At 47.2% G+C, this 72,089-nt stretch overlaps 1 protein-coding gene and 1 long non-coding RNA gene across 5 annotated transcripts; both read left to right on the forward strand.

The window, feature by feature from the left end:
- The first annotated feature begins 12,255 nt into the window (after positions 1 to 12,255).
- Positions 12,256 to 14,968, forward strand: LOC123142444 (RING-H2 finger protein ATL67-like). The gene is made up of 2 exons (XM_044561355.1): positions 12,256 to 12,607; positions 14,303 to 14,968. The coding sequence occupies exons 1-2, from the start codon at positions 12,256 to 12,258 to the stop codon at positions 14,869 to 14,871; spliced, it is 921 nt and encodes a 306-aa protein (XP_044417290.1). The 3' UTR covers positions 14,872 to 14,968.
- A 712-nt stretch (positions 14,969 to 15,680) lies between these two features.
- Positions 15,681 to 20,532, forward strand: LOC123143609 (uncharacterized). Of its 4 annotated transcripts, none has more exons than XR_006470960.1 (5): positions 15,681 to 16,714; positions 17,181 to 17,249; positions 17,919 to 18,067; positions 19,947 to 20,115; positions 20,223 to 20,532. It is a non-coding gene; the product is annotated as an uncharacterized lncRNA (long non-coding RNA). The 4 variants fall into 4 exon arrangements; XR_006470959.1 differs by having other exon boundaries at positions 19,989 to 20,115; XR_006470958.1 differs by having other exon boundaries at positions 20,006 to 20,115.
- The last annotated feature ends 51,557 nt before the right edge of the window (positions 20,533 to 72,089 follow it).

The raw sequence follows: 72,089 nt of genomic DNA on the forward strand, positions 1-72,089 counted from the left end.
ATAGTTTCACGGGCAGTTCATTCTGTGAATTGATTTCGTCCCGAGGTCAAAATTGTCAAATTTGCCGAAAATTGTCTCTATTCCTTTATCACAAATTGGGCAAGTAGCTGAAGTTTCCAATCCTCTTTTATGCTTATTTTCCCATGTAGGCAGGGAATTGGTCGCACAGCGTCGTGCAAAATTACGCACTGTGGGGGGCACATCAGAAGACCACCATACTTTATGACTAACATCAGGTAATGAACTTGACGCACCATCTGTTTCTCCAGCAGCAAGGTTTAGCGCAAAGTTATACACGCTTTTGACTGAGAAGCAACCATGTATACCCGGTCCCCAAGCCAATGTATCATCTTCGAGTCGTGGCGAAGCTTAGATCTTTAGTATTTCCACGACGTCACATGGTAAAAAGTAGACCTGTAGAACCTGAACATTCCAGGAACCATTTGTATTCAATAGCTCTGAAACGAAGCGAATCCTACATCTCCCTTGCAAGGAAACTGGCTTGTATGAAAAGGGTCTAGGAATCCAATTGTCTCTCCACACCCAAATACTTTGTCCATTACCCACCCTCCATATCAACGCTTTTTTAGAAAGTCTAACCCATGACATATAGCAGTCCAAGAAGAAGATGCATTGCCTGAGAAAACAATATCTTCTATCTTACCTACAGGATAATAACGATACTTCAGAAGACGGGCACAAAGACTGTTCGGTTTCACAATGAGCCTCCAAGCCTGACGGGCAAGAAGTTCTTGGTTGAATAAACGAAAATCCCTGAAACCTAGTCCACCCTTACACTTAGGTTGTTGCAAGCGTTCCCAAGCTTTCCAATGAACTTTACGTTTGCCCTTCTCAGAACCCCAATAAAAATTCTGAACCATCCTCAAGTCATCGCACACTGAGTGGACCTGAGAAGCCTCAAAAAATAGCATTGTGTCATCCGCAAACAAAAGGTGAGACATACCTGGAGCTCTTCTATAGATTTTAACCATGGTAATATCATTTGACCTTACTCCATGATTTAATAAAGCAGATAATCCATCAGCGATAAAAAGAAACAAGAAGGGTGATAATGGGTCACCTTGCCGAAGCCCACGCGACGGTGTAAATGAATCCAAGAGGGAACCCCATCGGTGAGAGAAGCCCATCTTTTGCATCACTTTCTTTAAAAATGCCCAATCAAACCTATCATAAGCTTTCGATAGATCAATCTTGTAAGCGCAAAAACTTTTTGTTGGATCCTCCTCCTGTTTAATATAATGAATGCACTCAAAGGCCACCAAAGCATTATCAATAATCATTCTGCCAGGGACAAAGGCACTCTTTTATGGAGAAATTAGATCATCCAACAAAGGCCTTAACCTGTTCACCAAACACTTAGATAGAACCTTACAAATTACATTACATAAACTTATAGGTCTATAGTGAGTAAGTCTAGTTGGATTGACAATTTTTGGGATGAGCAAAATAGAAGTAGCATTCACTCCTTCCGGCATAACACCAGTGATAAAGAGATCCTTAACTGCTGCAATAATACTTTCTTTCAAAGTACCCCAATTGCGCTGGAAAAATCTTGCCGGAAACCCATCCGGTCTTGACGCCTTCAGTGGACCTATTTGAAACATAGCATCTGAAATCTCCTGGTCAGAAAGGCAGCGCATAGGCTATTATTATCATCATTGGTGACTCTATTTCAAGCAAGTCTAGCACTACCGAAGCATCAAGATTAGGATCAGCAGTAAAGATAGTTTTGAAGTACTCATTTATCAAGCCACTCACGCCGCCTCCCCGCTGGCGGCTCGGGAGGGCTCTGCCGCCGCCGCCTAGTACCCTCCAGCGCCCTTCTCCCCCTCCGCCGTTGCCGATGGTCGACGCCGGGCAAAGCCCGTGCGTGCGACGGCGGCGGCGGAGGGTCTCTCCTCCCGCTCCCGGGTCCATGGCGGCGTGGGCGTCCTGATCCGCGAGGTGCGGCCCTCCCGACGGTGTGCCGGATCCCGGAGGCGGCGGACTCGCGGCGGTGCACTGGTGCCCAGATCCATGGGTGTGGGATTCCCAACAGCGTGCGGGCTCCCGAAAGCGACGGCATCGGTCGACGGCGGCATCGGTCGACGGTGGGCTTGGGCGATGGCGTCGGCCGCGTGGTGCCGGATCTCGTCACTCGTGGCGGATCTGGCCACTCCGGCCATCGTGGAGGAACTTGGACCTGGGGCGGCGGCCCCGTTAGGCATGGCGACGGCGCCCTCGGCTGGCGACGTTCGCGGGGGTTGGATGGACGGCGTCTTGACCGCGTGGGCGGTGAGTTGCTGGTGGATCTCCTCCGCGCTGCAGGCTCTCTCCCGCTGCACTTGGTGGCTTACGATCGTGGTCGCCGGCCTCGGTGCGTTCGCGGGGGCTGGTAGAGGTTACATCGGGCTGGAGGAAACTTTGGATGACTCGTTCATCCCGATGGTGGCGACGACTAGGGTCGCCGTTCTCCTCCTTGCAGGCATCGTCGAGGTCCCTGCCCTACACCCCAACCCCATGCCCGGGTGAAAACCCAAAATCTCCTTAGATTGGGCGGCGGCGGGACTGCGTGTGTTGTACCCTCCCTGGAGGTGCCGCCTGGGGCGTTTGGGTGCTCGGTTAGAGGAACTGTAGGCGGAGGGGATGGACCAGTGGCAACAGGTGGTGTTCGCAACGGAGGAGCGGCGTGGCATCTGGCACGTCGACAACGGCGGGTCTCAGTGGCATGGAGCAGCGGGGTCTCGCCGGTGGGCGTGTGATGATGGACGAGCGCAAGATGGTGGCGTTGTCTGGCGTCGTGGTGGCGTTGACGACAACTAGACCGGGCAAGGTAGATGCAGCAGTACAACACAGAAGATGAATTGGTGGCAGGTGGCTGCGGCGACCTCATACCCGGCAGGCGTCCTGGTTGGGACCTCAGGTCTTAGATGTTAGGTTTGGCTACGAGGTCTGTTTGGCATTAGGCCCAGACTATCAGCATCCCTTCATCAACTAGATAGGAGTAGCGATAGATGTTGCATAGACGGTGGCTTTAGTCTTACTGTTGTATGATTTTGTAAGGTTTTGTGTAAATAATTAATAAAGTGGCTGCATGTATTCTCCAGATGCAGAGGCCGGGGCTCCTCCTCCTTTTTTCTAAAAATTTTTATCAAGCCACTCATGGAAGAAAAGTCCGAATAAGCACTGCCATCATCATCAATAATCTCACGGATCTTATTCTTACATGCACGCCAAACAGCTTTCCTCTGAAAATACTTTGCGGTCGTGTCACCCTCCTTTAGCGAAGTTATTCTACATCTCTGAAGCCACATCATCTCCTCTTTATAAAGGATTTCATTCATCCTATCGGTCACCTTTTGAATTTCTTCTCGATCCGCATTCATATTCATGAGCTCCTCCAGCTGCGTTCGAGATTTATTTAACTCTGTCGTAATGTTGCCAAACTTTTCCTTCCCCGTGACCGAAGGGTTTTCATCATATAATCCAAGCCATCACGCAGCTTACCAAGGTTGTTCACCACACCAAAGGAGCCCCATGCTTCCTTGATTATTTCTGGAAGAGCCGAATCTCTCTCCCACAATATTTCATACTGCCTGCATCTAACGCCAAAGTGTCCAGATTCTGGCTCCCCTATAAGCAGCAACGGAAGGTGATCTGAGCATGGTGAGACGAGGTGCCTCACTTCCGAATAAGCAAAGGCATTACGCCAAGAATTTGATGCAACAACCCTGTCAAGGCGCACCTTCACATTAGCTTGTCCTCCCCTCTTATTATCATAAGTAAACGGGACTCCTGAAAAGCTAAGGTCAACAAGACCGCAAATTTCTAAAGTGTCTCTGAACGCCATCATCTGCACCTCCCGCCTGGGAGTGACCGAGAGATGTTCAAAATCCCATGCTTTTTGCTCGAGTTTGTTTTCTGTTTGTAGGTCCACCAGAATGTGGAAGCAAATTATCAATGTACGTACGTTTTCTTTGTGAAAACTAAATATTGATGTATTCACACACTGGTGAGGCCTCCCACCTGGGAAACGCAAACTTATTCTTGTTCGAGCTTGCTTGGTTTGAAAGAGAAGGCTTCCTTGATCTCGTAGCCAGAGAGTGGGCTAAGGGTGCAGGAGGTAGGACTGCGCTTGAGCGCTGGCAGAATAAGATTGGGACCTGAGAAGTTTCCTACGTGGGTGGGCTAAGCATCTTAGTGGGATTTATAAGGTTGAAAAGGAACGGCTCCTTACCCTTATTCAGTCCTTAGATGTAAAAGTAGAAACCACGGTTCTGCCAGCCGCAGAGCTTCATGCCAAGCTTGACGCAGAGATGAGGCTGAAAGAACTTCTTCGTGAAGAAGAATTAAAGTGGGCTCTGCGGGCCAAGGTACGAAGAGTTGTCCAGGGGGACACGAACACTCAATTCTTCCACATGATCGCCAATGGCAAACACAGGAAGAAGAGGATCTTTCAACTTGAACAAGATGAGGAAACAATTATCGGTCAGGAGAACCTAAAGTTATACATTACTGAGTATTACAAGCAGTTGTTTGGACCCCCAGAGAATAACTGCGTGTCTCTGGATGAGTCTAGGGTTGAGGATGTGCCTCAACTTACTGCTGTTGAGAATGATATTTTAGCCGCTCCTTTTTCTGAAAAGGAGGTGTTCGAGGCCATTTCGCAGATGAAAAATAATAAGGCTCCCGGCCCGGATGGATTCCCGACTGAGTTTTATAAGAAGTGCTGGCATATTATTAAAGGGGACCTGTTGCCGATGTTCCATGATTTGTTCTCGGGACAACTTCAGCTTTTTCAGCTAAATTTTGGTACGATAACCCTGCTTTCTAAGAAAACAGAGGCTGTGAGAATCGAGCAATTCAGGCCCATCTGTCTTCTCAATGTTAGTTTCAAAAATTTTACCAAGGTCGGGACGATTAGGCTCACACAGATTGCGCATGCTGTGGTGCAGCCCACTCAAACTGCTTTCATGTCGGACATGAACATCCTTGAAGGGTTGTGGTCCTTCATGAAACACTCCATGAGATTCACACGAAAAAACTTGAGGGAGTTATTTTCAAGGTGGATTTCGAGAAGGCGTACGATAAAGTCAAATGGCCGTTCCTTCAACAGGCCTTACGCATGAAGGGTTTTGATGAAGCTTGGCGACGCCAGGTAGAATCTTTCACGCAAAAAGGGAGTGTTGGAATTAAAGTGAATGACGATATAGGTCATTATTTCCAGACACACAAGGGCCTGAGACAAGGTGATCCCATGTCTCACATCTTGTTCAACATTGTGGTTGATATGTTGGCGATCCTGATAGGTAGGTCAAAGGAGGCCGGTCAGGTGGATGGCTTGGTGCCTCATCTAGTTGATGGTGGTGTGTCCATCATGCAGTACGCTGATGATACAATATGGAGCACGACTTGGAAAAAGCGAAAAATATGAAGTTGATGTTATGCTTATTTGAACAATTGACTGGATTGAAGATTAACTTTCATAAAAGCGAGTTGTTCTGCTTTGGTAGAGCCAAGGACGAACAAGAGGCTTATAGGCAATTGTTTGGATGTGAATTGGGGGCTCTACCTTTTACGTGCCTAGGTATACCCGTTCACCATCGTAAGCTAACAAACAGAGAGTGGAAGTGCATCGAGGATCGGTTTGAGAAGAAATTAAGTTGCTAGAAAGGAAAACTCATGTCTTATGGAGGCCGATTGATTCTTATTAATTCGGTGCTCACGAGTATGCCTATGTTTCTCTTATCCTTCTTTGAAGTCCCAGTTGGGGTTAGGAAAAAGGCTGGACTTCTATCGATCCCGATTCTTCTGGCAGAGTGATGAACTTAAGAGAAAATACCGACTCGCCAAATGGGATATCATCTGTCGACCAAAGGACCAAGGGGGCCTTGGTATTGAGAATCTTGAAGTCAAGAACAGATGTCTTCTCAGTAAGTGGTTGTATAAGTTGTCAGTTGAGACTGAGGCAACGTGGGCGCAGATTCTCCGTAGTAAGTATCTACAGTCCAAGACTTTGTCCCAGGTGACAGTGAGACCAACTGATTCGCCGTTTTGGAAGGGGCTTATGAGAGTCAAAGCTGCCTTCTTTAATAGAACAAAGTTTATTGTCGGTAATGGCAACACCACTCGCTTCTGGGAGGATATGTGGCTTGGTGAAACGCCGTTGGCGCTCCAGTATCCGTCCCTATATCGTATTGTTCAGCGTCGTGATTCTCTTGTTGCATCGATTATGCAGTCCATTCCCCTTAATATTCAGTTTCGGAGGGTGCTTGTGGGCGAACGATGGGAAGCATGGCTTCATTTGGTGAGTAGACTGATGGAGGTTCAGCTAGCTCATCAGCACGATCAGTTGTGTTGGAAGCTTACTAGGTCTGGAGAGTTCACAGTCAAGTCGATGTATATCGATGTCATTAACTCTAGTATTATTCCTAGTTCCAAACATGTTTGGAAAGTCAAAGTTCCTTTGAAGATTAAAGTGTTTATGTGGTTTGTGCATAAACAAGTAATTTTAACAAAGGATAATTTGGTTAAGCGCAACTGGACAGGATCTACTAGGTGTAGTTTTTGTGATCGGGACGAGACTATCGAGCACCTCTTTTTTGATTGCCCGTTGGCGAGAGTTTTGTGGCGCACTATGCAAATTGCCTTTAACATTACTCCTCCGAATTCGGTCAGTGTGTTATTTGGAACGTGGCTTGTTGGGATAGAGTCCGAAACAGCTAGACACATTCGTGTAGGAGTATGCGCGTTGTTATGGGCAATTTGGAACTGCAGAAATGATTTGGCTTTTAACAGAACAACAACTATTCATTTTTTGCAGGTTTTATTCCGGGCTACCGCGCTGATCCGTATGTGGTCCTTACTCACTCTGACGGAGGCCAGGGAGCGTTTGTTACTGGATCTGTCCGGTGGGAGATGGTAGCGCAGGATATCTTCAACCGGTTTGGATGGCGGTCATGTAATAGGATAGGCGATTAGTTTACCTATCTTTTGTTTTGCCGGCCGGTTGTGACTTTTTGGGCCTTTTGTTCTTGGCGTTGTGGCTCTCTGTGAGCCTGCCGTTTTTTATTTGTTTTAAGACATTAAGACCTTGTTGAACCTATTTTATCTATAAATGTGGCCGTATGCATCGTTCTGATGCAGAGGCCAGAGAGTCCCCTTTTCGAAAAAAATTCACACACACGTCCTGACTGGTGATATACAAAAAATAATAAAGAAAATATAGGAGTCAAGACGTGCCATACACAAGCACTATAGTACATCGTTTTCTATCCCGCCCGATGCCCGGCCGCCTGTTGGGCCGGCCCGTGAATTTGAAAAAAGTTAATTGATTTTTTAAAATATTCACAGATTTGACATATTTCATGGATTTTTAGAAAATATTCATTAAGGAAACAAGTTTGAGAAACTGAAAAAGATTCACGAATTTAAAAAACAGAAAAAAATACTCAAAGGAAAAACAAACTAAACCCGGTTTAAAAAAGAAGAAAAAGCCGACATGAAAGTTCACTAAGTTACATTTGGCACATAAGAAGTGAAAAAGAAAGCAAGTGGACACAACAAGTAACTTGTCTCAGTTGGTTACTAGAACTTGAAGTAAACCTTGAGGTTTGAAGTTCAATTCTCGGGCGGTACGTACATAGGCCGTGTATTGGCGTGGGCAATGTATTTTCAAAAAAGACCATCCTACACTTTATTATGAAAGTGTACGGAGAGATCTCATTGGTTGATGTGTTTAGCGGGGTTGTACCGAAGCAGAAGTGTGAATGCATAGTCGGCGCTCTCAATTGGAATTCAGCCGATGGTCCGATTGGCCGACTCCAAGGCTAGCTAGACAGAAGGGCGATCAAATTCAACTGTGCCAAATTTTTTAGGCAAATGTTTGCGTACGACCGATCGGTCGAGTTTTGGGTCGGTCGTGTCGCGTGCATTTGATCCTTGTAGATCACGCGTCTTCGGGCATCCATTTTTCTTCTTCTCTGCCTTATCTTCTTCTTTCTCTACCACTCGACGAACCTCCTCCTTTCCCCTCTTCTTTTCCCCGGCGAGGCACCATTGCCCAGTGAGGGGCGCACTGCCACGCGCCCCCTTACGCCCTTTGCGACCTTGTCGCCATGGCCACGCCCTTCGCCATGGCCGCACGTGACGGGGCCGAGCACTGGATGCCCTGACTAGCAAGCGGTGCGACCAGCGATGAGGTACAAGGGGGCGGCTGTTCTGCGCATCAACCACCTCAGGTCTACGAAACACGACGATGCGTCAATCGCCATGGATGCGCCTCCCGACACCTTCGCTCATGGTAGTGTTGCAACCCTCAGGAGCGAGATGCTACAACCGGTCACTAGATATGCTACATCCGGTGGCAAGGGATGCAATAGCCAACGAACTTTTTGCTGGAACCAACTACCGCAGTTTGTAGTTTTTTTTGTTTACTGGAACCGACGTTTGGTTTTGTTACTACCGGCGACTTCATCTGCTACTGCCGGCGACGACATTTTCTTTGCTAAATCATCCATGAAGATGATGCAACTTCCACGGCAAGTGACAACATTTTTTTGCTGCAAACGACACAACTTTTTGCTGCCATCGGCAACGAATTTTATTACCACCATATGAAGATGTGACCGTCGCCTTTTATTTTATTTTTTGCTACAACCGTGTCATGTTGTTTTTGCTCCAACCGGCAACCAGAAAGCTACAACCGGTCAGAGTTTTTGCTATGATGCCGACCGGGTGGCGGCAGCGGCAAGATTTTTTACTGGAACTGTAACTTTTTTTTGCTACAGTCGGCCGACTTTTTTGCTGCAACCGCCAACCAGAGGGATTGTACAGTTATTCGCGAGTTTGTAGTCGGAGGTGCTGCGACAGCGGCCGCTGCCACTGGAGCAGCCACCGTCGTCAGGAGGAGCTGCAAACATGGGGACATGCTGCTGTATGCATGGAGCCGGTGAGAAATACAGTAGACGGCAATGGCGAGGGCGGCGACCGGCGGCGAGGGCAGCAATAGACGAGACGCACATGGGGGTGCTTCGAGGCCAGGCGTTCATGGCGGCACAATGGGGGCTATTTTTTAGAGAAGAAGGTGCAAGAGAGGAGGAGGAAGAAGATCGTGCGGCTGGGAACAAAAATATCGTACGCTGCTGGTGCGACCCGCCCAAATTAGGGCCTGCCGACCGACACGTATCACTGCCAATTTATTTATACCTATCGAACAGATGGAATTAAAACGTAGCATCTTCGAAAGAACCTATCATGTCAGTTTCGTTATATCCGTGTCATCTACTCGGTTGCTCCTAAATATAAGTCTTTTTGAGATTCTAATGCGGACGACATACAAAGCAAAATGAGTGAATCTATACTCTAAAATATGTCTATATACATATGTATATAGGCCGTATTGAAATCTCTATAAGGTTTTATAGTAATTCAGTTTAGACCTCGATTCATCTAGCTGAGTATTTGTAACGCCCACGATGCGGCTATATCTCTCACGTGTCGAGGCACGACTTAGAGGCATAACCGCATTGTAGGTTTTGTCGCAAGAAGGGTCATCTTCACACAATCCCATGTAATGAACAAGAATGGGATAAAGAGGGTTGGCTTATAATCGTCACTTCACACAATACTTAAAATAAATCATACATCATTCAAAATACACACATAGACCGACTACGATCAAACCCAAATGAAAAGAAGATAACCCCAAATGCTAGGTCCCCGATCGTCCCAACTGGGCTCCACTACTGATCAACAGGAAACGAAACATAGTAACGGCCAAGGTCCTCGTCGAACTCCCACTTGAGTTCGGTTGCGTCACCTGCACTGGTATCGTCGGTACCTGCAACTGTTTTGGTAGAATCTGTGAGTCACGAGGACTCAGCAATCTCACACCCGCGAGATCAAGACTATTTAAGCTTATGGGTAGGAGAAGGTAGTGAGGTGGAGCTGCAGCAAACACTAAGCATATATGGTGGCTAACATACGCAAATAAGAGTGAGAAGAGGAGCAACGGAACGGTCGTTAACTAGTAATGATCAAGAAGTGATTCCGAACTCCTACTTACGTCAAACATAACCCAAAAGTCGTGTTCTCTTCCCGGACTCCGCCGAAAAGAGACCATCACGGCTACACACGCGGTTGATGCGTTTTAATTAAGTCGAGTGTCAAGTTCTCTACAACCGGACATTAACAAATTCCCATCTGCCACATAACCGCGGGCACGGCTCTCGAAAGTTTATACCCTGCAGGGGTGTCCCAACTTAGCCCATTATAAGCTCTCACGGTCAACGAAGGATATTCCTTCTCCTGGGAAGACCCGATCAGTCTCGGAATCCCGGTTTACAAGACATTTCGACAATGGTAAAACAAGACCAGCAAGACCTCCTGGCGTGCCGACACCCTGATAGTAGCCGCACGTATCTCGTCTCAGGCCACAACCGGATGAGCTAAGCGTACAGGTATCAACGTAACCCAAGTTGCCAAGGGACGGTCCCGCACGGTGCTCTAGTTCGGACCAACACTTAGAGAAGCATTGGCCCGGGGGGCTAAAATAAAGATGACCCTCGGGTTAATTACTCCCAAGGGAAAGGTAATAGGTTGTTAGGCAAATGGTAAAACCAATGTTGGGCCTTGCTGGAGGAGTTTTATTCAAGGCGAACTGTCAAGGGGTTCCCATAACACCCAACCGCGTTAGGGACGCAAAATCCGGGAACATAAAACCGATATGACGGAAACTAGGGCGGCAAGAGTGGAACAAAACACCAGGCATAAGGCCGAGCCTTCCACCCTTTACCAAGTATATAGATGCATTAATTAAAATAAGAGATATTGTGATATCCCAACATATCCATGTCCCAACATGGAACAATCTTCATCTTCACCTGCAACTAACAACGCTATAAGAGGGGCTGAGCAAAAGCGGTAACATAGCCAAACAACGGTTTGCTAGGAAGGGTGACAAATGTTAGAGGTTCATGGCAATTTGGGAGGCTTGAAAAGCAAGTGGTAGGTAACGCGGCATAGCGATAGCATAGAGGCAACTAGCATAGCAAAGATAGAAGTGATTTCGAGGATATGGTCATCTTGCCTGAGATCCCGCAAGGAAGAAGAACGAGTCCATAAAGAAGACAAATGGACGTAGTCGAACGAATCCTCACAACTCCGGGACGAAACCGAAGCTAACGAGAGAAGCAAACCGGAAAGAAGCAAACAGCATGGTAAACAACCATCACATAAACATGTCATGATGCACAATCAAGTATGATGCATGTCCGGTTTAAATGAGGCATGGCATGGCAAAGTGCAACAAACAATACTACAAATTAAGTGGAGCTCAATATGCAACGAGTTGCATATTGAAGAAACACCACATTCGAATTATTTAGTTCGCTCTCGTTTAGGTACACAGCAATATTAAATGTTGTTAAACATGCAAGAGGTGAAGCATAATAAAACTAACTATTTAGGCAAGTTTAAATGAGGCCGGAACAACAAACAACAATTCCGGAAAATCCTCATGTCCATATTTTAGATTTGGTACTGTTCTGCCTAAAACCATATTTTATTGTTGTTAAACAGGAAAATAAAGTGCACCATGTTAAACTAGGCATTTTTCCACCCGATTTACATATAAAGAACATTTAATTTGGAGCTACGGTTAATTAGTTATGAAATAATTCATTTTTGCATGGCATTTATGCAAATTTAATCAAACAACATTTTTTTTACATTTTTAACATGGATGAAAGCAGCATATTATGAAACTAGATGAAATTCTAAGCATTTTGCATGTATGAAGTATTTTAATCCGATGCACGGTTTGTGAGACATTAAATGCATGAAGTGCAAGGGGTTTTCTGTAAAATTGGTAGTCTCTGGATAATTAGGAAATTCGCAGAACCAGGAAAAAACATATACGGGCCGAATCTGTTAGCCCAACAGTGCACAGTGGCTGGGGGTTTCTCACCATGGGCCATGGCCCAGTCGGTGGAGGGGGAGGCCGGAAGGGGGCGCTGGGCCTGGGCGCGGTCAACGCACGCAGGCGACGCGCGGTCATGGCTCGAGGCGGGGGTGTCGACCTCCTGCTCGAAGCAGAAGCAGAGGAGGAGGCGGCCGGACTTGCACGGCGGCCTGGAGGAGCTTGGGGAGCGGCGGCGGCGAACTTGGCGGGGAGGAGGCCGGGAACGCAGGGCCTCGCCGGATCTTGCAAAGGCGGCGACGAGCGAAGCAGGGTGGTGGCACAGCTGCAAAGCCATGGCAGGGAAACAAAATCAGAGAAGTGGCACAGAGGGAGGAAGGAGATCGAAGCAGGAGAGGGACGGGCAGAGGGAGGCGGACCCGGCAGGGCTCGCGCTCCAGCAAGCTGCTGCTTGTTGCCGGCCGGACGACGACAGGTGGCCTCGGGACGGCGGGGACTCGTCGCGGCTGGGAGGTGCGGTCATGGAGCTCCAAGCGGCGGCTCCATGGTTCCCTGTGAGAGAAACACGACGAGGGGGTGGTCAGGGAGAGCTTCAGCGAAGAAGAGGAAGGGAAGGGAGTAGGGGCGACGAGGACACCTGCTGGTTCGGGCGAGGAACAGAGCAGCTCCGGCGGCTGCGGGCTGGAGGTAGTGCCTCGATCCATTCGGGAACGAGCGCTCGGGCTGGCTGCACGACGGTCGTGGATGACAGCGGGACAAGGAGGCATAGGCGCTCGGGCTGGTGGTGGTTGGTCGGGCGAGTTGGTGAAGAGCGGCGACGAGGTGGTGGCTCGGGGCTCCGGTGGCGCGTGCTACCGGAGTGGAGGCAAGGCGGCGGTTGGATGGATGTGCGGTGGAGGCAGAGAGTGGAGGCGGAGGGGATTGGATCAGGGGAAACAGTGGAGGCGCTGGGTTGGGGCGAACAGGCAGGGGAGATCCCGAGGGGGATTTGGTGGAGTGGCGGCGGTGGCGATGGGTGGATGGGACAGGAGGCCTAAAATTTAGGGCTAGGGGGCTATTTATAGGAAGGGGTTAGGTTTAGGGGTTAATCGGACCCTCCGATCGTAATCGGGCGGACGAGAATAAAGCTTAGGGGAGTCCAAATAAGAAAACGGAGATGTTTTAGGGATGTTTGGGGATGATCCGGATCCAACGGTCATGACTGCCCGAGTTGGGTCCTGGAAGTTTCGGACACGCACGCAAAGGGGGTTTGCGGGATGTGCAGAGAGGTTAGGAAGCCAGGCAAGAGGGAACCGGAAACACGGTTGGTCTCGGAACGGTCAACGGAGACAAGGGGGGAACGTGGCAACTACGTACGAATGCAAGTTTTAAAAACAAAGACGGTAACGAATGCCGATGCAATGCGGATGATGCCATGATGAAATGCAACAAGCAAAAATAAAACACACGGCGACAACAAGGTAGCTGGAAGACTTCTGGAGCGTCGGTCTTGGGGCGTTACAGTATTGTCCAGCAGTTCATGATTCAGTGGTTGTTGTATACAGGCGAAACTGAAAGCACGTCATGACTCACCTCCAAGATCCCTTTGCACTTTTGTCCTCCTCCAGTAGGCTGTATGCGTAGTGGAGAGTTCGCAGCTGTTGTTCGTCAATTTCACCTCGGCTTCGCCCACCACCACTACTTCGTCAGTTTCACCTCGGCATCCCCGGGAACATATCTGGTGCATCAAGGCAATTGGTGCTACCGGTGCACCGGACCTCATTGCATACTTTTTTTTAAATTTTTTTGAACATTTTTAAATGTGCAACGGGCGACTGGTGCACCGGCAGCACAAATTGCCCCGGTGCACCAGATACATCCCCGGCATCCCCTTGTCGCCCACCACCTCCTCGCCGTCGTGGCCGTGTGAAGCGGATGCGTGGTGACCTGCAACAACGGTTGACCAGGCTGACTACCGCCTCCTTCTCAAATCTTTATTGCATTTCTAGAAAATAATTATTATTTCTCAATAAAAATGTTATTGCGCACCTGCGTGTTATCACAGTCATACGCCGTGCATACACACGGGTCGCTTTCCAGCGTGCCGTATCGTTTACCATGGGCTGTCTAACAATTGCTAATGTATGGCCGGCGCGTGAAACCTGACCAGAATCGGGAGGTCAAAGAAACACCGAGTTTATCTTTCGCGCGCCGCGCGCCACCCAGACCCGGGCGCAGCTACGGGCGGCGCCCGCCGATCTCCAGTCAGCCAGGGCCCCAGACTCTAGTTCTCAAGCTGAGATGCAGATCGACTATATATTTCTTGCCGCCCGGTTAGAACACCTGCACCGCCACAACCCACAACCCTGCCCGTGAAGCAGCTACCTCGAATTAAACGTTCAGGAGTGATCATGCCTGATCTGCCTGCAAGGCTCAGGAACGGCGGGCGTGGAGCCTGCTACGGCGTCGTGGCGTCATTGGCATTGGCGCTCGTGTTCTGCGTGCTCGTCGCCACCGTGAGCGTCTGGAAGGCCTTTTTGTTCGCCGGCATGGCGTTGACCGCCTTCGGCATCGGTGAGTGCCTGCCCAATAGCTGGCGCGTCGGCGCCGCCGCCGAGCGTGAGATCACAGTGGGCGTGCCTTTGGCAGCATGCCGGTTCGGGCTCGGGAAGGCCACGATCGACTCGTTGCCCACGTTCGCGTACGCATCCCGTGGCGCCGATGCCGATGGCGACCTCGAATGTGGGAGCGCCCAGCTGTGCTCTGTGTGCTGGGAAGACCTTGAGGAAGGCGAGATGGTGCGGCAGCTGCCGTCGTGCAAGCACATCTTCCATGTCGAGTGCATTGACATGTGGCTGCACTCGCACACCACTTGTCCTATCTGCCGCTGCGACCTCTCGCCACAGCGGACATGCTGTGTCAAAGTGGCGGCGGTAGAGACGGAAACGCCGGCTGGGCTGCAGCCTGTGTAGTATGTAGGCAGGCACATGTCTAGGGTGGCATTTCTTCGGGTCATAATTTTTGTACATTCCTTGTGTCCATTTATTTTAAATGAACACTCATAAGTTACAAGTTTCCACATGTCAACCTTGGTAAATACTCCCTCGATAGTGATCTAAACGCCTTTATATTCTTTTACAGAAGGAGTAAAATTATGGCAAAACCTAATAGTAGCGAGCAGTAAATGTCTAGCAGTAGCGTGGTGCCCTCGCTACAGCTAGCGCGTTGCACCTAACTCTTAGTAGTAGCCAGTGGGGAGCTTGTTCCAAATAATTGGGCGGGCCGGCTTATAGAAACATCTACTGGGCTTGTGTTTTGTGACCAAAAAATAAATATACCTTGAAGAGAATCACATAAGTTGGGTGGGCCAGGGCCCTTTGGGCCTTGCTATAACTTCGCCACTGGTAGTAGCTGCTACACAGACTTAGCAGTAGCGTGGGTCCATCCAGTGCTACTGCTAACTAGTTGCAGAGCGATAGTATGAACCTCGCGCTACTTTTAAGTCTGTGAATCAGTAGCGCTGCTGCTACTCTCTTACCCTGCGCCACTGCTAATATTTTCTGTATTTTTTCTTCTACTTATTTATGTAGTATTTATACAGATTTTATACAATAAAAACATACACATACATTGGAACTATATCAGACAAGAATGTCTCATCTTTCATCATCCTAAACATTCGCCTACGCATCAAGGGCGCCTTCTCGCGATATCCACCTGTCCCTTTTACTGTGTGAGGTAAAAAAAACGAAGATGAAAAGAGAAACGGGCCGCCCTCGTTTCCCATTCACCACTGCCCCGACACCACTCACCGGCGCCCTCCCCCACAGCCCCTCTCTCCTCCGCTCACCTTATCCCCACCACCGGGCGAGCTCCTCTCCTCCCCCTCGCCCCAGATCGAGCAGCAGGTCTGGATCCATGGCCACGGCAGCGCGAGCGCTCCCCGTCAGATCGCTTTCGTTCCCGAGCAGAGGAGGAGGCAATGTTGCATGGCTAGCTCGGTGGTCGCGGCGCTGTTCCGCAGCTGGTTCGCCTTCAGCTCGCCGGGGCGGATGAGGTGATTCATTAGGGTTAGTGCCGCCGCCGCCCCATCCCGCTCCGCATCGATGGGTCTCGGGCAAGCCACCCCTTCATACTCTCTCTGTCCTGTCGCCTCCCATAGTTCTTCCTCAACCACGATCGGGGCGGGATGGACCTGCATATCCGTCAAGGTAACTAGCGGGGTGGTGCTCACGGATCGGGGCATTATGAGGTAGGATCGATTATGTGGATTGTAGCTCTGCAGCGGGCGTTTTGGACGGGAGTGATAGCCAGGTTCTATGCTTATATTTTATCTCTTTTTTTATAAGCTGCAAGTAATTGCTATCATCATAGACATTAAGAAAGTAAATATATACTCATGCATCATCTTTTAGGAGAATTTGAATGTTATTTCAAACCGTGATGTGTTTGTTGGTGCCATATGGATAGTAAATGATGCTACTAAGTTTAACAGATAGTTGTAGATATAAATAAAATCAGGAGGTCACCATTATGTTGATTTCAGAATAAGCATCATGTCAGTCTTGTAAATATCTTTTGTGTTCTGCAGGCTAATCATACGCTCTCTTTTGTGCTATATTTGGCAATCTTGTACTACTATCTTGCAGGTTGTTGGGACATTTACTCACCCCCAAATATGTTTGTTGGTTGATACACAGGCTTCGGGAAACAAGTAGAAAGCTGCTGCTTTCATTGGGGACCTAGATCTTTGTGAGGCTTTTTAAAGATCTTGACACAGTATATGAAAATGATTTTCATAACTCGACAATTTCGGTGAGTTCATTTTTACCAATATGTTGTACTCCGCCGTCCCATATTAACTGCCGCTGAAAAAATAGTATCTAGACGTATGTAACTTCGTTATGCTTATGAAGTTGGAGTCAAGGACGTAAGCTTCTGCGAACTAGTGTCATGCGTGAATGCGTGCTGGCTGCCGGTGCTTATCTTGCACCACATTAATCTCTTTGAGTTTCAATGTTCCTATCTCGTTGAGTTTTAATTCCGTAATCAACTTAGGAAAGTATCTCGTTGGAAAGATGATGCCCTGATAAAGTTGGAACATATCTCAGGATACTTAGTCGTTTTCACCTAATGTTCCAAATGATCATGTTAGTTTGTAGGTTTCAAAAGAAGAAGATCCTGAAAATTGGCATGTTCGGGCTTTAGTACTTGCTCTTTAATTTGTGCTTATGTTAATACTTGTGAATTATAGGCACTGGTTAAGATATTAATTCTTCAGGTATTTTGGTCAATTGACTCGGGCTCTCTAAAAGGATTTCATAGTGATTGCAAAGAAGCTTCAAAGCAGGTTAGTTTGGCACATCTTCCTTGTATTCCTTCGCAATGTTCAGTAATGTACAGCTATGCTGAAGTTGTGGTGCTGTTTTGTTTTATTTATTTTTCATCTTCTTGTCATGTACCATTTGAAACTACGTTCTTCTTGTATAAACTACTAAACCATTAAATGGACCTGTGCAGAATCTTTTGATCCGAAAGAACCTCATAATCAATAAGAGCATTCGCACAACATATGTCCGGGCAATCAGATCAACACACCATTTCATTTATATTTAAAATCAGTAATTTCTTGGTTCTTCGTATGAGTGGCCATCCTATGTGAATTCAGGTCTGGGTTCTTCCTATGTATCATGTCTGAAACTTGGAATATTGATTGTTAGGCATAGCTTAACTTCCACATTTTCATGCATATTCTTCTGCTGGTAAGATAGGGCAAAACATGTACCACAGAATGCAGGGAGAGCATAGATTTATTTTTCTTTTTTTTATTAGATAAGCTACATTGCAGGGAGAGCATGCGTTTATTTTGCTCTTCCTACTTTTGTTAGATAGGGTACATTCTTTTTGTTCCATTCATGCCTCTGTTGCTGACGGTACTATCGTGTAAATTGAAAATTGATGTTTAATGTTACGACATGATTTACACAAACTGAAATTCTGATCCCTTGGGATGTTGCAGGTTCCTACAATCTAATACTAATGGAATTGGCCTTCAAAATTGCAACCAATATTAGAGCTGGCGAACGATTTGCATTTTATGTATTCATACCAATGTGGCCTGAAGGAGTCCCTACCTCAGCCTCTGTGCAAGAAATTCTTTTCTTTCAGGTAAGCTCTATTTTATAAAAGAATTATAGAAGCTATTAGGAAACCACAAATCTGAGATTTGTTGAGATATTGAAATCCCAATGTGAGATTCACTGAGATACGGAAATGTCTTTCGACCTTAATTTCAATCCTCTCCCAATTAATATATTTCCATTTGAGTGCATATTGGCATATTCCTTGATATGTCTGGCATTTTTCGCTTTTAATACGATATTACTCAACTGGTGCTCACTTCCCTTTGTTTAGTTCAGCGCCATTTCTATTCTTGCCTTCATTTTGGTTAAAAAAATCTCTCACCACCAAATGTTACCTTATGTGTTTTTTTTTTTGCTCGGCAGCCGTGATTTCATAGAGGCAATGTAATATGTAATGTTGTTATTGCTATAAAAGCTGCAGAAGCGTAATGCTGATTATCCGTACATGCCTACCATATTGTAAAGAGATCTTCCAACTTGTCCATTTTGTAGACCTTTGATTATCCATGACACGGAAGGCAGGGAATAGCTTTGAAAAATCTGACGAAGATGATACAGCCATTTGAACTTTTACATGCATTTATGTTGAATTAGGATTTGGGGCTTGGGAATATTACACAAAGGAGGGGCAACATTGTTTTTAAGGCGGTAAGGCGAGGCAAGGCGCTGGGGGGCGCCTCACCGCCTAAGCGGTAAGGCATAAGGCAAGGCGGACGCCTTAGAGAGTTCTAAGCAGTAGAATGAAGTAGAATTTGGTAGGCAACTAGGCATACACACTACACATCTTGCACTTGCTGCTGGTTGTAGAGCCCATATAGGATCCATCCTCTTTGCACTTTCTCTTCTCCCCAACAGTAATCATGCATTATTCTAACCATCCAGGCATCCACTAACCACTATAAGAGAGGCAGTGAGCAACCAGCAAAGCAGCTAGCACAAAGCAGTGAGCAACCAGCAAAGCAGGAAGCAATGAACAACTGAAAAACAGCAAGCAATGAACAACTTAACATGGAAGAAACAGAGCAGAGGAGGGTGGGGGAGAAGGGGGAGGGAGAGGTGTTGGCTCCTTGCTGTTGCCTGTTGCTGGTTGCTGTTGTACTGAAGAGGAGGAGGATGAGCTACTGGAGAGGAGGAGGATGAGGAGCTGCTGGAGAGGATCTGCTGCAGAGGAGGGAGCAGATCTGCTGGAGGAGAGGAGCCAGAGAAGGAGGAGGAGGTGTGTGTGGATTGGGGGTTGTTTCTCTCTCTCTTTCCCCTCTCTTACCTGTTGGCGCCAACAGCATCTCTGTTTCCCACCAGAAGACTGTTTCCTGACTAAAACTACTTCCCTGCCTGGCTGGCAAGCTCAAGGCGTCCAATATGGACCAAGGTGCCAACCTGGACGCCTTAGCAGCGCTTCAGATGCCTTAAAGCTTAAGGCGGACGCCTTACTCAGGTACCTAAGGCAAGCTGGACGCCTTGAGCTTGCAAGGTGCCCTGACGCCTAAGCGTCGCCTAGGCGACGCCTTACTGACGCCGTAAAAACAATGGGGGGCAACCCCTGGATCCTATTCATGGTAGATTGTCTACAGAGCTCAGACTGCTGCCTCCACAAGCAGTTTGAAAGGTATTAACATAACAGAAAACAAAACGATCTGCCACATGTTAATCTTAGATGAGGTTTACCAACTGTCATCTCCAGAAGCCAAAATTTTGATACAGAAAGTCCATGCTATTGTGTTTTTCATCTTGAAATTAACTATTTATACACATTCTCTGAGCACGATATTCACCTTTCCGTTTCAGCTTATCGCAGGTCAATCATCTAGGTTACAAACCTGTTGTCTCTGTATTCATATGCGCCTATCAGTATCTATGCTGCTGCCATCTTTGCTTCTAAGTCTGATCTTTTTATGCATGTGCAGTGGCTGTAATGGATTTCAATTGCTGTAAATTAATTTTTTCAGCCTGTTCAAAGTGGCAGGCATATTTGGGCGTGACGGGATTCTCATGCACTCATCCGGCGAGATCCTCCTGATGAACAAGCGCGGCGTCTTCATGAACAGCCTGCAAACGGGGGCATGTTACTACCTGGTAATTTGTCACTTCTTGTGCTGCTAACCAGAGTTGATTGGTTCTAATCTTCTATTTCACTAAAAATATCAACTTAGCAATTTGCTCGTTCCTTGATGTGTTTGTAGGTACTCATATCGATCTAATTAATCTACTTCATATTTAGCCGGTTAGAAGAATCAAGATCTCTGTATATGTATGCAAGGCAATAAAAGAAGCGTGCATTTCTTATCAAGCTTCAATGAGAACGATCTTGTCGTGATAATCGTATCAGTGTGCAATGTTGTTCTTGCTTTCTTTGTTGATATCAGCTTACAGTTACTGGGAGAAATAAATTATCAAAATGTTCATGTACAGTGTCATTATACCGACATTGGCTACCTAGCATAACTCTTATCATCTTAAACTAAGTTCTATAATTAGATTATTGATTGCTTATGTTATGGCAGTAGGTTGTGTTCTGCACATACTACAATTCGGAGCTGAATTGGTGTCAGCCAATTCAGTGTCCACATGCATGACCTGGGTGTGCAGGTGTGACATGTGCAGCAAAAAAAGTTAGAAAAGTGCGTGTATCCTACCTGGCACTGCAGAGATGCCACTTAGGTGGTGCGCCATGGCGCGCCCCCAACAACTAGTCATCATCGAAGTGCTACAACTAGAGCTGCAAACGAGTCGAGTTCGAGCGAGTTGGACTAGGCTCAGCTCAGGTTATACTAAAATTTGAGCGAGCTTAAACTAAGTGAAGCTCAAGGTCGAGCCGTAAAAAGTGGCTCGTGCTTAGCTTGTATCGATCTCGAGCTATTTTCGAGATAAATAATAAGATGATTTTATGAATAGTCTAAGGCAATTTTTCAAACATTATAGCCAACAACACAATATAGAAAGCCACTATAAAATTTGACTTATTCTCTCTCAACCGATGACTAGCACTTGATAAGTAGGGACCAATGAAGTAGAAAGATAGAAAAATGAAGGTGCATCCGCTCTTAAACTTTGGCTGAGAATAATAGGATATTTGACACACGACTGACCATGCACTATATTGAGGCTAAGTTTCTCATGCTTAATTAGGCCTCCATGTTTCCTACTAGGTAAAATTGAGAAAAACTGTGCACGACATATAAGAAAATAAATTATCTTTTTAAATAAATATCAAGATTATTTAATATAATTATATAACATCGAGCTATCGATCTAAAATCGAGCGAGCCAGTGTTAGCTCAAGATTAACTCGTTTCTCTATCGAGCTACATAAAGTGTTCATACTCAGCTCATTTCTTTTCGAGCCGATCTCGAGTCGAGTCAAAATACGAGTCGATCTCGAGCGGCCCACGAACCTCGAGCTTTTCTTGCAGCCCTAGCTACAACATAGTCTCATCATAGTGATCCAACACAAATGTCTCATCATCCTCCGAAATAGCGATACAAGTTATTACAAGTCTCGAATAGATGCAACTACATGGTCACATACACATGTTTAATCATCGATCTAAAGTATGATATTCAAGAGAAGAGCGATCACTATGAGCAAGAGCGGGATTATGAAGTTGTTCTTGAGCCGGTTCTGATGCCTCTCTCACACTAGCGTGAACCTCAAGTAACTAGTTTCCGCTTGGATTCTACTTTGAAACCCTTTGTGGCTGCTGCCTAGGAAGTGGTCGACTTGGGCCTGACACTCTGGCCACTCGTCGTACACTTCCCTATGTACATGACATAGCACTTCTTCGCCATCGATCCATATCCCTGACAGAGATGCATCGTCATCAGGCGAATTCATCGATAATATGCAACATAATATAAGTAAGCAACACAAACAAAAAGTTAGCAAATAGAAGCAACATATAGTAAACATAATTAATGAAGTTCATCGTACCCAAACTAATTAACTAGAGCGCTACGCAAGTTCAGGAGGACCGAATACATCACAAAGTTTTGTCGTACAGAAATTCAAAGTTTCTTCCTACAAAAAGTACTAATTAAAAAGACATCATTGTTGTTGTCATCGTCAATTGCTACGGGCTCCATTCGTCCATATCCGGGAGGATGCACCCTAGCTTCGTGAACGGCGTCATGTCCTAACGCGGTATGCCTATGCGAGTTCAGACGTCAGCCCGCAAAACAGGGCCGCCATGGAACATCCCATTCTCTTCAACGACGTCTTTGATAATGATCGTCGCAATGTCCTATTGGATACGATAAAAATCATTTATGATTTTTTTCATCCTGTTCAGCTCAAGGCTGCGGCCCATTTGCGGATATGGGCATCGGCAGTAGATGGCATGCGAAGTTTCTTGTGATCCCTTCTGAACTCTAGCATGTGATGGATGACGTAGAATCCATCCTTCCTACTTCCTTCCCGTTGCTGGACACAAAAATGTCTGTTTTATGGTCGAAACACGGCGCACCCTTCCTTTGTTTCTTGATCTTGATGTGGCCACCTGTCATGCCGATGCCTATGAGAGCACGATCCAGAACACTTCGTATGTGTGTGTAGTCTTTCTCTCAGTGTTTTTGGATGAGTCCAAATACAAAGCGTAGGAGACTTGCGGGTAAAGAACGATAAGGACGGCGCACCCCTCATTGCGCAAAATAAATATACCTCAAAATTAGCCTCCATACGTGCAAATGAATGATTGAAATGTACGAAAGGATGTGTTATAGCGGCTATCCGGGAATGACTTACAAGGGATGATAAGGCAGGAGAATTATTTCCTTGTCCTTATTCGCAACCATGGAGTCTTCGATGTACTTCTTCGCAGTCTCACGTTCCACGTCGCTGTTTCCCAAGAAGCCCTCATGCATGTATTAGGGGCCCGCTACCATGATTTGCGAGATTTGCTCTTTCCTGATGATGTAGTTCGTATGTAGCGCATAAAGGCGGACAAACGTAAAATTGAGCCGCCTCATGAGATACATCTCAAAGATGTAATCAAACCGTGGGAAGAACATGCCCGCAGGGTTAGTGTCGACGAAGCCTCTTCCAATCGGCACATTAACCGTGTAAAGCGGTATCCTGGTTCTTCCGATTGGAGAAGGCCCAACTCTAACGACAGCACAAGGTCATGCAATCTCCTGAGATCCCCAGTTATGGACTCGATCACTTTATTCGGTAGCATTGGCTTGCCCGCGACATGGAGTAACGACACATTTACGATAGGTACACCATCCAAAACCCGGGTTGCAGGAGGCGGCTGGCTGCTCGAAGCTTTGGTGGGAGCAGAGCCTTTCTTCAGGGGTCTCTTCCTCTACTTCTTCCTGGGTTCAAGTAGTGAGCCTATCAGACCCTCCTTGAGCATCATCCCTAGTATGCTTGGCTAAAATGGGATTTGTCCCTCCTACTTTGAGAGATATTCTCAGTGCCCACTCGAGTTATCAGATTTGTAAAGAATGATCGTGGGACTTGGGTTAAGTGTTAACCTGATTTGATAATATATAACATGATTTTGAGTATAGAGGTCGAGCTACCAATAAGGGTGGCAAGTACTCGCCTTGATCATGACAACATATATGGTGAGGCAAAAGAAATGTTGCATATGTCACATTGCCATGGTTCATCAATATGACATTGCACACAAAGGAGAGTCGGCACGCTCTGCTAGGAGCCACTACTAGCTATCGACTCGGGTCATGTCCATGTGTGTGTGTTGACCTATAGGGTCATGTTAACTTAAGGGGCATGAGCCCATTTGGATTGGATTCAAGTGAAAATTGGGCATAAAATCCTGATGGGCCTCGAGTGTTGAGCCCATATTGGACATCTATATAAGTGGAGGAGCAAGAGCCTCAAATGGGTTCGACCGGTCCAACGAGCTAGTCGCCACCATTCCCACAGTCATGCCGTGCGATCGGACCTTACAGTCCGTCACTCAATGTTCCTCCCTGCAGATGCGAATATCTTAATGGCGTTGCACCTGCGATACTCTGACGAACCGTTCGAGGGAACTGTAAGGAAATGTTTGGGGGATCGACAAGGAGATGGGGATGTGCTTCGCCCAATCTTTTCTGTTGTCGTTAGTGCGGGTCGAGTGGTAAACCCCGTTCCCGTGATCAATCTCCACAACATGTTCCTTGTTTGGCGGTACATATTTTGTTTTCTCTACTACCGCCTGCCCCAACAAAGGGACCAAAGTGATAATCTCAATAAGTTGAGGGACTAAACGGAGGATTCTTGCCTGGGTAGTTATTGCCTGATGACCATAAACCTTGTTAGTGCTCGTTACTAAGTAGCTTACCCTAGCCCTTTCAGGTTTTTAGCATAGCACTTGCAATCGCTAGGCACCACGCGTCATTAGGCTTAGGGTTTTAGCCCAAGGCCTCTAACAACCTTGTGTGTCTTGTGCAACACTAGGTCTGCTTATGCATGGGTTGGCATGATCATCATGGATTGTGTAGACTAGCACGTTCTTTGTAACCATAGTAAAAGGAGAAGAGGAGTCCGAAAAGACACAGGTTGTACGCGGCATGGAACCTCGTATGTGTTCTTCATGTGTTCATATCCTAACTCTTGATGTTGTAAGATTCACTACGAGGAGAATTCCGACAATTGGCATCAGAGCCTGATACACCAGAGAGATGACGGTAAGGATGACAGCAAGTCCTCAGCTTCGTTGACTCACAGTTACTTTTGAATCACTCATTTGGAGAACTACTTGATAGTCATCTTGCGATATAAAGAAAAAGAAATACTTGAATATAAACCACCCACACTTCCACTTTGATAACACCCACCTACTCCTATTTTGAGGAAACCACCTAAACCAACCACGCCTACTGAACTTGAACTGGGATTTACCAAAGCCGCTAGAGAATTTGACACTGATTAAGATCCTGATGCTTGGGAAAATAATATTTTATAGCAAAGCTTTAGGAGAGTTATTTTTTACCTGATGATGATTTGTGTTCTTATCATATATATTGAAGAGGATTCTTAAGATTTCTTATGGAACCCGAAGTTATTAAAATTTTGAAACTCTAAACTTTTAGGGAAGTGATAGTGATTGTTTTTTGATCATGCTAACACTGTTGAAGATCTTGCTAGACTTTTAATGAAAAAAGTCACATCCCTCTCTTTATGCTTAAGCTATTTATTTCTTCACTAGGAGGGTAAGCTAACAAACTCATACCATAATATCAAAGAACATGCTTTGCTTGACACTCCCTCCGTCCCAAAATAAGTGTCTCAACTTTAGTACAAATTTGTACTAAAGTTAGTACAAAGTTGAGACACTAATTTTAGGACAGGGGGAGTATATTTTACAATGCACTAACTCCTGAATCTAGGACACAACTAGATAGCAATGCGGGAAATGTTTTTCAAGGATAGGACACTTAATGAAGCTAAGGTTCTTCTTGATGGGATTGCCAAAAGTTATGATGACTGGAACTTAGAAGAACCACATTCAGGCCCTAAATCCAAGAAGAGAGGGATGTACATCTTGAGTGATGAATGTACGAAAGAAGCTAAGAAATCATTACGATAAAAGGGCGTTCCAGCCTCCGAAGTAAAAAATGCTACCTCCTATGGGTGACACCCTTATATCTCAAAGTACTATTCATGTTATTGAAGTTAATTCTTTATATAAGTTTTAGGAAGGTAATCTACCATATAAAAATATCCTAGTCAATGCCATGATGAATGATGTCTACTACACAACTTATTCTTGTAGACTCGGGTTGGGCCTCCAAGCGCAGAGTTTTGTAGGAGAGTAGCAAATTTCCCTCGAGTGGATGACCTAAGGTTTATCAATCCGTGGGAGGCATAGGATGAAGATGGTTTCTCTCAAACAACCCTGTAATCAAATACAGGAAATCTCTTGTGCCCCAACACACCCAATACAATGGAAGATTGTATAGGTGCACTAGTCCGGCGAAGAGATGGTGATACAAGTGTAGTATGGATAGTCGATATAGGTTTTTGTAATCCAAAAATATAGAAACAGCAAGGTAACAAGTAACAAAAGTGAGCACAAACGGTATTGCAATGCTTAGAAACAAGGTCTAGGGTTCATACTTTCACTAGTGCAATCTCTCAACTGTGCTAACATAATTGAATCATATAACAATCCCTCAATGTGTGACGAAGAATCACTCCAAAGTTCTTATCTAGCAGAGAACATAAGATGAAATTGTTGTAGGGTACAAAACCACCTCAAAGTTATCCTTTCCGATCAATCTATTGAGCTATTCCTATAAGTGTCACAAACAACCCTAGAATTCGTACTAAAATAACACCATATGATATGCATCAACCAACTCTAATGTCACCTTGATACTCCAATGTCACCACAAGTACCCGTGAGTTGATAATTCGATATGCACCAAACAACTTCAGATTCATAATATTCAATCCAACACAAAGAATGTCAAAGAGTGCCCCAAGATTTCTACCAGAGAAAGTAGGACAAAAATGTGCATCAACCCTCTATGCATAGATTACCCCAATGTCACCTCGGGAATCCGTGAGTTGAGTACCAAAACATATATCAAGTGAATCAATAGAACACCCCATTGTCACCAGGGGTATCACTACAAAAAAAAGACACATCCGTGACATTTTGGGCCGAACGAATTTTTTCTGTCATGCTTATGACACTTCTATGACGATAATTGTGACAAAACCCGATATCATCATAGATGTGATGGGCTCCTACTTCTATGACAAAAATCATGACAGAAAATGGGCTTTTCATCCTAGGCGGGCCGGAGACGCACCTGCATGACATTCCTTGGGCCGTCCATGACGGAAAAAATCATGGTAGAAGCGAGGGCGAGGAAAATTTCGGGGAGTTCCCGGTTACGATGGGTGGTCGGGGCCGAGCGATGCATGAAGGTTTGTGTGTTTCTCTCGTACACGTACGCGCCTGTGTGCGAGGCGTTGCGCTCTAATTGAACCCGAGCGAGGCGTTGGGCTCTAACTGAACCCGAGCGATTGAACTAGCTATGTGTAACGCCCCGGATCCGATGCGCCAGGTGTCTGCCAGTTATTCGCTGTCGTTGCCATGTCATTTGCTTGCGTGTTGCATTTTTCCATGTCATCATCTGCATTTCATACCATGTCATCATGTGCTTTGCATTTGCATACGTGTTCGTCTCATGCATCCGAGCATTTTCCCCGTTGTCCGTTTTGCAATCCGACACTCCTATGTCACCCGGCGCCCCCTTTTGCCTCTTCTCGTGTGCGGGTGTCAAACTTTCTCGGAATGGACCGAGTCTTGTCAAGTGGCCTTGGTATACCACCGGTAGACCACCGTTCAAGTTTCGTTCCATTTGGAGGTCGTTTGGTACTCCAACGGTTAACCGGGCATCCGCAAAGTCCGTTTGGGTGTTGCAGCAAAACCCCCCTTCAAGCAGCCCCAAAACCCCTCCAAGTCTCCGCCCTGCTCTCGGTCGTTCGATCACGATCGCGTGGGCGAAAACCGCACCTCGTTTGGACTCTCCTAGCTCTCTCTGCCTATATATTGGCCTCTTCCCCCGAAATCCCGGGTCCAAACCCTAGCCATCTTCCTCCCCGCGCCGCCGGACGCTTTCTCCTCCCACCGGACATGTCCGCCACCGCCCCCGCGACAAATCCGGGCGCGACACCTGTCCGCCGCCGTCCCACCGCCGCCGCGGCCCGCGGAGCCCATCCGGGGCCCGCGCGGGCCCGAGTCGCCGCCGCCGCCCGAGACGCCCCGCGCCGCCGCGGCTCCCCGCCGCCTCGCCACCCTGCTCCTCCCGCCGGTGACCGGAGCCACCGCGCCATCCGCCGCCGCCGCCATCGCGGGCCCTCGCCGGCGTCGCCTCCACCCGCCGAGCCCCGAGCTCCTCCGGCGCCGCGCGCCGCCCGCCGGCGACCCCCCACCGCGGCCCCACCGTCCCCGGCCGGCGCCGCCCCCCCCCAGCGCCGCCCGGCCGTGCCTCTCTTTCCTCCGCCGGCGCAGCCCCGAGCCCCTCCGGCGAACTTCCTCCATCCCCGATCTGGATCTGACACAGAGGTTGACCCCGGGCTAAGTCCTTTGCATCTTACATTATCATGCCTTGTTCTCTGCATCGTAACTTCATGCATGTAGCTCCGTTTTGCGTGTGTGATATGTCAAATTGTTCGTCTCGTGATGCTCTACATTTTGTTAAATTGCACCATGTTCATTTGAGTCCATCTTGATGCCCAAATCATCGTTGCAAGAGTGCTAGTTGCTGTTATCTGCTGGTTCTTATCAGAACTTGGAGATTTGTCATTTTTGTATCATTTAATCTGTGTATCTTTTGGGCATGAGCTCTACATGTGTTTTGTTGTATGCCATGCCATATTTCCAGTGGTGTATACCATGTATTTTTGTGATCTCTGTGGTGACTAGCACAAGCATGCAAAGTAGGTCCCGTAATGTTTCTGATTTCAGGGACTTAGTGATTTCTCTAAGTCTTTGTCTGCTGTTATTTTGTTGCCATGTAAACTTGATGCTACAGAGAGATCCATGCATATTTTGGAGATGTTCAGTAAGGATGTTTTGTAGCTATTGTTGTAGTTGATCCATTAATGCCCTTATTTTAAATTATGGAGTGCCATGGCATGACTCAATCTTGCTCTACTTTTGCTATAAAATATTTCTGGCAGATTCTTAACATGATATGCAATTTTGCCAAGCTTATTGTAGTTGATCCATATATGCTATGCAATTGTTCTTGCCATGGATAGCTTCATAAACATGCCATCTTGCTGTAGGTATGCTTGTTTTGTCATGCTTTGCTTTGTGGTGAGTGCATCAAGCTCACAAACATGCCTTCTTATTATAGTTTCTGCCATGCTCTGTTTTCTGCCAAGTCTGATACCTGATAACGAAACTTGCTATGTTCATATGCTTGCCATCATATCTTCTGTGCCTTTTTGGCTTATGGTCAGTAAGGGACTTTTGTCATATGTTTTGAGTAGATTCATGTAATTCCTTGTTTTGCCATGTTAAGTTCCTGTAGCATGTTGATTTCGTGCTCTGAACTTTGCAACCTGATGTTATTTCTGCCATGTCCAGTAATTCTGCCAAGTCTGTGAATCTGTTATTATTTTGCAATCTTGCCATGTCCTTTTGAGCGTGTTCTAGTGATTTCTGAAGATATCTCAGTGTTCATGTTTTGTTGTGCTTTACCTGTACATCATGCCCATGCCTTTTGTTTTCATGTTGAGTTGCTGTAGCATATTGTTTTGATGCTTGCTTTATGCCTAGTTGCTGTTTTGGACAGATTGTTGCTATGTATTGTTTGGAGTGTACGTGTTGCACCGTTGCTCCGTTTCGAGCATGCTCTATATGAAACTTACTTAGAATTGTATGTAGTTCCATATTATCATGTTGCATCCTTGTTTTGAGGTGTTTGCTTGATGTTTGTATGCATTTTGCATCAATGCCATGTTTAACTTGTTTTGCTCATATCTTCTAGGCCGTAGCTCCCAATCTAATGAACTTTATATGTAACTTGACTAGAATTTCGTGTAGATCATCTTGGTGCTCTTTAACTTGCTGTTTAACAACTTCAACTTAATGCTTATTCAGTTCTGGACCAATTTCGAAATTTGCATATGAGGACTTACCGGAATTGTTATATGTTGTTTCCGGCCTCATTTAAACTTGCCTTGATGTGTTGTTCTTGTATGCATCATCTTTTGTCATGAGTAGCTTCATATAGTCTTGTCATGCATCATTCTTGGTTGAGCATCATGCCTTGTTCTTGTGTGGTGTGTTTACCTTGTTGTGTGCTTCTTCTCGATAGTTCCCGTGTCGTTGCGATCGTGAGGATTCGTTCGTCTTCGTGGCTTCATCTTCTTCATGGATTCGTTCTTCCTCCTAGCGGGATTTCAGGCAAGATGACCGTCACCTTGGATCTCATTACTATCATTGCTATGCTAGTTGGTTCGTTCTATCGCTTTGCTGCGCTACCTATTCACTTGTTCCTCAAGCCTCCCATTTTGCCATGAACCTCTAACCTTTGTCACCCTTCCTAGCAAACCATTGTTTGGCTATGTTACCGCTTTGCTCAGCCCCTCTTATAGCGTTGCTAGCTGCAAGTGAAGATGAAGATTGCTCCATGTTGGATTATGCTTATGTTGGGATATCACAATATCTCTTATATTATTAATGCATCTATATATTTGGCAAAGGGTGGAAGGCTCGGCCTTATGCCTGGTGTTTTGTTCCACTCTTGCCGCCCTAGTTTCTGTCATACCGGTGTTATGTTCCTTGATTTTGCGTCCCTCACACGGTTGGGTGATTTATGGGACCCCCTTGACAGTTCGCCTTGAATAAAACTCTTCCAGCAAGGCCCAACCTTGGTTTACCATTTGCTCAGCCTATTTCTTTTCCCTTGGGAGTCGCACTCTCAAGGGTCATCTTTATTTACCCCCCGGGCCAGTGCTCCTCCGAGTGTTGGTCCAACCTGTCAGTCGCCGGTGGCCACCAGGGGCAACTCTGGGCTGGCCTACCGGAAGCTTGGACAATCCGGTGTGCCCTGAGAACGAGATATGTGCAGCTCCTATCGGGATTTGTCGGCACATTCGGGCGGCTTTGCTGGTTTTGTTTTACCATTGTCGAAATGTCTTGTAACCGGGATTCCGAGACTGATCGGGTCTTCCTGGGAGAAGGATTATCCTTCGTTGACCGTGAGAGCTTATAATGGGCTAAGTTGGGACACCCCTGCAGGGTATTATCTTTCGGAAGCCGTGCCCGCGGTTATGTGGCAGATGGGAATTTGTTAATATCCGGTTATAGAGAACTTGACACTTGACCTTAATTAAAACGCATCAACCGTGTGTGTAGCCATGATGGTCTCTTCTCGGCGGAGTCCGGGAAGTGAACACGGTTTCTGGGTTATGTTTGACGTAAGTAGGAGTTCAGGATCACTTCTTGATCATTACTAGTTGACGACCGTTCCTTTGCTTCTCTTCTCGCTCTTGTTTGCGTAAGTTAGCCACCATATCATGCTTAGTCGCTGCTGCAACCTCACCACCTTATCCTTTCCTTTCCCATTAAGCTTTGCTAGTCTTGATACCCATGGTAATGGGATTGCTGAGTCCTCGTGGCTCACAGTTTACTACACCACCAGTTGCAGGTTCAGGTTATGCAATGATCATGACGCGAGAGCGATGTCTTGTTTTGGAGTTCTTCTGCTTCTTCTTCGATCAGGGGATAGGTTCCAGGTCGGCAGCCTGGGCTAGCAGGGTGGATGTCGTTGAGTTTCTGTTTATGTTTCATCCGTAGTCGGATGTTGTTCTTATGTATGATGTATTGATGTATTCTTGCGGCATTGGTATGCCTTGTATGTATCCCCAAATATTATGTAATGTTGATGTAATGATATCCACCTTGCAAAAGCGTCTTCAAGATGCGCTTCTATCCTTGGTGGGACCTTCGAGTTCCTTTAGGATAGGGTCGCATCTTGGGCGTGACACTATGTTATTGAACCCGGATCCTTCCCTTGCTGTTAACTGAACCCGAGCGAGGCGTTGGGCTCTAACTGAATCCAAGCGATTGCACTAGCTATGTTACTGAACCCGGATTGTTCCCTTGCTGTTAACTGAACACGAGTGATTCCTTCGCTACTGCTGCTAAATGAAGCCGATCGAAGCTGCCTCTTGATGAACAGTTCCTAGTGGGGGTTGGATCTACAGTTTCCAGTGGGGGTTGGATGAATAGTTCCCGGTGGGGGTTAGATGATCAGGATCCCGTGGTAGTAGAGGCCATTGCCGCTGGATGAACAGGACCCCGATCGAGGAGGTGGGGATGGATGAACAGTAGCCGGTGGAGGGGCTGGTTGAACAGGACCCCGTGGAGGGCTGGTTGAATAGTAGCCGATGGAGGCTGGATGAACAGGACCCCGTGGAGGGCTGGATGAACAGTAGCCGATGGAGGCTGGATTAACAGGACCCCGTGGATGAACAGTAGCTGGTGGAGGCTGGAGGAGGTCGACGGGGGATGGACAGTAGCCCGTGGAGGCTGGAGCGAGGCAGTAGACGGTGGATGAACAATAGCCCGTGGAGTCCCGTTTTGCGGTACACCACACCCCTCCCGATGAACAGGACCTTGTTTCGACTATAGGTGCTCCAACACAAGTTTGTTTCCTCCGTTTTGTGGTACGCCACACCCCTCCCGATCAACAGGACCCCATTTCGACCGTACACGGCCGAACACGAGTCTGTTTCCTCCATTTTGCGGCACGCTAGACCCTTCCCGATGAACAGGACCCTGTTTCGACCGTACACGGTCGAACAGAAGGCCCGTTTCCTCCGTTCTGCGGTACGCCAGACCTTGTTTCGGCTGTTCCGTCCAAGCCGGTTGGCTCCCGATGAACACGACGTATTCCGTTGCCTCCCGATGAACACGACGCATTCCGTTGCCTCCCCATGAACACGATGCAGTTTCTCCGTTCCCGCGCAGCCGGTTGGCTAACGATGAACAGGACACCGTTGCAGCCGTCCGTGGCCTCTCCATGTACACGAGCCCTGGCCGTACATATGCGCGAGTACACGTTTGAGACCCCACCCGTATGTATGAACGTGGCCGTATTTTTGGCATCTGGCTGTACGTACGTGTACATGGTTTGGAGTGGACTGCTTGAACTGCTACCGCTCCTTACTCGGCCACGGTTCATCGTGGCAGACAGACCGATCGACTGGCATGTACGCAGACTACGCTACGTACGCTTCGACCGGCTGGGTCCCAGCTGTCAGGGAGGACAAGGACGCACTTCCTTGCGTGTGAAGATATAGCTGGTGGGTCCCAGCTATCAGGGGGAAGAATCATTTTTTTGCCCGTAATAAGGATGCACTTCCTTGCGTGCGAAGATGTAGCTAGTGGGTCCCAGCTGTTAGGGGGAGAAAGCATTATTTTTAGGCTAAAAAGGATGCAGTTGCATGCATGCGTCCATGGGCGTGATGCGTCACCACTGTGAGCCTCTCCATGTACAGTCATCTTCTGATGACTCTCGTTTGTTGACTACGTTGACCACACCGTGCAGAGCGCACCAAGCCGGTGGACGACGGCGAGGCCCCATACTGGCCCCGGAGATGGGGAAGACGCGACAGTGGAGTCGCAGACGGAGAGGAGTGGGAAACCTGACTGGTTCGGGTGCGGGGTGGGCCTACACTTGGCTGAGAATAACAGGAGGTGCGGAGGAGTGGAGGGATGGCCTGGCCGTCGGTGGGGTAGCGTTTCGCTGCGAGGCACGCAAAACAGCGCTGCTGGACACCGGAGGCTGGAGCAGGCGGTCCCGGCAGCGCTGGAGGAAGAAGACGAGAGATTGAAGAAGAATGTCGGTCGTTGGATGTGAATCCAATGCCTTGCTTAGGCTTCGACCTTTGTATTTTTATTTTTTGCGAAAGTGCTTAGGCTTCGACCTATTGGCCCACATGTCAGCCAGTCCATTTGTTTTTTAGTCCATTTGGTGGGCTGGGTGAAACATTGATGTAGCGCCTATGCAGCCCATTTATATATTATGATAGAATTTAAAGCCCATTTACATTTTTCTCTAAATCCGCGGACTTCCTGGGCTGGGTGAAAATATCATGTTGGGCTGGACAGAGTAATGTTATAAAAACATAAACATATGATTGCATGTCTATTACTGCATTGGTCAGTAAAATCTTTGCAAGCTTATGTACGCAATCACTAGGAGTTAACTTGCCAAGTTATATATAAACAATTATTATTATTATTATTTTGTAAGACCTTTCGATTTACAAAATAAAATATCATTTTATTTGATGAGTTAATAGGACGTGGGGTATTATTATTTTTTAGGCTAGACGTGGGACAGTTGAGTTGGTTCTAGAGAAAAGTACCGGGAGAAAACTCAGTGTACATCGAAAAATAAAGTGGGAGAAAATTCAAATATAGGATTAATGAAAACAAAAAATAAAGGAAGTGGGAAGGTCTATAAAATGGTTGGACGAATGACATGTTTAACGGAACCTTATGTTCTTTCTATTATATATATGTAATAAAATAAGATATAAATATAAATATAAATACTATTATAGAAGGGAAAACATAGGTTCAGTTTTGCATTCTTATAAAAAAATAGAACTAAGCTGTGCGTCATCTTTAAAGAACAAACGTAACTTGGGCTCCTGATTTTATAGACAAGCTAGGCTGGGAGGCCCAGAGGCCGCTTGATAACTGCTGGATCCAAAAACAGTTGAAACATGTCATGGGTTGCGCATGTTAAACAATAAAACCTAGGCCATGGACCTGGTGGGCCCGGAACTGTCAGTCTCTCGACGAACAGTCGTCTCGGGATTCCTCTTGTTTTGCTGACCATGTTGGGAGCGACAGACGGTGGCGTTGTAGTGAGAGCACCAAGGCGGAGGACGACGTCGAGACCTCGGACCGAACGAACTGGAGCGGGGGAAGACGCAGGCGGAGGGGAGTACAAGGGTTGACTTGTTCGGGTGCAGGGTGGGCCGGTGGAGCTGCCGCCGCCAGACTATGTGTGGGAGTAGAGGGATGGCCTGGCCAATGCCATACGCTCTGATGGGTCACCGAGGCGTGCGCGGCAGCGCCGCCAGCCGCTGAATAGGAAGAGGATGAAAGATTGAACAAAATAAAGAAATAAAAATGGATAGGTGGTTGGTCCCAGATGTATGTGTACGAGGCCTGCTGGGTCCACCTAAGAAGGGGAATATGTTGGGAGGAAGGAGATTCAAAGCACGGTAGCCCAGTGAACTAGTTACATACATAAGCAAATAGCCACTAAAAAAAGCAAACAAGTTAATGGGTTCTTAGACGAAATATTTCGGACAAAACAGATAATTACGACACATAGGCTAATGCATGAAACACTCAGATGATAAAGGTGGTTAAACAGATAAAGTACATCATCTAGACCATCCTGGCATGCTTGATCATGACACTGCGACTGTCCGTGTACTCGTCAGTTATGGGAAGTAGACACGCCCTCATGTCCAAGATTCGCCTGTACATGTCATAGCATGCGTATGCGTCCTTGGCCGCGTAGGTTATGTAGGCTAGATTCAGAGGTACCTCCCATGTGTTCAGGTCCTTGGTATCGTTGCCTTCTTTCATGTTGGCGTAGCAGGGGTCGATGATGGTCTCGGCGAGGTCAACCACGGAGTCCTTCTCCTGCCCATTGCCGATGATCTTGTATTGCTTCTGGATGTCGACAAGCTTGTTGCACCAGATGGCCGAAGCGTCGCGTTCTTCCTTCTCTCCAGCATAGCGAAGGTGCAGTCGGCGCTGCCGATGAAACGGGCGAATGCTCCAGAACCTATGATGGCCCTACAGCAGTGGTAGACGAGAACCTCGTCCTGCACGCATATCTGGGCGACGGCGATCCCCTAGTCACTGTCAAGAGATGAATGGATGGGCACAAGGTCTAGTCCTGCGACCTTGTGCTTTCTCGTCCTGTAGGTACTTCTTGAACTCAGCGAGGCAGAGCTTCACCAAGTCTGGATCGTTGGTGTACATCACATTCAACTTGGTACATCAATGGGACTGAACAGCGAACTCAAAGGTGAACTCCTTGCTGAAGTCCATATCTAGCAGGCTCACCCATCGGATCGCCATTGGAGTCTCTTCAAGTGAACGAGTGGATAGGCGGCTGCAGTAGTTCATTTTTCAGCTCTTGGGGAACTGGATTCAATAGTAAACTGAGTGTGTATAGGCGACAACAATTACTACCCCTCCCTCACCCGCTGCACGCCAGGCAGAACATGCACCCTCGGCGTATTCAAACGCCTCCATTAAGAAACCTATTCCAGCCACACGTTGGTTCACGAGCGGGTCTGTATTGGTACTGTAATAACAAGTGTTAGTGGTCACTTTACTTAAATTTAATTAGCTTTAATTAAAATTTATTCTTAAATCAAGCAATGCATTGGCTCGTTCTATCAGTGCTACAGGATCAACATGAACCACAATTAGAATTATTATTCTCAGGACGCACATGATCAGCACATTTGCCGCACTTTCACACAGGCAATACTACCAAGTTTGAACAGTCTGTTATGGTTGCTGTGCTCTGCATCATCATGTCGTGTTTTCTATCTTGCAAGATTCAAAACCAACAAATAAGATTCAAATAATAAGTACAACAAAGATGCCTACACATCTCATTGTTTCCCAGCTTGCAAGATTCAGAACCAACAAATAAGATTCAAATAATAAGTACAACAAAGATGCCTACACATCTCATTGATTCCCAGCTTGCAAGATTGAGAACCAACCCATTCGAGCCTTTTGATAAAGTGAATGTCGGGATTAAATCCATCTTGGCTATCCATGTCATACAACCCAAGAACTTGGCGAATGCTCTTGACCATCACAACATCTGTAGTTGAGTATTCCTGTTTGCACAACACAGATAAGAAAGAGCATGATTACTATAATAGTGGCACTAGTTGAAGTCAACCTGCAGCTCCACTCGATGATTTAGTTCATGCGACACTTTCTACAGTTCACCTGAAATGAAGCAAAGATTGCATCATTCAGCTAGCAAGAAGTACTTGCTCTTGTGAGCTGGCAGGTTCTTCTTTAGTAGTTGCACTAAAATTGAGCAACATTAAGGTTGGCAGTCCTACTCATGTAAGGTGCAACTATAATTTGCTTATCCTTTTGTGTAGTTCCACTAAAATAAAGTGCCATTGTGGTGACAGTGACGGCTCATCTTGCAAAGGCTAATAAAATGTTGCACGAGATTACCAGCAGAATTGGACGGAGATTTTGGAAACTCCAATCACCATTTTGTGCAGTTCCACCAAAATTTTAGTTGAACTGCACAAGACACTCATTCCAAAAAACAGTGTTTTGTGCAGTTCACCAAAAGGTCACAATAGCAACAAGGTGAAATGTATATCCCTATCGGCACACAAAGATAGAAAGAAAACAGTTCCTGGTCAATAACAAGATACAAAACATACACGAAATGAAAAGAAGCATCTTGATTATGTTCATGGCAATCACGCAAGGACAGTAGAAATTTTAAAACGTTAGCAACGCTTCATGTTACTGGAAGCATTATGATCAACAATGACATTCGTCAAATATGGGATTACTTTAATGGTGGCATTGCTTGTTTACCAAATACAGTAGATCACCAGTAGCTAAAGAGTTGGTTTAAGGGCATGGGACCGTGGGGACACCAGGACACTTAGCAGCGTAAGAAGCAACTTACTTATCATACTGGGAAAAACAACATGAGCACCATTTGTAACATAGTTTAATTAAATCATATCACTGGAGGCATTAGATTAACAATAACACTGGTTAGACATGTCCTTAAGGTAACAGTGTGATCGCTTCATTTTACATGCGCCCTTACATTAACAGCAGCAAAAAGTTGGTATAAGGACATGCGACAGTGGACGCATCAGCACAATGTACCTACAAGGAGGCATAAAGTGGTGATGCCGAGTTTGTTCATACTCTGTGAGGGCAGTAAATCTAATCCTGGAGACCTTTTACTATATGAGGGCAGCAAATCTAATCCTGGACATACTCTGTTGACTTGTCCACCAGCCACCAGTTTCTATCTTTTTTTTTCAACCAATAATAGATCTGTTCCTTATCTAGTTTGTACTGCCTTTTCCCTTTATTTCCCTTTTCAACCAAGAGACTGGTTGGGTATCCAGTCTCTACTACTTTCCCCCTATTATTTCCTCTTTGAATCAAGTCCTAGATTCATGCTACGACTTTCCCCCTTTCTTTGTTGTTTGAACCAAGTCTTAGATTCGACTGCATGAAGTAGCTTTACCTCCAATAATACTAAAAATTTAGGTGGCTTTGGAAGAGCTGATGGAAGTAGAGAAGGATGCACATACAGACACGTGGGAAGCTGGGGCATTAGAGCAAGGCCGCTTTCGAAGAACTTATACCTGAGGGTCGTCGGGATGTCTGTGGCAACAGGTCGGATCTGCGCACAATATGGCAGGGAGGAAGAAGAGTCAGAGGACCTCCCGAGCCGGCACTGTGTTGGAGAGAATGGCACGAGTAGAGGATCAGGACCGGCCGGCAGCTATGGGTTTCCTCCCTCGCCTCCGATGACCGCGTGAATGATGCACTAGTCCTCTACACACACTGGCCGAAGGGATCCGGCCGGTACTGTGACCAGCAGTGAGCAGAGATAAAATATCCCTACTGTTGTCTTGTTTAGATCTGGGAGGATGAGAGAATGAAGAGAGCAACCTAGTAAAGCAAGCGCTCAGGCCCCTTCCTATATATATAGTGGAGTGATTATCTTTTTCTCTCCACAACAAGCATTTCAATTTGTGTACGTGGCACTAATGAAAAGAAACTCTCTATTTAACGTGACTAACTGTGAGACATCGATGGTACAGTTTGACCACATTGCATCAATGGACTCAGTACTTTGAAGTAACCTATATGTATAAACACATGCATGGTTTACATTCCGAATCGCTAGCTAGAGCTTGAACTGTATTTGTTTACATGTACCACATTTTTCTTTTGGTTTTCTTCTCCATGGCGCAATTCATCGATACAAAATTATACTATGAGTAGTTAAAAGTTGAGGGCGGGGATTTTCCCAGGTAGTACGCGCGACAGTTTTCGCGTAGGCAGTTTGACAGAGAGGCGAGGAGGGTGAGGGAGTAGCGGATTCAACTTTTACTGCTGGAAAGGTAGGGCTGTGCGATTTGACAACGCGTTACTGCTGGAAAGATGGGGTCTTGTGATATGACTACTCACTATAGTCATGAATTACTAGCGCTACGACCGGGGTGATGGCCCCCTTCCGTTCCCCACTCTAATCTGGTGCATCACATGTTGACCCGGATGCTGGATCTCCCACATGTCGGTGAAGTATGTAAGAAGGAGAAAAGAATCATGCGGTATACTCCCTCCATTCCAAAATATAAGTCTTTTTAGACTTTCCACTATGGACTAGTACATACGAAGCAAAATGAGTGAAACTATACTCTAAAATGTGTTATGTCCAAAACTTAATGAATGTGCTCCGGTTTCTATGAAAATAATCTGGTTTGCATGTAGTAATTCATTCATTTATTTATTCTTCTGCGGGGGGTTTGCATGTAATTCATGAGGTCTGAAATGTAAAGTATGCCGGCATGGTTGCATATGCCCCGAGTTGTGCATGCACTATGACCCAGATGCTCTATGTCCCATATGTCGGCGAAAGGAAGCATGTGGAAATAGCCTAGGAGTACATATAGGAGGATAAATGCGTGAAAAAATATGTACTATGAAGTGTAGCTGCGGTTCGAAAAGGTGACCTAAAGTGATGACAGGTATAGGTCGCACGCACCCAACTAGTGGTACTAGACGTACTCCCTCAAAAAAAAAGAGGTACGAGTACTCAGTACTCCTATTCTATCAACACGAGTCCCATTTGACAACAGCGTCCGTGCTACAGCTAGCTCTTCTCCCTCGTTTCTCTCTTCTAATTCTAACTCAGCCGACGCGCGGTGGGCGGGGTGGGCATTTGCCGATGGTCAGTTTGCTCAACTGCGGCTCCACCTCACAGTGAAAATGTTACGACTGGAATAAAAATGCCATACACTAATAAAACATTAAGGCCACGAGGCGATGCAGTGCTGGTTACAGGAGGCAAGAAGAAAGATGCATCCATCACGACGTCCACCTCCTCGACTCAGGGCGCCGTCCGACCGAACGGCGGCTAATTAGCAGCGACTTTCGTGGCCAGGTCGACATGCTTCTGAACAATGGCATCCAAAGATTCCAGCCGCTGGAAGAAGGCCAATGTATTTCTGTCCTTGCTGGCCTTATAGTGGCCTATGTAGACGATTTCCTCGTAGACGTGGATGTGTAGGTCAACGGTTTCTTGCATGGCGAGGCAAGCGCAACATCGAGGTGCACATTCATCGTCGCGACCTCTGGCAGCTGCAGGGCCACCAGTGCTTCAAAGAGTTCGTCACCTTGGAGGCCGACGAGGGTGGCAGACAACGAGGATCCTAGGCGCTCTGGTTGGAGCAGTACGACAAAGTCGTCCGCGCGCTTCTTGATGGCGGTGAACTTGCGGATGGAGTCGACCATCATCTAGAACATGCGAAAGGCAAAGCCGGCATCGACGAGGGCTATGACGCCGGCGATCGCCAGCACCGTCTGGAAACGCTGCATGGTGCGGGGCCGTAGGCCGGCGTCTTGGACGATCCGGCACAGCCGGCTGCCGCTCGCGTCCATTAACGCCATGGGTGCTTGTGGCTTCTGGTCACTTGATGTTGGTCTTGGATTGGAGTGGGCAGTGTTGCGCAGAGACTAGGCTTACATGGATTGGAGTGGTGGGGCGCCTTTATGAGAGTCCAAACTGCGTTGCATTCACATCGCGCTGGCTCCATTCTGCTTCTCTAATTACTTACTCCTACCTCTGCATGCTAATTGAATGCGGGGGCATCATTGACCGTTCAACGTTTCGGGAACCGCTACCCTCTGCTTCGTTGGCATTCAAGCCGTATCAACGTAAATGCGTGTCAAAAAGAGACTAGTCAGTAGTAGTATACTCAATATTGTGCACCGCGACCAAGGCGGAGAGGAAACCGAGAGAACTACGTTTTATTTACGGTGTAGATTCACTCATTTTGCTCCGTATGTACTCATTTAGGGTGTAGTCACTTGTTGAAATCTCTAGAAAGGCAAATACTTCCTCCGTATTTATTTACTCTGCATATTAGAGTTGACTGAAGTCAAATTCTCATAAAGTTTGACCAAGTTTGTAAAAAATAATATAAACATTTATCATAACAAATATATATGATGTGAAAGTACATTCACTAATAAACTAATTGTATTTATTTGTTATTGCTTATGTTAATATTTTTTTATAAACTTGGTAAAAATTTATAAAGCTTGACTTTTACCAAAGCTAATACGCGGACTAAATAAAAACAGAGGGAGTAGTCCCTCCTTTCCAGTTTACAGGGCTATATACTATTAAGAGCAAGTACAATAGTGGGCTTATAGCCTGCTTACATGGAAATTTTGTCTCATGCAACAGCCTGGCTATATGCGTGCTCCAAGGCTCTGCAGCACGCCCCACCCCTACACAATGACTGCCACGCGAGCGTTCGCAACTGCCGCGTTCGGGTTGCGCTTGGCTCTTCGCCTCTTCGAGAAGATGAAAAATGATGTTACTACTTCTACAGTTTCGAATCAACTGCTGCATGTCCGTCCACCGCGTGCGGGAGGGATAGCTTGCTGTAGGAAGCAAAATCCTGTCCTTGTCTATGAGCCACCACGTGCATGGGCGAGGGAGAGGGCGTGTAGTAGTAAAATCAAGCTTCTCGTCGTTGTACGAGTTGACGCGACACATCATAGCACTGGCTCCACATGCTTGCCTCTAAACTTGGCCAAAAGACCCGCAGTGTACAATATATTTGCTGCAACCTCTAACATTTACCCCATCACAAATTAAAATATATATTCCTGTCTTGACCAGATGAGCATGCAAACTACAATCACTAGGATGACAGGTAGGGCCAGAAGATTATTTTAATCAAAAATGCTTCGAGACGGCCTCATACAGTAGCATGGAGCCGACTCCAACGATTTTAAGATTAGAGGCACGGTACACGCTATCCTAGACTATGTCACTATACTATCTCCCCTACACATGAAACTACCACACGAGCGTTTGGGTTGCGCTTGGCTCTTCGCCTCTTCAAGAAGTCGAACAATGATGGTACTACTGCAGTGGAGTACTACTAGTATGCTTCTGGCCATCTGACACCGAATGAACTGCTGCATGTCCACCGCGTGCGGGAGGGAGAGCGTGTAGAGAAAGCTTCTCCTAGTCCTGCGAGCCACCACGCTCATGGGCGAGAGAGAGGGTGTTGTAATCAAACTTCTCCTTGTTTTACGAGTTGACATGACACATCAAAGCAGTGCACTCGATATATTTCAATAATTTGCGTTTATCGATGCATTAATTATAACGCATGCATGCATGCCATGACTTTCCTTTTGATACTTGCATGTGTTGATTTAATGCACCTTGAAGTAGTATGAATATGTGATGGTAAAACTTTGTAATGCCGTGGCCCTAAAGCGAGAGATGGTTGTGCATGAGGAGGGCGACATCATGCCGATGGAAAAGGACCCGACGATGGAGCTCTCTATGGTCTCTATGGAGCTCACCTTGCTCCACTGCCCCTTGTGCCTCCGCCCCTTGAAGCCCCCAGTGTATGAGGTTTGAACACACCTCATCCGTTTGGCTGATCGAGCAAGGTGCAGGTTTCTTGATTGATGTGCTATTCGATTGATTTGTGCAGTGCAAGGGGGGGGGGCACATGACCTGCGCGGACTGTCGCGGCGAGAGCCACGGGAACCAGCGGCAGTGCCAGAAGTCCGAGTGCGGCGGCGACTTCGACGTGCGAAACACGGCGATGGACGCCATCCTCTCCTCGATGAGGGTGGAGTGCCTGCACGAAGGCTGTGGGCTCTCTGCCACTTACCACAAGCTGACCGATGACCAGAGCATGTGTCTGCTCGCGCCCTGCAAATGCCTCGTGCCCGTCTACGGCTACAAAGGCCCGCCGCCGGCGCTCCCCCACCCCATCAGCACCGTGCATCGCATGCCCGTGCTCAGGATCCAATACGGCAAGGTGCTCCAGCTGGAAGTGCCAGTGTCGGAGCCACGACTCTTGCTTTTCGCAGTGGAGGACGACCGCACATTTTTCTTGGTCGGCGGCGTGCTCTACATCGGCGTGACTATCGCTGTGTCGGTCGTCTGCATCAGAGCGGGGGCGTCCCCACTAGCGCACTACGTGGCCAAGTTGAGGGTGAACGGCCCGTCGGGGGAGCCCAAAGGCAGGACAGACGCCGTCAAGGTGGAAATCGAGGTGACAAGCACCAAGGATCCCGGCGACGTCGCCATGCAGGAGGTGACCTTCTCACAGTTCCACCCAAGCTGCTGGCCGGGGCTGGGTTGTCGAGGACGGTGTCCCTCCATATTCAGATTGACAAGCTCACCTCCTAAATGATTCTACAGTGCCTTCTGTTTATCTTAGTAATATGCTAATATAGGGGTTAGCTCGGTCTACTTTATCTTAAGAGATGGTGGGTTTTGGTAACGATGCAACAATTAGTTCGACATCAGATCAGCAGTTAAAGTAATTTCCAACAGTCGAACGGATATTTTGTGTCTGTTGGATATAAAGATCCTTTGGGTAAGAAGTATAAGCAGCTTATATGCTTGTTTGTTCAGGAAGTATTGCATACTTGTGCGAGTTGACGCGACACATCAAAGTAGTACTACTACTAGTAGTACTCACCCGACTGCGCACCAGGCAGACGAAGCTCGTGTTGTGTTGGTGCCGTGTGCGGCCCGCACATTAACCAAAACCTTGCACCTCCAGCTTAGCTTCCGCATTTTAAACTTCTCAATCTCAAGGCCAAGGAGCAACGGGAACCTATGATAGAGCCTGTCAGATGGTTGAGAACACGACAATTCGTAGCTACAGATGCGTGTGTGAGAGAAGACGAGTGCGTGCATGCACCTCTTCACTTTGTGTATAACATACTAAACTTAGAGTACAAGTGTATGTGGGTGCACTGGTATGTGTCGATGCTATACAAATGGTTTTTAACCCCTTTCCGCGACGGGATTTGGAACTGTTGCCTAGTGAGTGACGGCGATAGGGGGGTCCTTCCCACATGATCTAGAAACCGTTGGGGATAGGGAGCCAAGATGCATATACAGTACTCCTACTCATTTGTGCTTGCATTGCCATCGCAGTCGGTATTCTGTGGTGCTACGTTTACGATCGCGGCCCATCACAAACGGTTCACTATTATAAAACGTGTATGATAACCATACAATCACACACATCCGTATGCGATAACTAATTAATAAGATTAGCTAATCGCCCTACGAATGTCGGACAGGATTATGAAACGTCGGACCGTCGTAACATCATCGTACACGACAACTATCGCACACGCTATTCTGTGGTGCAAGGTTTACGATGCATACTTCATCAGAAACAGTTCATGGCCGCGAATCGTGTACGATAAGGCAACTAACACAAACGTTTAGTTTGCCCGTACCGTTTGTGATATTGTCTGACATCGCACACGCTTTGCAAACGGCAATTGTGTGCATGCTTGCACACATTTCCTCTCTATGAACTGATACGTCTCCAACGTATCTATAATTTTTGATTGTTCCATGCTATATTATATTCTGTTTTGGACATTAATGGGCTTTATTATACACTTCTATATTATTTTTGGGACTAACCTATTAACCGGAGGCCCAGCCCAGAATTGCTGTTTTTTGCTTATTTCAGAGTTTCGCAGAAAAAGAATATCAAACGGAGTCCAAACGGAATGAAACCTTCGGGAACGTGATTTTCGGAACGAACGTGATCCAGAGGACTTGGACCCTATGTCAAGACATCAACCAGGAGGGCACAAGGTAGGGGGGCGCGCCCTCCACCCTCGTGGGCCCCATGTTGCTCCACCGACGTACTTCTTCCTCCTATATATACCCACGTACCCCCAAACTACCAGATACAGAGCCAAAAACCTAATTCCACCGCCGCAACCTTCTGTACCCGTGAGATCCCATCTTGGGGCCTTTTCCGGAGCTCCGCCGGAGGGGGCATCGATCACGGAGGGCTTCTACATCAACACCATAGCCTCTCCGATGATGTGTAAGTAGTTTACCTCAGACCTTCGGGTCCATAGTTATTAGCCAGATGGCTTCTTCTCTCTTTTTGGATCTCAATACAATGTTCTCCCCCTCTCTTGTGGAGATCTATTCGATGTAATCTTCTTTTGCAGTGTGTTTGTTGAGACCGATGAATTGTGGGTTTATGATCAAGTTTATCTATGAACAATATTTGAATCTTCTCTGAATTCTTTTATGTATGATTGGTTTGGCCTACTAGATTGATCTTTCTTGCAATGGGAGAAGTGCTTAGCTTTGGGTTCAATCTTGCGGTGTCCTTTCCCGGTGACAGTAGGGGCAGCGGGGCACGTATTGTATTGTTGCCATCGAGGATAACAAGATGGGGTTTATATCATATTGCACGAGTTTATCCCTCTACATCATGTCATCTTACTTAAAGCGTTACTATGTTCTTATGAACTTAATACTCTAGATGCATGCTGGATAGCGGTCGATGTGTGGAGTAATAGTAGTAGATGCAGGCAGGAGTCGGTCTACTTGTCGCGGACGTGATGCCTATATACATGATCATACCTAGATATTCTCATAACTATGCTCAGTTCTGTCAATTGCTCAACAGTAATTTGTTCACCCACCGTAATACTTATGCTCTTGAGAGAAGCCACTAGTGAAACCTATGGCCCCCGGGTCTATCTTCCATCATATTAATCTTCCAACACTTAGCTATTTTTATTGCCTTTTATTTTACTTTGCATCTTTATCATAAAAATACCAAAAATCTTATCTTATCATATCTATCAGATCTCACTCTCGTAAGTGCCCGTGAAGGGATTGAAAACCCCTTTATTGCGTTGGTTGCGAGGATTTATTTGTTTGTGTAGGTGCGAGGGACTCGTGCATGGCCTCCTACTGGATTGATACCTTGGTTCTCAAAAACTGAGGGAAATTCTTATGCTACTTTGCTGCATCACCCTTTCCTCTTCAAGGGAAAACCAACGCAGTGCTCAAGAGGTAGCAAGAAGGATTTCTGGCGCCGTTGCCGGGGAGTCTACGCAAAAGTCAACATACCAAGTACCCATCACAAACCCTTATCTCCCGCATTACATTATTTGCCATTTGCCTCTCGTTTTCCTCTCCCCCACTTCACCCTTGCCGTTTTATTCGCCCTCTCTTTTCCGCTCGCCTTCCTTTCGTCATGTCAGAATCAAAAAGGGTTGGGGTTTCTCTCCCGGGTTTTAGCACTTTATACAATCCTGCTATTTTATCTAAACCCATAAATAGAGATACTATGGAAAAACCTGCCGGAGTTATCAATGAGAATCTTAATAATTTTGATGAAGATGATTCTAGAATTTTGGGTTATTTACTCGATGAATCTTTGAAAGATGCTTGGGATAGGCTGTTAAGGATCCGGGCTAGCTATGTACCCCAATATCAAATTAAGGTTTACTTAAAAAGCTTTTATGTTGGGTTGCCCGCTTCGTTCAAACAAGTTTTAGATTCTATTTTTGAAGAGGGTTTTATTGAAGGGGACCCCATAGATACCTATGAAAAGATGAAAACTATATTTTTGCACCCCATGAATGAGAAAGTTGAATCCACATCTCTTTTGCTCTCTTACCAAAACGAATCTATCAAAGAAATAAAAGCTAGCCTAGATGCCAATTTCCGCAACGTGCTTAATCTTTCTTCTACCATTAATAGCCACGTGCTTTATAAAAATAGAAATATTAATTCCATAGATAACAAGTTTGCTCTTTTCTTCCCTAAAACCAAAGATGGCAATACCTAGATCTATCCTTGCTATTATGCCTAGCTAGGGGCATTAAACGATAGCGCTTGTTGGGAGGCAACCCAATTTTATTTTTAGTTTTTTGCTTTTTGCTTCTGTTTAGGAATAAATATTTGATCTAGCCTCTGGTTAGATGTGTTTTTATGTTTTAATTAGTGTTTGTGCCAAGTTTAACCTATAGGATCTTCTTGGATGATAGTTATTTGATCTTGCTGAAAATTTCAGAAACTTTCTGTTCACGAAAATAATTGTTAAAAATGACCAGAACGTGATAAAATATTGATTCCAATTTCTGCTGATCAATAAACAAATTTTCTAGGTCGTTCCTATTTTGGCTGAATTTTTGGAGTTCCAGAAGCTTGCGTTAGTTACAGATTACTACAGACTGTTCTGTTTTTGACAGATTCTGTTTTTCGTGTGTTGTTTGCTTATTTTGATGAATCTATGGCTAGTAAAATAGTTTATAAACCATAGATAAGTTGGAATACAGTAGGTTTAACACCAATATAAATAAAGAATGAGTTCATTACAGTACCTTGAAGTGGTGTTTTGTTTTCTTTCGCTAACGGAGCTCACGAGATTTTCTGTTAAGTTTTGTGTTGTGAAGTTTTCAAGTTTTGGGTAAAATATTTGATGGATTATGGAACAAGGAGTGGCAAGAGCCTAAGCTTGGGGATGCCCATGGCACCCAAGATAATCTAAGGACACCAAAAAGCCAAAGCTTGGGGATGCCCCAGAAGGCATCCCCTCTTTCGTCTACTTCCATCGGTAACTTTACTTGGAGCTATATTTTTATTCACCACATGATATGTGTTTTTCTTGGAGCGTCTTGTACGATTTGAGTCTTTGCTTTTTAGTTTACCACAATCATCTTTGATGTACACACCTTTTGAGAGAGACACACATGATTCGGAATTTGTTAGAATACTCTATGTGCTTCACTTATATCTTTTGAGTTATATAGTTTTTGCTCTAGTGCTTCACTTATATCTTTTAGAGCACGGTGGTGGATTTGTTTTATAGAAACTATTGTTCTCTCATGCTTCACTTAGATTATATTGAGAGTCCTACAAAACAGCATGGTAATTTGCTTTAATTATGATAGGCATTCAAAATTAGTAAAAACTTTCTTATGAGTGTGCTGAATGCTAAGAGAAGCTTGATGCTTGATAATTGTTTTGAGATATGGAGATGATGATATTAGAGTCATGCTAGTTGAGTAGTTTTGAATTTGGGAAATACTTGTGTTAAAGTTTGTGATTCCCGTAGCATGCACGTATGGTGAACCGTTATGTGATGAAGTCGGAGCATGATTTATTTATTGATTGTCTTCCTTATGAGTGGCGGTCGGGGAAGAGCGATGATCTTTTCCTACCAATCTATCCCCCTAGGGGCATGCGCGTAATACTTTGCTTTGATTACTTGTAGATTTTTGCAATAAGTATATGAGTTCTTTATGACTAATGTTGAGTCCATGGATTATACTCACTTTTCTTCCTTCCACCATTGCTAGCCTCTCTAATACCGTGCACTTTTTGCCGGTATCATACACCCACCATATACCTTCCTCAAAACATCCACCATACCTACCTATCATGGCATTTCCATAGCCATTCCGAGATATATTGCCATGCAACTTTCCACCGTTCCGTTTATTATGACACGCTCCATCATTGTCATATTGCTTTGCATGATCATGTAGTTGACATCGTATTTGTGGCAAAGCCACCGTTCATAATTCTTTCATACATGTCACTCTTGATTCATTGCATATCCCGGTACACCGCCGGAGGCATTCACATAGAGTCATATTTTGTTCTAAGTATTGAGTTGTAATTGTTGAGTTGTAAGTAAATAAAAGTGTGATGATCATCATTTTTAGAGCATTGTCCCAAGTGAGGAAAGGATGATGGAGACTATGATTCCCCCACAAGTCGGGATGAGACTCCGGACTAAATAAAAAAGAGGCCATAAAAAAGAAGAGAAAAGGCCCAAATAAAAAAATGAGAGAAAAAGAGAGAAGGGACAATGTTACTATCCTTTACCACACTTGTGCTTCAAAGTAGCACCATGATCTTCATGATAGAGAGTCTCCTATGATATCACTTTCATATACTAGTGGGAAATTTTCATTATAGAACTTGGCTTGTATATTCCAATGATGGGCTTCCTCAAAATGCCCTAGGTCTTCGTGAGCAAGCGAGTTGGATGCACACCCACTTAGTTTCTTTTGTTGAGCTTTCATATACTTATAGCTCTAGTGCATCCGTTGCATGGCAATCCCTACTCACTCACATTGATATCTATTAATGGGCATCTCCATAGCCCGTTGATACGCCTAGTTGATGTGAGACTATCTTCTCCCTTTTTGTCTTCTCCACAACCACCATTCTATTCCACATATAGTGCTATGTCCATGGCTCACGCTCATGTATTGCGTGAAGATTGAAAAAGTTTGAGAACATCAAAAGTATGAAACAATTGCTTGGCTTGTCATCGGGGTTGTGCATGATTTAAATACTTTGTGTGGTGAAGATAGAGCATAGCCAGACTATATGATTTTGTAGGGATAACTTTCTTTGGCCATGTTATTTGGAGAAGACATAATTGCTTAGTTAGTATGCTTGAAGTATTATTATTATTATGTCAATATTAAACTTTTGTCTTGAATCTTTCGGATCTGAATATTCATACCACAATTAAGAGAATTACATTGAAATTATGCCAAGTAGCATTCCACATCAAAAATTCTGTTTTTATCATTTACCTACTCGAGGATGAGCAGGAATTAAGCTTGGGGATGCTTGATACGTCTCCAATGTATCTATAATTTTTTATTGTTCCATGCTATATTATATTCTATTTTGGACATTAATGGGCTTTATTATACACTTTTATATTATTTTTGGGACTAACCTATTAATCGGAGGCCCAGCCCAGAATTGCTGTTTTTTGCCTATTTCGAAGTTTCGCAGAAAAAGAATATCAAACGGAGTCCAAACGGAATGAAACCTTCGGGAACGTGATTTTCGGAACGAACGTGATCCAGAGGACTTGGACCCTACGTCAAGACATCAACCAGGAGGGCACGAGGTAGGGGGGCGTGCCTACCCCCCTGGGCGCGCCCTCCACCCTCGTGGGCCCCACGTTGCTCCACCGATGTACTTCTTCCTCCTATATATACCCACGTACCCTCAAACTACCAGATACGGAGCCAAAAACCTAATTCCACAGCCGCAACCTTCTGTACCCGTGAGATCCCATCTTGGGGCCTTTTCCGGAGCTCCGCCGGAGGGGGCATCGATCACGGAGGGCTTCTACATCAACACCATAGCCTCTCCGATAATGTGTGAGTAGTTTACCTCAGACCTTCGGGTCCATAGTTATTAGCTAGATGGCTTCTTCTCTCTTTTTGGATCTCAATACAATGTTCTCCCCCTCTCTTGTGGAGATCTATTCGATGTAATCTTCTTTTGCGGTGTGTTTGTTGAGACCGATGAATTGTGGGTTTATGATCAAGTTTATCTATGAACAATATTTGAATCTTCTCTGGATTCTTTTATGTATGATTGGTTATCTTTGCAAGTCTCTTCGAATTATCAGTTTGGTTTGGCCTACTAGATTGATCTTTCTTGCAATGGGAGAAGTGCTTAGCTTTGGGTTCAATCTTGCGGTGTCCTTTCCTAGTGACAGTAGGGGCAGCAAGGCACGTATTGTATTGTTGCCATCGAGGATAACCAGATGGGGTTTATATCATATTGCACGAGTTTATCCCTCTACATCATGTCATCTTACTTAAAGCGTTACTCTGTTCTTATGAACTTAATACTCTAGATGCATGCTAGATAGCGGTCGTTGTGTGGAGTAATAGTAGTAGATGCAGGCAGGAGTCGGTCTACTTGTCGCGGACGTGATGCCTATATACATGATCATACCTAGATATTCTCATAACTATGCTCAATTCTGTCAATTGCTCAACAGTAATTTGTTCACCCACCGTAATACTTATGCTCTTGAGAGAAGCCACTAGTGAAACCTATGGCCCCCGGGTCTATCTTCCATCATATTAATCTTCCAACACTTAGCTATTTTATTGCCTTTTATTTTACTTTGCATGTTTATCATAAAAATACCAAAAATATTATCTTATCATATCTATCAGGTCTCACTCTCGTAAGTGACCGTGAAGGGATTGACAACCCCTTTATTGCGTTGGTTGCGAGGATTTATTTGTTTATGTAGGTGCGAGGGACTCGTGCGTGGCCTCCTACTGGATTGATACCTTGGTTCTCAAAAACCGAGGGAAATACTTACGCTACTTTGCTGCATCACCCTTTCCTCTTCAAGGGAAAACTAACGCATTGCTCAAGAGGTAGCATGAACCGTCTTGGATTATGGTGTATATCACAAACGTTTGTGTTTTACCAACTGTGTGTGCCGTAATTACCTAGAGAGTGTAATTTCAACGTAATTTAATTGTTGCTTGTCGGTGGAAATGACACCTATGGGATCACGGGGAATCCCTTCTATAGTTGGCGGGCGCGGGGCTGTGGAAAGAGCGGGTTTAGAAGATCAACACCGGGGGTTTATCCAGGTTCGGGCCGCGAGTTACGCGTAATACCCTACTCCTGCTGGTTTGTGTTGATCTGGTGTTCTTGGACTAGCTACAAAGCGTGCAGGGTCCAAAAAGTCCAAATCCCGTCTCAGTATGCCGCGGGCCTCCTTTTATAGTCAAAGGGGCTGCCATAATGGCACACAGGAGGTGGAAAGTTGTACAGTAGTCGAGTTTATCCCTAGCACCGTAGGACAAAACGCATTAAATGTGCTGCCGACGTGCCCTTCTTGATTTATCGGGGACGGCAAGGAAGCTCGTCCCACCTGTCGCCGCCTCACATTGCTTCGACACGTGTCCAGGCTGACGAGGCATGTAGTGCCACGCTGGCTGGCTGGCTGCTGAGTTGGTGTGGTGGTAGAGTCTTCACGAAGATCTACATGCCACCACGCAGGTGCTTGCTGAGTTGACCTGGGAGCTGCATGCCGCCACGCAGGTGCCTGCCTAGTTGGTGGGCTGGCAGTGTGTGGGAATGGCGGTGGAGCCTTGGCGTGGGCTTGGCTGTGGCCTCGTAGATGTCCTCGGCAAGAGGCTTGCCGGGGTCTTGCAGGGGGTCCCGGGCAAGGGTCTTGCTGGGGGTCTTGTGGGCATCTCCAGCAAGGATCCTGCCGGAGGTCTTCGTCTTCTGGTTCTCCTCTAGTCTTTTCTGCTCTTGGCCTTCACAAAGATCTGCATGCCAGCATGGAGGCACCTCCGAGCCTTGGTTCCAATGTGTCGATGGTGTTGGAACTCTCAGGCTCAAGGGTGGCGGCCTCGTTGTTGTTGGGCAAGTTGCCCTGGCAAGGCTCTTGCCGGGGCCGTGAAGGCTGCCCCGGCAAGGGCCTTGCCGGGGGAGTTTCACCTCGCCCTTCTGCTCTGCATGCTTCTGGTCTTGAGCACTGCTCTGGTAGTCTTGCGTCCTTGCCTCCTCTGCCCCGCCAAGCGTGGTCGTAGGTGCGGCTGCAACTGCTCGTGCACAGGTAAAGGGGTACCAAAAGGACCCCTACTTTTTTACACCGATAGGAGCCCCCGGGCCTGGGCCACACATAAGCGCAGAGCGTTGTTGGGCTAGGCCCAGAACGGTGCGCGGGCACGCGAGGCAGAGTTTTTACTCCAGTAACTCCCTTGCTCGTTGCACTTCCCCATGACCCGCTTTGAATGCGTGATGTGGGGGTCGTGCATGGGATGAACGCAGCATGCTTGCGTCATCCCGTAGAGAATAGTAAAGAGGCGGCCTGCGTTTTCCCTAAAAGAGAGGGAAAACTGCAGGGCCACTGCTCATTTACTCTCTCAGCCTTGGAACCGCCGTTCCACGTTTCCCATCACGCCCGCCCTCTTCTCCACGTATGCCGCATGCACGGTGCGGGGTAGGTGATGGATGCACGGGATATGAGGAGATGCGCGATGGCCGATACTTACGCGCCTTTGATTGGGCGGGGAGGGCGGTCGATGACCCTGCTCGCTGCCAACTTAATGAGCCAGATTTGAACGGGCTCTTCAGAGGCGTAGAGCCGGTCTTTAGCCATCCCCGCTTGGCTATAAAAAGGGACTCGGGAGGAGGAGGGGAGGCTTCTTCTCGGGCCTTCCCTTCGCCTCCATCTTCCATTCACTGCCATGGCGAGAGGGCGTGGTCGCGGCCGTTCTCCTGCGGAGGCGACTAGGTCTTCCTCCCGCCAGAGAACCGAGGCGGTCAAGGAAGACCCAGCCGTCCAAGGCGAAGGCCATGCTCGAGGTGGAGGTGCCGGAAGGGGCCGCGGTCGGCGAGGCGGTCGAGGAAGAGGCGGTCGCGAAAGGGGAACACCTACGTCATCGCCATCTCCATCACCATCTCCGCCACCGTCTCCTCCTGCTTCGTCGAGTGGTCATGTTGGGGACACGGCGCTGGAGTTCATGCTGCAGCTGCGTGAACCACTGCGTGGCCGCCTTCGCCTTCCCGAGGAGTTCGCGAGGGTGCTGGAGATCGAACAGCGGCCGAGTATGAGGCTTCACATGAAGGGGTGTTGCAATGGTGATATGTGGGTGAACACAGGGTTCCCCACCCCTCATGTGATGTTCCTTCGTCGGGGTTGGAAGACCTTCGCACGTGCCCACTGCTTGATGAAGGGGCTCGTTCTCCTCTTCAAACTAGTGGAGAGCGACTTGCTCTCCGCCAAGGTCTTCGGGCGCTCGGGACACAGGCTAGGGTGCTGTGCAGAGAGCTCGACCGTCGACGAGAGCTCCTCCTCGAGTGGCGATGAGGAGGGAACCAGCAGGGAGGACGACGGGGACGGGTCCGACTAGGCATCAGACGCCCCGTCCCTAGGCAGAGCTGGCAGCAGCACCATCTGCACCTGGCCCTCTCCCCGGCAAGAAGTTTGCCGAGGGAGGCAGTTCTTGGTGGTGGCTCCTGGAGCCAGCTCGTTGAACTTCTCGGGGCCATCGCTCTGGTGGCTGGCGCTGGAGGGCTGGAGAAGACGAAGAAGGCGGGTGGCGGGCCGTCAAGTTGGAGTACGATGGTGTCGACGCCTTTGTCACGTATTGTCAGCCCGCTGCCTCATCTTTCGGCCTCTTCCCCGGCACCGTCATCACCAGCCTTCTTCTAGGCGGCCGCAGGGACGTTCTCTTGGTGTCTTCTGCTGCTCGTACCTCGCCTAGGCGCTCCTTTTGCCCCCCTGCCATCCCAATCCGCTTCCTGAGGAGAGGGACAAGAAAGGGATTGCGGGCATCTTATCCCTTTTTTTGTTGAATTTAAACCTTGTAATCCCCTTTCTGAAGCTCACACTCCGTATGAATTGTACTGGTTAACAACGTATTAATGAAGAAAAGGGGTGTTTGCCGGGTTCTTTTGTGCGCGAGCGAGGCCCACACCAAGGATCGAATCCTTGTTATCTTAAAATAAATATCGTTACCCGGCAACAGACCTTGCCATCCTCCTGCTCTATAGCTCGACTACACTCACGCCCTTGGCGGAGGTAGGGGAAAAGTAGGTTTAGGCCCTTTGTTTGTTCCCTTTCCATCGCACTACAACCAAGTTCCGGCCCAAAGAAAGGTTCTTGGGCACGGGAAAGAGGGAGAACGGCGGTATAAGAGTGAGCGAAGCTTCGTACGTTCAAGTTCCATACCGAAGTGTAGAGTGGGGGATGAAAGACTTATCTGATTCTGCAGCCCCCGGCAACCTTGGCTTGCCGTGGTCGGATCTCTAGATTCCGCAGCCCCTGGCAACCTTGGCTTGCCGGAGTTGGGGCGTCGGCCTGTTTCCTTTCACCCAAACAGCTCAGCAGAAACGCCCGCGCATCCTGCGAACCAAAAGAAAGGATGGGAAGGAACAGAGAGACGCACACTCAACCTCTATGCTAGGGGTTAGTCGCCGCTAAGCACTATCGACCCTAACAAAGAGAGAGACTCAACCTAGCATGCATGCTAAAACTTAGGGCGCCAGCGCTTCATTTATTTATGCTCAGGGTCTGCGCCTGGCTTTGTACAAAGGGTTACATGCCTTACCGGCAAGGCTGGTACAAAATGGGGGTTGCCGGGGCTCCCGGCAACCGCGCCTTAGGGGTAAAATTTGCGAAGATGTTCGATATTCCAGGAATTGCTCACCGGAATGCCATCTTCGGTCTCTAAGCGGATCACGCCGGGCCTGGTGACTCGTATTGCCCGATAAGGGCCTTCCCACTTCGGCGTCAACTTGTTTGAATTCTTGGCGGATTGAATCCGCCGAAGAACAAGGTCGCCTTCTTGAAGTCTTCGGGCGTGAACCTTGCGGCTATGATAGCAGCACAAGGCTTGCTGGTAACGAGCGGCTCGCACAGCAGCCTGAAGGCGATCTTCCTCAAGGAGCGTCGCATCCTCTTGGCGCAACTGCTCTTGCTCAAGCTCATCATAAGCGAGCACTCGAGGTGACCCGTATATGAGTTCCGTGGGGAGAACTGCTTCTGCTCCGTATACCAGGGCAAAGGGCGTCTGGCCAGTGGCTCAATTTGGCGTCGTTCTGATCGACCAAAGAACCATTGGCAACTCATCAATCCAGCGCCTCCCGCACTTGTGCAGCTTGTCAAAAGTTTTGGTCTTAATGCCCCGCAGCACTTTTGCATTCGCCCTCTCAGCCTGGCCATTACTTCTGGGATGAGCAACAGAAGCAAAACAAACCTTGCTGCCGAGGTCTCAAATGTACTGCATGAAGGTGCGGCTCCTGAACTGCGTGCCATTGTCGGTGATGACTTTGTTTGGCACACCAAAATGGCAGACCACTCCCTTGAAGAACTTGACGGCTGACTGTGCTGTCACCTTTCTCACTGGCTCCACCTCCGGCCACTTTGTGAACTTGTAGATAGCAACGTACAAGTACTCAAAGCCCCCGATGGCACAGGGAAAGGGACCCAATATGTCGAGCCCCCAGATAAAAAATGGCCAGGAAAGAGGGATTGTCTGAAGGGCTTGGGCTGGTTGATGAAGCTTCTTTGAATGGAATTGGCACTCTTCACACTTGGTTACTAGTGCAGTCGCATCCTGGAGAGCGGTGGGCCAGAAGAAACCTTCCCGGAATGCCTTGCCGGCAAGGGCTCTCGACCCTATGTGGGAGCCACACAAGCCTCCATATATCTCTGCCAATAGCCTCAGTCCGTCTTCCTGAGGAATGCACTTCAACTTCATGCCGTTCGGTCTCCTTCTGTATAGGGCATCATCCACAAACTGGTACATGCTCGACTGATGGGCTACTTTCTCTGCTTCTTCCTGCTCCTCGGGGAGCTCTCCTGTTTGGAGGAAACGGACGGTGGACTGCGCCCATGCCGGAGCCTGGGGCTCGACGGCAAGGACTAAAGGCACATCTTCGGCCGTAAGGGAAGCTGCCTCTACGACCAGGGCTTGAGGCCCTGTCGGGGGTTGGTGCTCTCCGGCAGGCTTGGGACACCCGGCAACGTCCTTGCCGGCGGCTCCTGGGAGTTCAGCGAGAAAGTACTTGCCGGGGCCCGCCTTCCTTCATTTGTTGTGTCCTGCTGACAGATCAACGGATGGCTGAGTTAATTGAAGCACAAAGGTACCTGGTTTCATAGGCAACTTGAGGGCAGCGCGTTTTGACAGGCAGTCGGCAATGCTGTTCTCTGCTCGGGGAACATGCTCTGCCTGCAGCCCGTCAAAACGCTCTTCCAACTTCCTCACTTCATCCACATAGGCCTCCATCAGCGGGCTCTAGTAATCCTTGTTAACTTGCTTGACGACGAGCTGTGAATCACCTCTGATGATGAGCTTCCTGATTCCAAGGTCTACCGTGATCCTGAGACCGGTAAGCAGTCCCTCGTACTCCACCGTGTTGTTCATCGATTTTTCCCGGGGAAAGTGCATCTGGACTACGTACTTGAGGTGCTCTCCGGTGGGCGCGACGAGTAGTACGCCAGCACTAGCACCTTGCAATGAGAAAGCTCCATCAAAGTATATAATCCAATCATGGCACGTTTCCTTGCCAGGAAGGGTGGTCTCTTGAACTTCTTCGTCGGGCGTTGCGGTCCATTCTGCTATGAACTCTGCCAAGGCTCGGCTCTTGATCGTGGAAGTACTTTCAAACTTGAGGCCAAAGCTCGACAGCTCCAATGCCCACTCCACAATCCTCCCAGTTGCATCTGGGTTGTGCAAGATTCGTTGCAACGGGAGGCGGGTGACAACGGTGATCTCATGTGCTTGGAAATAGTGGCGCAGCTTTCTGGGTGCTGCACCATCTTCTTCTTCTGTTCAACTTCGCCCATCTGCGCAGACTCCACCTTGCCGGGACTGGGCCTTGCCGGGGGGGGGACCCATCATCTGACGGCTCTGCTGCTACTGCCGCTTCTCCCTCGAGTTCCCTCTGCTCCACTACCGCAGCACTGACCACTTGATTCATTGCCGCTAAGTATAGCAGCAACGACTCTTGTGGTTTAGGTGCGACTAGTATCGGCATGGAGGAAAGGTACCTCTTGAAATCTTGCAGTGCTGCCTCTGCCTCCGGAGTCCATTTTATTGGACCCGCCTTTTTCAAAACTTTGAAAAAGGGGAGGGCGCGCTCAGCAGATTTGGAGATGAACCTACTCAGGGCAGCAACGCAGCCGGCGAGCCTACGAACGTCCCTGACTCGTTTCGGCGCCTCAATCTGCTCAATGGCTTTGATCTTGTCGGGATTTTCTTCGATTCCGCGTTGAGACACAAAGAACCCAAGAAGTTTGCCGGACGGGACACCGAACACACACTTCCCTGGGTTGAGCTTGAGGTTGATCTTGCGCAGATTTGCAAATGTTTCTTCTAGATCTTGTATGAGCGTGGCCCTGTCCTTGGTCTTGAGTACTATATCACCCATATAGGCTTCCATATTTCTATGCAGCTGGGGCTCAAAACCAATTTGGACCGCCCGGACAAACGTCGAACCAGCGCTCTTCAACCCGAAAGGCATTCGTACAAAACAGTACGTACCACATGCGGTGATGAGCGTGGTCTTCTCTTCGTCTTCCTTCATCATGAAGATCTGGTGGTATCCTGGATAGGTGTCGAGGAATGACAGCAGGTCACACCCGACAGTGGAGTCTACAATCTGGTCGATGCGTGGCCACGGGAAAGGATCCTTTGGACAAGCTTTATTGATATCTATGTAGTCAATACATAGCCTCCACTTCCCATTCGCCTTACGCACCACCACTGGATTGGCCAACCACGTGGGGTGGAGTACTCCTCTAACCAGGCCTGCCGCCTCCAACTTCCTGATCTCTTCAATGATGAACTCTTGTCGCTCCAAAGCTTGCTTCCTGACCTTCTGCTTGACGGGCCGCGCGTGAGGACAGACAGCAAGATGGTGCTCAATCACCTCCCTGGGAACGCCGGGGATGTCAGATGCTTGCCATGCAAATACATCGACATTCGCCCGCATGAAGGCGACGAGCGCGCTTTCCTATTTGCTGTCAAGGGTGGAGATTATGGTAAAAGTTCCGCCCGTGCCGTCCTCCTTGACGGACACCTTCTTGGTCTCTGGTAGTGCAGCCTTGGACTTCTTGCTCTTGCCGGTGGAGTGATAACCCACAAGTATAGGGGATCGCAACAGTTTTCGAGGGTGGAGTATTCAACCCAAATTTATTGATTCGAGACAAGGGGAGCTGTCGTGGTTTTGTCACGGCAGATGTCCTTAGTGTCAGGACTTAGTCGCGAGGCCAACGCATCTATGTGGTAGCTTGAGAGGGGTTGAGCGGAATCGAGAGACGCAACACAAGACAAGGATTTAGATAGCTTCGGGCCCCGGGAAACATCATCCGGTAACAACCCTACATGCTGTTTGAGGCTAGGTCTCATTATGATCACGAGAGATACTAGTAAAAAAAGACACATCCGTGACATTTTGGGCCGAACAAATTTTTTTCTGTCATACATATGACACTTCTATGACGATAATTGTGACAAAACCCGGTATCATCATAGATGTGGTGGGCTCCTACTTCTATGACAAAAAATCATGACAGAAAATGGGCTTTTCGTCCTGGGCGGGCCGGAGACGCAGCTGCATGACATTCTTTGGGCCATCCATGACGGAAAAAACCGTGGTAGAAGCGAGGGCGAGGAAAATTTCGGGGAGTTCCCGGTTACGGTGGGAGGTCGGGGGCCGAGCGATGCGCGTTTCTCTCGTACACGTACATGCATGTGTGCGAGGCGTTGGCTCTAACTAAACCCGAGCGAGGCGTTGGGCTCTAACTGAACCCGAGCGATTGCACTGCAGGCTACATGTTACTGTACCCGAGCGATCGATCTATGGCTGTTAACTGAACCCGATCGAGCGATTCCTTCGCTACTGCTGCTAACTGAAGCCGATCGATGCTGCCTCTGGGATGAACAGTGAGCGTTGCAGGGGGGGGGGGGTTGGATGAACAGTGAGTGGTGGCGTTGCCTCTGGATGAACAGGACCCCGTGGTGTGCTGGAGGGCTGGATGAATAGTAGACGGTGGAGGGGTGCCCGTGGAGGGGTGGTTGAACAGGACCCCGTGGTGTGGAGGGCTGGATGAACAGTAGACGGTGGAGGGGTGCCCGTGGTGGGGTGGTTGAACAGGACCCCGTGGTGTGGAGGGCTGGATGAACAGTAGACGGTGGAGGGGTGCCCGTGGAGGGGTGGTTGAACAGTAGCCGATGGAGTAGCGCGCGGTGGAGGCTGGATGAACAGGAGCCCGTGGAGGCTGGAGGAGGTCGACGGTAGCCCGTGGAGGCTGGAGGAGGTCGATGGTGGAGATGAACAGTATCCCGTGGAGTCCCGTTTTGCGGTACGCCACACCCCTCCCGATGAACAGGACCCCCGTTTCGACCGTAGGAGGTCCGTTTCGTCCGTTTTGCGGTACGCCACACCCCTCCCGATCAACAGGACCCCCGTTTCGACCGTAGGAGGTCCGTTTCCTCCGTTTGCGGTACGCCACACCCCTCCCGATCAACAGGACCCCCGTTTCGACCGTAGGAGGTCCGTTTCCTCCGTTCTGCGGTACTCCAGGCCTCGTTTCCATCGCCTGTTCCGTCCAAGCCCTCCCGATGAACACGACCACGCATTCCGTTCCGACCCAGCCGGTTGGCTCCCACGCGTTCCGTTGCCTCTCGATGAACACGACGCATTCCGTTGCCTCCCCATGAACACGACGACGACGCTGTTTCTCCGTTCCGACCCAGCCATGTACACGAGCCCTGGCCGTATGTACGCGCGAGTAGGCGTTCGAGACCTCGCCCGTATGTTCACATACGTGGCTGTATTTTCTTTCTTGCACCCTGGCCGTTGTACGTACGTGTACATGCTACGTGCGCGCCTCTACTACGACACGTACGCGCCTCTACTACGACACGTGCGCGCCTCTACATCCACCAGTATATATATACGTACACGTTCGCGACCAGAATGACAATGCTACGTACGCTTCGACCAGGTGGGTCCCGACTGTCAGGCACTTCCTTGCGTGCGAAGATGTAGCTGGTGGGTCCCAGCTGTCAGGGGGGCGAATCGTTTTGTTTTTTTGCCCGGATGCACTTCCTTGCATGCGAAGGTGTACCTGGTGGGTCCCAGCAGTCAGGGGGAAATGTTTTTTTCGCGAATTACGGTGGCCCGTCCGGTGGGTCCCCGTTGTCAGGTGGAGGAATAATTATTTTGCACGTAATAAGGAGGCACTTCCTTGCTGCGGCCGTGGACCCAGCTGTCAGCCTCTCCACGTACAGTCCACGTCTGATGGAAGCCGTTCCTTGACCATGTTGACCATGCCGCGGCGAGAGCACCAGGGCGGTGGACGACGGCGAGGCCTAGGAAGGGGACGACGCGAAGCCGGGGAAGACGCGGCAGTGGATGCCCACGCGTAGAGGAGTACGAGGGTTCACTGGTTCGCTGCGGTGTGAGGCTGCCGTCGCCACAGAATAACAGGGGGTGTGGGTGAGTAGAGGGATGGCCTGGCCAGCGGTGGGAGTAGTAGGGGGCGGTGAGGCCTCCGCCGCATCGCAGCCGGCCACGGGAGGCAGGAGCACGAGGCACGACCGGCGCTGGTTTGGACGGCTGGAGCAAGAAGACCAGAGGTTGAAGAAGCACTACGGCCGTTGGATGGACATCGTACGATCACTGGAGCTAGAATCGTGCATATTGACTAAGTTGACAAAGCCCTCCGTCCCCGTCAACTTAGTAGGCCCCCAAGTCAGCCTGCCACTATACTGGGTCCCAGCTAACAGGGGGAGTATTCATTTTTTTGTGCGTAATAAGGAGGCACTTCCTTGCATGCGAAGATATAGCTGGTGGGTCCGAGCTGTCAGCGGCGGTAACTTTTTTTCGCAAAATACAGAGGCCCTTTCGGTGGGTCCCTGATGTCAGGTGGAGGAATCATTATTTTGCGCGTAATAAGGAGGCATTTCCTTGCGTGCGGCCATGGACCCAGCTGTCGGCCTCTCCACGTACAGTCCACTTCAGATGCATGTCGGTCGTTGACCATGTTGACCAGGCCGCGCCGAGAGCACCAGGGCGATAGACGATGGCGAGGCCTAGGAAGGGAACGACACGGAGGCAAGGAAGACTCGGCAGTTGTTTCCCACGCGGAGGGGAGTACGACTGTACGAGTGTTTACTGGTTCGTCTGCCGTCGCCGGAGAATAACAGCAGGTGTGGGTGAGTAGAGGGATGGCTAGGCCAGCGATGGGAGTACGGTGGGGTGGTGAGGCCTGCGCGCCAGCAGAGCCGGCCGCCGTGAGGAGGGAGCAGGCAGTCCCGCCGGTGCTTGTTTGAGCGGCTGGAGCAGGAAGAGCAGAGATTGAAGAAGCACGACGGCCGTTGGATGGACATCGTACGGTCACTGGAGCTAGAATCGTTCATATTGACTAAGTTGACAAACGCCTCCATCCCCGTCAACTTAGTAGGCCCACAAGTCAGCCTCCCACCATGGTGGGTCCCAGCTAGCAGGGGGAGTATTCATTTTTCTGTGCGTAATAAGGAGGCACTTCCGGTGGGTCCGAGCTGACAGCGTGGGGAACGTTTTTTTCGCGAAATACGGTGGTCCGTCCGGTGGGTCCCAGCAGTCAGGGGCAAACGGTTTTTCGCGAAATACGGTGGCCCGTCCGGTGGGTCCCAGCAGTCAGGGGGGAAACATTTTTTCCGCGAAATACTGGTGGCCCGTCCGGTGGGTCCCTGCTGTCAGGTGGAGGAATAATTATTTTGCGTGTAATAAGGAGGCACTTCCTTGTGGCTGCCGTGGACCCAGCTGTCAGCCTCTCCACGTACAGTACTCTTCCGATGGAAGTCGGTCATTGACCACATTGACCACGCGCGCCGAGAGCACCACGGCGGTGGACGACGGCGAGGCCTAGGAAGGGGACGACACGGAGCCGGGGAAGACGCGGCAGTGGATGCCCACGCGGAGAGGAGTACGAGGGTTCACTGGTTCGGTTGCGGTGTGAGGCTGTCGTCGCCGCAGAATAACAGGTGGAGTGGGTGAGTGGAGGGATGGCCTGGCCAGCGGTGGGAGTAGTATGGGGACGGTGAGGCCTCCGTGGCAGCATAGCCGGCCACGGGAGGCAGGAGCATGCGGCACGACCGGCACTGCTTTCGGCGGCTGGGGCAAGAAGACCAAAGGTTGAAGAAGCACTACGGCCGTTGGACGGACATCATTGACCATGCCGCGCCGAGAGCACCAGGGCGGTGGACGACGGCGAGGCCTACGAAGGGAATGACACGGAGCTGGGGAAGACACGGCAGTGGCTGCCCACGCGGTGGAGAGTACGAGGGTTGACTGGTTCGGCTGCCGTCGCCGGAAAATAACAGGAGGTGTGGGTGAGTAGAGGGATAGACAGGCCAGGGGTGCGAGTATGATGGGGCCGTGAGGCCTGCCCGGCAGCACTGCCAGCCACGGGAGGCGGGAGCAGGCGGTTTCGACGGTGCTGGTTTGGGCGGCTGGGGCAGGAAGATCAGAGACTGAAGAAGCACGATTGCCGTTAGATTGACATCTAACGGTCTGACGCTGGTAGAGTCGATTGTTGACTAAGTTTCTTTTTTGAGAAACCTTGTGTACGCATGAACTTAGTAGGCCCACAAGTCAGCCTCCAAATCTGTGGCAGACAACATAAAGCCCATTTGCTATTTTTTGTAATTTGCAGCCCATTTGCTAATTCTTAAGTAATTTATTACAACCCATTTTCTGCCCAGGACCACGGTCAAAAAGTTCAACCTTATTTTGCATATTTCGGTGGAGTCCGAACTGTTGTAATCCCGAAATGATAAACATTTTTTAAGAACTTATTGATTTGCCAAAAAAATTGTTTTGTTTTTGTAAGCAAATAAGACGTGGGACAATTGAGTTGGTTTAAGGGAAAACCAGTGGTAAAAAAATCAGTGCTGGGTGGGAAAAAACAACAAAAATAAGGATGTAAATATGAAAAGGGAATTTTATGTGTTTTCAATATAATGATACATGTATATGAACTAGTAAAACTATAGGTAGAGATTAGAAAACGGATGTAGGACATGCGTTTCAAGAGGAAAATAGAACTGGGCTGTGTGTTTGATTCAGTAAAAAAACTACCTGAGGATGTTGTAAGACAAAATATAACTAACGCTAGCGGGCCAGAGGCCAGTAGATACCTGCTGGATCTTTCTGCCCCGTTGTCGTCATGGGCTGGGCCTCTTAAAAACAAAACCAACCCTGGGCAGTCTATAGCCCAGTTGAAACTTGCTCGACCTGAAAAAACAATATATGTGCTCAATAAACGAGAGAATTCTGCAAGTACAGACTGATAACTAGGATGCAGCACGGATATTGTTTTTTTTATCGTGATAATAAGTGCATGCACTTGTTTCGAAAAAATTGGAGAACCGGGAATTCGAACGGCGGGTGCTTATGCTACCCATCAAATAAAAATCAGGTGCCTGAAAATTCGTTTCAAAACAATTGATTCAGCTTTATATCCACGTCGACCCTCAGCATGATGGTTGGAAGCAAATGCAGATCACATTTGGTCCAAACAACTGACGGTCTCCAACTTCATCCCACATCAACGGTGTCTGGCTCCTTCTCCCATACAAAGCTTCAAAAGGGGCCATCTTCAAACTGGCTTGGTAACTGTTGTCGTATGAGAACTCCGCGTAAGGTAGATTATCATCCCTACTAGATCCATAAACTAGCGCACACGCTCTCAACATGTCCTCTAGAATCTGATTGACTCTCTCGGTCTATCCATCTGTCTGCGGATGAAAGGCTGTATTGAACTCTAGCCTAGTACCCAAACTCTGGTGCAGCTGATTCCAAAACTTGGAGGTAAACTGTGTTCCTCTATCTGATATGATGGTCCTCGGAACTCCATGCAGACATACGATCCTGGTCATATATATCTTGGCCAACTTCGCACTTGTATAGGTGGTTTTCATTGGGATAACGTGAGCCACTTTGGTCAAGCGAATCAACTACTACCCAGATAGAATCATATCCTGTTCTGGTTCTAGGAAATCCGGTAATGAAATCCATGCCAAGCTTATCCCACTTCCATTCGGGTATCGGCATAGGCTGTAGTAATCCTGCTGGCTTCTGATGATCTGCCTTTACTCTCTGGCATACATCACCTACGACTACATACTCCGCAATATCCTTCTTCATACCAGTCCACCAGAAACGCTCCTTCAAATCCAAATACATCTTGGTGTTTCCAGGGCGAATCGAGTATGGTGAGTCATGAGCCTCCTGAAGTATTAACTTCCTGATCTTTGCATTATTGGGCACATATACACGGTCCTCGAACCATAAGGTGTCAGGCTCATCCTTACGAAAATCCTTGGCCTTTCCTTTGCTCATTCTCACTTTTATCTCGGCAATCTCTTTGTCATCCTTCTGAGCTTCACGGATCTTTCCCAACAATGTAGACTGAACTTCCATTGCTGCAACAAAACCTTTGGGAACAATCTCCAACCGAAGTTCCCTGAGATCCTCTGCTAACTCCTTTGGTAATCCTCCGCTTATGAGGGTATTCGTCCTTGTTTTCTTTATGGTTGTGTCCTATTTCTCCACAAAGCTTGCATGCGCACATTTTCTTCATCCTTCCCATAAGGCCTCAACTTTTGGGACACAAGCCAAGACTTTAACAAAGTCCACTTAAATTCCTTCCAAGTGGTTACTCTTTGCCATCCATTGATGGTTTGGTACATCCTCTACCAGGTTAGTGGCACCTCTTCCAAAGCATTGAAGAGCATGCTGGGTCATATCCTTCCCGGCTATAGGGTTATTCTCCATGTGATCCTCCATGTTCTGAATCCATCGGTCTGTCTCCAATTGACTCATTGGTCCAGAAAATACAAGCTCATCTCCCTTCATCCTCTATTGGGTCCATGGGTTTGGGGTGAGATAAGAGAGATAGAGGGGGATACACACAATACAAACAATAGTTTTGAATAGATAGGTTTTTACCGTGGCTGTCAGAAAAACATCAAACAAATGACAGCTCACAAACGTCGCATCTAACGTAGGCATATAACAGGGGTTGGGTCTTCTAGAGGTCAAAAATCTTCAAAGTCGCCAAACTCTTGAAATCTTGTTCATGTCTCTGATGGGCTTCTTCCAATCATGCTTTCCCTTCTCAAGTTCTTTTGCCAGACCCTCTCTGTTGACGCGAAGTCTCTCGTGGCGTCCTTTAATAATTGCGTTCCAAACTTCTGGGTCTCAACATCCTTGACATGAACCATGATCCTACTGTCCTTCAGTTCCTGACGAATCTTTGATGTCTCAAGGTTTTGCTTTCCCAGCTTGGCTACTTTCAGTTTCTGGGTTCTGAGTTCTTCATGAAACACTTCTTTGCCAAATACAGTTTCCTGCAGGTCCATCCTAAACTTCTTGATGTAATACTCCAGATCCTGGTGATACACCGGTCTAAAGTTAAAACTTCATCTTGCTGATAGGTGCTCCATCAGTTTTCTACCATCCAATCCTTCCATGCATCTGCATGCTTAACTCCGCACGGTGACAATAGCATAAACGGGTAATAACACCATGGTCAGCCGTGTCTATGCCCATGTTACTGCCATGAGCTTTCATTCCATAATTGATATCTCCTGCCTTAGGGTTTCCTTGACAAAACTTTGAGTTTCTAACTCTCCATGTTTCGGTCTTTCTCCGATACACCTTGCTCTCGAGTATTGACAGCTTCCATAGTCTGCCAAGTTCCATAAGGGTAACCTTCCTAGGTCATACACATCTGGCAATTCTTCAGAGCCTTCAAATTCTCCCAGTCTTCGGAATCTTCAACCGTTGTAGTTTCCATTATCATAATGCACGGTAAAATCCTCTTCATTCCGAATGGTCTTAGTTGTCCGATATCCTGTACTTCTTGAAGTGGTCTTATCCGTCGAATCCTCGAGTGGTCCAAAAGGAAAAAGGGTATGGTCTCACTTAAAGGGAATATTTGAATAAGCTCAGAAAAGGAGAGAGGTAAAAGATCTTTTTGAAAAGGAAAGTTTTAGGGAAAATCCTTCCTATGGGCTTGCCAGTTTCTAGGGTCACGTCCTACAGTCAACATGTGCTCTGATACCATCTTGTAGCGACCCGACCCGAATGGATCAAGTCTCTGTGCTTAAGTGTCATCCCTGGATCGGTATGCTGACACACACAGTACTCGAGGATTTATAACAGAGGTAAATCACATGCATAAAGTAACGTAAATACTATTACCTCAATCCAAAATAGCGGAAGTAACAGGGTTGTGGATTCCCATCAACACCAACGGCAAAGTTGAGTGTAGAAATCGTAACCCTAACGTATCACTTACTCGTCGTAAGAATCCTGCAACATGAAACGTTGCAGCCCGAAAACGGGTCAGCACATGGAATATGTTGGCAATGTAACACATAGAGAGTAATGAACAGAATAATGCTATACTACATGCATATATGGCTGGTGGAAAAAGCTCTATGGTTATAATGTTTTTGTGAAAAGCCAATTTTTCCCTACTTCAAAGGAATAAATTTTATTTAACTATCATGGTGGTTGTGAAACATTGAGATGGTTGACAGCATCTCAATCCCAATTAAGAACGTGATTTAACCCAAATCAAATTTAAATTAAGTAACATGATGAGATCAACGGGATAATCCAAGAACTAGATACTTAAGATGTCCATAACCGGGGACACGGCTAATCATGATTAGTTTGTACACTCTGCAGAGGTTTGCGCACTTTTCCCCACAAGACTCGATCTCCTCCGTTGGATTACTCGCACTACATGGTGTTTGAGTAACGGATGACCGAGACACAGTCTTTCAGAAGTGTTTGCACCTTACGTATGGGTAGACAGTTACACCTACTTTCCCCTACATCTGCTAGTCTACCACTGTAAGAGTTCACACAACTTAATCAACTATGCTAGAGCCCATGATAGCTTGCGGCTGCACACGGAAGTTTCTAGCATGAACAATCTTATGATCCCTTTGAACCTGGGTGGCGGTCCAAAGAAAAACAGGCAATCCTGGAATACCCAGGTACCTCAATCCACCCAGATGTGAGTTTTAGTTGCCACCTTAGGTAAACCATTAATTAACAATCTCACATCTGTCATGGAAATCTCTCAAACCCAATCCACGTCTACGAGCATAGCATGGCAATATAATAGCAACGTAGAAGTAACTCCCAAGGGTTTGATAAATAAAACAGGTAATAGGTACTACCTCAACTACTTCCCAATACCCACAATTTAATTAGATCCTAACCATGCAATGTTTGAGGATTGATCTAATGCAATAAAAACTGGGTATGGAAAGGTATGATCAAAGTGTTACTTGCCTGCAATGTTGATGAAGATGATTCGCACTCAATACTCTGGATAGATCTACTCGTCACACTCAGGTCAATCTATCGAGAGCAAGCAATGGTAACCACACATAAGCAATCACTCAAAAGATCAGAAAGAACGAGGAAAACAATTCGGAAAACTTCAAAACCAAGCAAATAACTCTTGCAACATAAGACAATTTCTAACAGTACCAAAATTATGTGAATTTGGCCTTATCAGAAAGTTTAGGTCAAGAGCTTCGATTAGCAAAAAGAATCAACTCAAACGGAGCTACGAAACTTAAGTTATGAACAAAAGAAGTTTGAATATGAATTTGAACAAATTTCGAAATTTGAAAATTTCAAAAAGTTGACGTGACAGGTTAACTGGATAGGTGAAAACAAGACGAAACCATAGGCGCTGGTTTCATCTAATTTGAATGAACGAGTAAAAAGTTATGGCTATTTGAAAAATCAGGGCCAAGCTGTTTTGCAGAAGAAAAAAAATAGCTACGGCTATAAAAAAAGTGTTTATGTCTAACGTATTTACAGAGAACGAATAAATATAACGACTTCGGAGTGTGGACACAACTTCCAAAAGTTTCGCCGGAGAGGAGAAATATATTTTTAGCTAATCAAACCAAAATATTGATTTAACCCACAATGGATAGTTTTTTGGAGGCTCTATGGGTCTATATTTATAGATGAAAAAGAGGTTTAGGGGTTAAAGGCTAGGCAATGTGGGACTAAACGTATACGTAATTAAACGAAACAGAGGAGAAAAGACGCGCCTCGCATGGGGCTAAACCTTCGGCCGGCCGCGCGCGTACACGGGCTGCATTTTTCTTAAACAAAAATCGGCCTAAGTAAAAAAAAGAATAAAAGGCTGGCTGGCCGGGCCCATGTAGGGGAAAAAAAAATGGGGCGCCCGCTGGTACTATGGTGAGCACCTGGGCGGCAGTTAGTGATGGGCCACATGTACAGTTTTTGTTATTTGTTTTTAAATAGAAACAGAAGGAAAACTGAATAAAGAAAAATACAATAAAATATTTATATAGGCATATTATCTATCAAAATTTTCAGAAAAAGATTTTCTACAACATGAACATTTTTCTAGCGTCAAATAAAATATAAAAAGTTTCACATAAAGCAAAGAGTGCTACTGCTGCACTAAAACCTCATAAAAATCATTTTAAAAATACCAAAATGATTTCAAATTAATTGTTCTCCAATTTTCTGATGTAGGGAATCATGTTACCCTATTTTCCATATATTTTATTTTTGGAGAAAAATAATTTGAATAAAACCCAAATAACTCCAAATTAAAAATAATTTCCAACAGGACTTTGAATTTGATCCTTTGAAACGCCCAACTCATATTTCATATGTTTTGAAGAAGTCATTTTATCTTCGCTCGTGAAAATCATGGAGTTGCATAAAGTTTCAGAATTGGAAATATTCTCAAATGAAATTCAAATATTTTCAACACCCCTTGTCATTTAAATAAATGGAAGAAGTCATGTCATCTTCTCTCCAGGGTTTTGTGGTGAAAAGAATTTGAATTCATGGAGATCATAACAGCAAAATGAAAGTTTGGGAAAGTCCTTTTATTCCCTCTCATTTAACTTTCAAAAGATTTCAAATTCACTCACTTTCAGTCAATCAATCAAACAATCAATCCAATCTATCTGTTTATTATAACATTCCAAAATTTAGAATTTTGGGATGTTACACATGATGGGCGATGAAGCGACGGCATGGCGATGCTTACAAAGGTTGGCTCGCCTAGGCAAAGCCCCCGGTCCAGCTAATGTGACGAAACTGGTTGGCGGGTGACGTCGAAGTCTCCGGAGTAGGTTGATGAAGAGATGGTGAAGCCTCCAGTCTAGCCGAGGTAACGGAGCGGGTCGGTAAGGAGACGTTGCAGCTGCCATGTCAGCCGAGGTGTTGAAGTAGTTCGGCATGACAAACATCAGTTAGAAGAAGCAACAGTGCGGTCATGCCGACGCTGGTCATAACTTGTGATGCGGTCAAAGCCGGATTGATGAAGTGACCGAGCAGTGATGTCGACGCGCCTGACCCGTGCAATCCGTGGGGCGATGGTGTTGGTGATAATTTAGTCTTCGTGATGCCGAACTCTTGTTCGGCTTGTCGAGCTGATGATCCGATAAGGTTGAGCTCGGCTCGATGAAGCGATGATCAGTCTAGCGCAGGTCGGTAGATGTGGAGTAAGGGCTGGTTTGACACAGGCGTGACAGTGAAGATTACCTCCGAAAAGGAGCAAAATTTATGAGCATGTGTTCAGAAAAAAAACACAATACCCTAGAAAGAGATTCTTTCAAAAAGGTATCCCGTTCATGAAGAAGGATGAACTCAGGTCGGATTCATATTCACGCAGAAAACAGATCTGAAAAGTGATGCACTAATCGGAAGGTTCCCGGAGTTTGAATGGTCGGATTGAGCTGAAATTTTGAGAGGTGGTGGATATAGGAATTCCGCAGCCGATCAACGGTTGGATCTTCCAAAGGACGTCCGAGCTAGATGCTGGACACCATGCTCCAAACTCGTCCAGATTCCCGTCCAGATTCAACAGGGCTCCGGTATATCGGAGATCGGCGGAGATTGATCCATCGGAACGCGACAAAATTATACAGGGGTGTTGTAGACTCAATTCCGCACAATTCCACAGAAGAAATCGTCAAAGCGATGCTTGAGGAGGTGGTGGTAGCGGATACAAGTTTGCTGTTCAGAAAAACAGCACGGTCGCCCGAGGGCAATGTTGACGTTGAGCCCCCGAGCTCCATGGATGATTCCTCCATGATCTTGATAGAGATCGGAGTTGATGTTGATGAAGGCCCTCATCCGAACATGATAATTGGAGGTAGGGCACAGTCCTTGATCAAGCCAAGGTGACCAATCGAGGCTACGACGAAGACGCCGACGTCGCAGTTGACCTGCAGGCGAGCCATTGATCCTTTTGCCGACCACACGGCGGAACTCTCAATGAAAGCACCATTGTCGGTGTCAAAACCTGCAGATCTCGGGTAGGGAGTCCCAAGCTGCGTGTCATGGATCGATGGGTAACAGGAGATAGGGGACATGATGTTTACCCAGGTTTGGGCCCTCTCTATGGAGGTAATACCCTGCTTCCTGCTTGATTGATCTTGATGAGTATGAGATTACAAGAGTTGATCTACCTCGAGATCATATGTTGTGGTCTAAAACCTCAGGGTATGATGAATAATGTCATGATAATCAATCGACTAGCCTAGCCTCGGCTTATATAACATACCGGAGGCCTAGGATAACAAGAGTCCTAGTCGAATACGTAGGTGGAGAGGAGTCCTTGTCTTGATCATCAAGTCTTGTGGAATATCCCTTGTATGCGGCATGGGCTGTCCGAACTGGCCCATGAGTGAACCGCCATGGGGGTCCTCGGCCCGATCCAGCTGGTCGGGAGACGACGTGGTGAGTACCCCCTGATCCAGGACACCGTCAGTGATCATAGATGGTGGAAGCTAAACCAATGCAGTCAGCAAAGGGTTAGTTGATGCTTTAGGGTTGCCTGCATGGAAGCACCCGCAGCCCCATCGTGTTGAGTGGATGTATCATACTGGGAAGCTGAAGGTTACTCACAAGGTGCGTGTTAATTTCTCTGTTGGAGATTATACTGATATGGTCATCTGCGATGTTATACCCATGGATGCATGCCACTTGTTATTGGGAAGGCCATGGCAATACGACCATAACGCAACACATGAAGGTCGAACCAACACATACTCATTCTGGAATGCTGGGCAGCGACATGTGTTGCGGCCGATGTTTAATAGTGCAATCAAGGTGGATGTTGTTGTCTCATTACAGAAGAAGACTGAGAAAACAAAATTAAAACCGAGGACGGTTTTTCTTAAAGGAGGAGGAGATGATGTGACCACCAATAGCAAAGTAAATGATATCGCATGTGTTATAGAAGCTCCGCCACACATTAATCAAGAGGAGAAAGATGTATGTAACGTCAAGGCTTCTATGCATGCAACTATACAAACTCCAGATGTGTTTTACATCGGTTCTATTTGCATGGAGGTGCCACCGGCCGAGCCAAAGAAAAATACGGTGACGCCAAACTTCAGGACTCCTCCAAGATGGTAATCTAGAGCGTGCAAGGACTATATCATTTATCTTTATCTCTACTCCTAATGGAGCAGTTGGTAGTCTCGCTTCCAGGTTTTTTTTCGTCCCACTTCCCATGTTTTTTTTGGTACCTCCTCCCACCTTCGCTGTTTTTTTCGTAGATTTTTTTCGTCCCCCCCCACTTCATCGGTTTATTTTCGCGTCACCCTCTCACACAACGAAAGAAATCTGAACAGATCAGAACTTTCCATACTGGCGCAAGTTATTTAGTAATATAGAATCAATCACGAACAATCTCTAAAGATCAAATCTAAATTAATTAACCTTACCTTAAATCACTCAATCACATTAATTAGAAAAAAAATTGATTTTCAGAAAAAACGCACAATCACATTAACCTTACCTTAATTCACGGATGGTAATCAATCTCCAAACAAAGGAAACAATACATCGAGGGAGCAGTACATAAACTCCCTTTCTTATGACATGTAGATGATCTTCCCTTCCCTCTCCGTTGTCGAGCGTTCTTGATTCTCAAGGCCGATGCTTGGGCTGCGTCACTGGGTCGCGACGGTGCCGGAGGACGAGGACGGCGAGGCCGGGTGCCGCGGCACCGCGTTGGCCGCGGCCGGTGAAGGGGGCGAAGAAGG

This window comes from Triticum aestivum, chromosome 6D (assembly GCF_018294505.1).
Source record: "Triticum aestivum cultivar Chinese Spring chromosome 6D, IWGSC CS RefSeq v2.1, whole genome shotgun sequence".
Taxonomy (NCBI): Eukaryota; Viridiplantae; Streptophyta; class Magnoliopsida; order Poales; family Poaceae; genus Triticum; species Triticum aestivum.

What these genes read in the sequence shown, in the direction of transcription:
- LOC123142444 (XM_044561355.1), top strand. Translation starts at nt 12,256, where the DNA reads ATGGCAGGGAAACAAAATCAGAGAAGTGGCACAGAGGGAGGAAGGAGA. An exon ending in CCGGCGGCTGCGGGCTGGAG is followed by an intron (nt 12,608 to 14,302) that starts GTAGTGCCTCGA and finishes TTAAACGTTCAG; the next exon opens with GAGTGATCATGCCTGATCTG.